Consider the following 71,709-nt stretch of genomic DNA (forward strand, 5'->3'; position numbering starts at 1 on the left):
AAAACTCTAAGGCAACAAGTTTAAAAAAACTTTAAAGAAGTACATTTGATTTGCTAGGAGAGGAGAGAAAATGGAATCATATGAAATGCTCAATGAAAACCAGAGGAGGCATTAACAGAGGGGAAGATTAAAAAGAAGAAGAAAATAAAGAAACAAAGAACAAGTACAACAAATGTGATACAGTTTCAAACATGGCAGATATTAATCCAACTATATCAATAATCACTCTAAATGTGAATGGTCTAAATATGCCAATTAAAAGACAGAGACTATCGGAGTAAATAAAAAAACAAGACTCAAGTATATGTTGTCTACAAGAAAGCCACTTTAACTCTAAAGGCAGAGATATATTAAAAGTAAAGAGATAGAGATAGATATACTATGACAACACTAATGAAAAGAAAGCTGGAGTAGCTATATTAATTTCAGACAAAGCAGACTTCAGAAGAAGGAAAACTATCAGGGAGAAAGAAGGGGTATTACATAATGATAAAAGGGTGACTTCTCCAAGAAGGCAAAACAGTCCTTCACATGTATGTGCCTAACAACAGAGCATTGAAATACATGAAGCAAAACTGATAGAAGTACAAAGAGAAACAGAAGTTGGAGACTTCAACACCCCTCTATCAGCAATTGACAGATCCAGGAGGCAGAAAATCAGTACGGATACAGTTGAACTAAACAGTACCTTCAGTCAACTGAATCTAATTAATATTTTTAGAATACTTTATCCAACAACAGCAGAATATATATTCTTCTCAAGCACCAATGGAACATTCAACAAGCTAGACCACATCCTGGGGCATAAAACAAGCCTTAACAAATCCAAAAGAACAGAAATTATACAAATTATGCTTTCAGACCACAGAGAGCTGAACTAGTAATCAATAACAGAAAGATAACTGTAAAAATCCAAAAATATTTGGAGATTGAACAATAGACTTCTAAATACCACATGGGTCAAGAGAAAATTTAAAATATTTTTCACTAAATGAAAATGAAAATACAATTTATCAATATGTGTGGTTGGCAGCAAAAGCAGTGGTTAAAGTGAAATTTATATTATTGGATGAACATATTAGAAAAAAAAGGAAGATCTAAATTTAATAATCTAAGCTACCACTTTAGAAAACTAGAGAAAGAAGAGCAATATAAACCTAACAAAAGCAGAAGAAAAGAAATTATTTTTTAAAAAATAGAGTGGAAAACAATGAAATTGAAAACAGAAAGTCTGTAGAGAAAACCAACAAAACCAAAAGTTAGTTCTTGGAAAAGATCAATAAAATTGATTAAACTTCTAGCAGGGCAGCACCCTGATAAAGGAGAGAGCCTCACAGGTAGGGACCTGCCTCTGGTGGTGGCCTGGGGGCCCCCGTTGGTACAAGGTGTCTTTCATGAGTACAGTTTCATCTCCTCTGGTTTGAGAGATAGGGAGTCAAAAAGGAGAAGATGACTCATGTGGTCTGGGGTGGAGGAGATCAGTTCAGGTTTTGACAGGGGCCCTCTCACACCCATCCATGCCCTGCCAGGAGTCTGCAGTGACACACGCTCTACCTCCAAGGGGTAAAGCTCCGACACCTCGGGTTAGCATTCAAGGCCCCCAGGAGCTGGCTCCAGATCTTGAATCTGTTTTTCACCTCTGCCTCCAACCCTTAGGAGCCAGAGAGCCAAATGGCAGCTTTGCCTCCTTTCTGGTTACCTTAAGGCATCAGTGATTGGGTGGAGGCCTGATAACCATGGACTCGAGCCCACGTGCCACTGTGAGTTAACAGCGACGTTCCCCACTCTGATTCCGGGTTAATATCTGAAAATTCACTTCCAACAGAGGTGAGCTCACCACATGTAAGGAGGAGCAATGAAATGTTCTGATATGCTTTATTTTTTGAAATTCTATCCATCAATTCAAGTATAAATGCCCAATTATTACTACTGGAGTAAAGTGCAGCAATAATTAATGATGATTGTGAAAGCCACTTATTTTATGTACCAAAACAAACATTAAGAACTTCCCTATAGCTAAATAGGGAAGTAGAAGGTTAAGGAAGAATGGGTAGCTAGACAGCTTTAAGGAGAACACTGTATCCTTTATGACGTAACACATAATATAAAGATTTAAATGAGAATATTGAGCAGAACAATAGATTACATTTTATTATAATTCTAATCTTTGTAGAATTGTTTGGTATGCTCGTATTCATAACATTAAACTAAATATGATTTAAGATTGCTATTTAATTTTTATTTATACAATTCAATTACAGGCATACCTCGTTTTATTGTGCTTTACTTTATTGAGCTTAGCAGATATTGCATTTTTTGCAAATTGTACGTTTATGGAAACCCTGTGTTGAGAAAGTCTACTGGCACAATTTTTCCAACAGCATGTCTCTGTGTCACATTCTAAATAAGGCATGCATTTTGGTTTTTTAAACATAATGCATACTTAAAAACAATGTGGTGTAAACAGAACTTTTATATGCACTGGGAAACTAAAAAATTCATGTGACTCGCTTCATTGCCACATTCGCTTTATTGCAGTGGTCTGGTGTAGCTCCAAGGTACACCTGTATACATTTAGATTTTGAGTCTCTCAAGAAAAGCCCAGTTTGGGAATTCTTCATACCTCAAACTTTCACAAGGAAGAAAAATTCCAAAATTATGTGGAAAAAAAAAAAAAAAAAAAAAACCATAAGTCAGGTGAGCATATGTGGTGGCTTGAGTTTGGTACTCCAAGTTTAGACATGTTCTTTTTGGTCTTAATCCACAGTTGTATGGGTGTGAAACCATTATAAGTAGGATTTCTTGAAGATGTTATTTTTGGTTAAGATGTGGCCCAAATGAATGAAGTTGGGTCTTAATCCAGATTATTGGAGCCCTTTATAAGCAGAAGAAATTCAGAAATACTGAGAGAAAGCCACGGGGAGGAGCTGGGAGTCAGTGGGAACCCAGAAGGAAAAGGAGAGGACATTTCCTTGTGATGGGGAAAGCCAAGGAACCCAAGGATTGTCAACCAGCCAGAACGCTACCAACCCCAGGAGGAAGCAAGCCGTCCACCCTCCAAAACCTTGAGACAATAAATCCCCATTGTTTAAGCCAACCCGTTGTGTGGTATTTATCACAGCAGTTGGGAATCTAAGACACCATATTGCGGGACACTGATTACGTGCTTCAACTTGGCGGGCCTGGGCTGGGGGACCTGATCAGCCCCTGGGGAGGGTGGTGGGCACGGGCGACAGCGCCCTCCGCAGCCCCCCGGGCCTGGGAAAGTGAGGCCGGAGGCAGGCCCCATTTCCTCACCCAAAATAACACTGTTAGGGGAGGCTTGCCGGAGGGAACCGCCTTTTCCCCACCCCCTTATCTTGCCCGGACACTCCCCGTTGCCAGTGCAACTCCCATCACCACCAGTGCGCATACATTGTTGCCAGACACCGTTACCGGAGCAACTCTCGCCCCTTTTCAATCAACCTCCGCGCCCTCTCAGAACCAATCCAAGCCTTTAACCTCTACAACTACCCCGCCCTCTAAACGCCCGATATAAGCTTGTACTCTCCCCTAATAAAGCTCTCTCTCTCTTGGTTTCTTCACCCTAAAAAGAAACGTGTCCCGCCTGTTCCTTTCTCGCCGCCCTCCATACTTTGCACGCCACCCCGCCGGGGACCTGGCCAAGTCCCCCGCCTCGCCCTCGCCTCCGGGAAAGAGCCCCCGCCGCCGGTACCCTCCAAGCAATCCTGAGAGCCTAGGATTTAGCAACCGGCCGCCACCCCCCCCCCCCCGACGAATCAACTGCGACCGCACCATATAATTTGTTGTTCAAACTGGGTCACTTTGGGGAGTGAAAGTGGATGTTTTTAATAATTACACCTGAACCCTAGGAGTACACGGGACTGTCCTGGGCAGCCCAGGTGTCCCCAAAATATCCTGCTCCTTCACCTAGCTCTGTTGGAAATGTCTCTTTAATCTCACGAATGTTCAGTATGGTCACTATGGAAGAGATCTTGCAATTAACAGCTCCCAGAAATCAATGTTCCTGTTCTATCATATCAAACTCTTAAAATGTGACCCCATTAAAAATTTTGTTTTTAAAATAAAATTGTCATGATTATCTTTGGATAAATTGAAGATTTATGGCTTTATCCCAGAAGTCCATTCTACACAGGAACATTCAGCTTTGCCTGATGCTTGGTTTCTGAAGCTGGCCATCTGGCGGTCAGCATATGTGTGGAGAACACACTTTAGCTTCCTGCCTCCAGCCCCTGAACCTCCATCCTCTTCCATCTAAATCCCATCCATCCTTTAAGGTCGATTCTACACAAGCACCTGCTCCCCAGTCCAACTCTTCCTGATCCATCAGGCAAAATTGTTCCTCTTGCAAACTTCTGCGGTACTTTACCTGATATAGGGATAGCATAAGATAAGACACAGATTACTGAATTCATGTTAACATCTGCTTGACTGCTGACCCTATAAAATAACCCCAATTAAAATTATTAGCTAGTCTAAGGCAAACAAACCACCTTGACCTCCCCCAGGCCAACATCTTGAACAGCGGCTTGGGTTTTTTTCAGGGCTTGAGGCTGAGGCACCAAGAAAGAATCTGATTTGATTCTTGGCCATGGTGACATTCATTGGAGCCTTTTTCATACACAGGAAGTGGTAATTCTCACCCTCCTGATCTCCAGCTCTGACTCACTGGGCTCCCCCCAGTCCCACGGCCTCAGATGCCACAAACTCCCCAGCAACACAGTAAAATGTCTCGCTGAAAATTACCCCCAGGCCTGAAAAGGCCACTCTCACCATTCATGTGGTTTGGTCGCAAGGCTTAGACCCCCACAGGCCAGGTTATCTCGATCACAGCTGTATTGGTATGGGCTTAAAAGGGTCCCCAAAGAAAGGGCATCTGTCCCATTGATTATTTCACACACCTCCTCCCAGCTAGTCATGCTCCCCACCCCCACTTCCCTAGTGCATTGTGAGTGGGCTCTGTGCTTTAGAAAATCTGTTTCATTGAGATTTTTGTAAACAGTTATCCAACATCCCTTACCGGGATTCCCCTCGGAGAGCTGTGACTCCCTGGAGCTGCCAAGTTAATGTAACGATGACAGAGACAAATCTTATTTACAGGAAACTGGAACCTTGAAGTCTCCTTATGAGGCCAAAGAGCGATATGAGAGCATCTATAATCTGAGGCCTCAAACTCGTGTCAAGAAGGGCATATTTTGACTAAGGCAGGTGTTTGTCACAGAAACTCTCTCTCCTTGCAATATTTCATATTCCTCCAGTTTCAAAGCCCCTCCTCCAAGACACAGCCCCAAATCCACCCACATCCCATGAGATGCAAGAGAACTGGAAGTAAGATGGGAGGAGCCAGCCTGCATCATGACTTTGGGGTTGAATTGTGTCCCCCCAAAAAGATAATTGGGGTTCTAACCCCCAGAACCTGTGACTGTGACCTTATTTGGAAAATAGGATCTTTGCAGATGTCACCAAGTTAAGATTAGGTCATACAGGGCTAGGATGGGCCTTAATCCACTTATAATCCTTATAAGAAGAGGGGAATTTGGACACAGATACACACGGAGAAGGCAGTTTGCAGCAGCAAGCCAAGAGAAAATGAGAATACATGTCTGTTATTTTAGTGAAAAGAAATACAGGAAGTATAAAACAGAAACGAATGAAAAGAGTTAACCATGGGGGCAGGAGGGTAGCAGGGATAGGGATGGGGTGAGGCATCTCTTGTATTCCTTTTGATATCAACTAAATTCTTGAATGATGTAGATGTTTTAAATATTCAAAAAATAAAATTCAATTTAAAAAGGATGGAAAATAGTCCAAAGTACAGAAAGAAGCAATCAGACTGGTAACAAATCAAACTGATACCATAACCACAGAGAACAAGGAATTAATTCTAGCCCTCTGATAGTACCTCCCTAATGGGATATGTTCTATATACAAAAAAGGACTGCAAAAATGTTAATAATGGGGGAGAGTGTATGGGAACTCTGAATTTTCTGCATGATCTTTCTTATGAACCACAACTTCTCTAATAAAAAAAAAAAAGACTGCAAAAAATATCTTAAACTTTACTTAGTAGGTTTACTGTTACTGGTCTTGAAATTCTGAAACTTTCATGCATAGGATATGCAAAATGAATAGGCAAATATATATTTTACTGAAAGAGGGGGGGAAAAAGGGTACAAGTAATAAGTAAAAGAGATCAAGAAAAACCCTGTCATGGTAGTTTTGAATTGGAAATGTCAGTTTGAATTCATGATTTGTTTTAAAATGAATTTCCTAGCTCTGTCCACAAATGGGCCCAGAAGCAACGACACCCAAGTAGCAACAACCTTAAGCTCTTGTTTTCTAAAGACATTTGACACTAAAACAAACCAGGGCTGGGGCTGGAGATGTTCACACAGCCTGGAAGAGCTTGCATTGCCAGAAAGCAGAAAAATCCTTAAAAATAAATGAGATTGTCAAAAGGCTCCAGGAGCCAACCTAAAGATGTCTGGCCAAACACGGAACAAGTTGAACATCAAAGTGAATAACGATAGTGTTAGATTATAACACATTTTAAAAAAATCTGTGAATCCACAGTGATTAAAAAAAAAGGTGGGGGGAGGGGGAAGGAATGCTTAGCGGGAAAATGTCCACTAGTAAATGTATAGGAATAAAAGAAATAAAAACCACTCCTTTGCAATCCCAGTGCAGTACTCGATTCAGGCAAGTATCATCAACAATTGCTAAAACTACTGGGTGAACTGGCTGTTTGGGTGGTCTTGGGACCATGTGACTACCCCACAAACCACTCACTTATTACAAGGGGGATAGAGAGGGGTGTGGTCATCAAACTTAGCATCACCAAAAGGGGGACAAGCTGACTTATTTGCCTCCTGATGTGATGCAATGTGAAGTACACAATATCACCTAAGTAGCCTTCTTGCCAAAACTATTAAGCCTGAATCTAATCATGAGGAAACAACGAGCCTAAAATCGCATGTGGGACATTCTGCAAGACAACTAACGTCATGAAAACAAACAGTAATAACATCAACAACAAGAAGGCAGGGGACCGTTTCAGATTTAGACAGTAAAGAGACACAACAACCAGATTATCATATATGAAACATGATTGGCTCCTGGATAGGATTTTTTTAATCCAGCTATAAAAGACGTTTGGGGGACGATTGCAGAGATTTGAACACAGGTGGCATATTGGAGGCTGTGACGGTTGGGATAATGGTGTGGCTTTGTGGGAGAATGTCCTTTTTAGGAGCTGCTGATATATTCAGGGGTGAAGCGTCGCAATGTCAGCTACTCACTTTCAAATCGTTCAGCAAAATAAAAGTACGTGAAAACATGCAGAGAAAGAGAAAGCAAATGGGGCAAAACGTTACCAGCTGGAGGATCTAAGGAAGGTATAGGGATGTTCATTGTAGTGTTCTTTTGACTTTTCTGCAGGTTTGAAGATTTCCCAACAAAGTTGTGAAAGAGGCTGCTGCAGACCCAAGGCCTGGCCACCCAGCAGGGAGTTTAGGATGGCTCCCTAAATCCCTATTGATTAATCCACTAAAAGGGGAAAGGGTCTACATTTCACTTTCCTTGACCCACTCTCCCCAATCAGCTCCTGTGACAACCCCCACTCTGAGTCCAACAGCTCTGAAAAGTTGAAAGAACAGAAAACACACCTGGCAAGCACCATCCAGGCAGGGAGGAAGTTTCCAATGCCCCAGGATCTCACCCACTCCCACCTGTGCCGGTTTGTATATATTATGTCACCCAGAAAAAGCCATATTCTTTAATGCATTCTTGTGGGGGCAGACGTGTTAGTGTGGATTGGGTTGGAACCTATTGGTTCAGTGTCCATGGAGATGTGCCCCACCCAACTGTGAATGATGACTCTGATTGGATAATTTCCATGGAGGTGTGGCCCCGCCCATTCAGCATGGTCCTTGTTTAGTTTACTGGAGCACTATATAAGCTCATTCAGAAGGAGCTCACAGTGAGCTGGAGCTGAGAGACATTTTGAAGACGGCTGTTGGAAGCTCTTGCAGACATTTTGGAGAATGCAATTTTGAAACACATCCTAGGAGCGAGCAGACGCCAGCCACATGCCTTTCCAGCTAACAGAGGTTTTCCAGACGCCATTGGCCATCCTCCAGTGAAGGTACCTGATTGTTGATGTGTTACCTTGGACACTTTATGGCCTTAAGACTGTAACTGTATAACCAAATAAACCCCCTTTATAAAAGCCAATCCATCTCTGGTGTTTTGCATCCCAGCAGCATTAGCAAACTAGAACAGAACCCTAAGTTCTAGGGCCTGCAAGGCCCCTGGTCGGCCACAACTGAGCACTGGGGGTGAGGATGAGGGACCACCACGTGTTGTGTTGAGATTTCTCCCACCTTATCATCTAGGACACCTGGGGCTACCCCTAGGCTCTGTGAGGACGCCTCTCTATTCTTTTCCAGCACCATCCTGGTTCTAAATGGCATTCATTCATTAATTCATTCATTCATTTAACAGGTTTGCTTGTGCAACAACGCAACAGACGCTGTTTTCAACCCTAGGGACACCGTGATGGACATGTAGCCACCATCTTTGCCCTCACAGAGCTCACAGACTAATTGCAACTGTGACAAGTGCCACAAAGGGGAGGAACAAGATGCCACCAGAGCTGATAACAGGGATACTGGCTGATGTGACATTTGAGGGACAAACAGGAAACACAATGGACAGGCTTTGGTGAAGGGGTGATTGGGTGATGAGGAGGAGGAGGGCGTCGGGGATGCTCTCAGGTTTCTGGCTTGAATAACTGATGGACGGCACTGGCCTCCACTGGGACACCCCTGATAGGCTGCAGTGGAAAAGGGGTGGCAGACATTCCTGCAGGCCAGTGGACCTGCAGGTCGGCACCCAGAGAAGGCCTGCACGGGGCAAGCCTATGAGTCTGCAGAGTGGCGATCACAAGCCCATGTGTGGGAGCCAGACTTGCACCTCTGGAAACCTCCGCCACCCCGAGAAAGATGCATACCCAGAGAGTCGTCAACCCTGGACAGTTTCCTTTGGTTTTTGCTCTTCCTTTGTTCTCAGAAACAGATTCTGGGCAGCATCCCGCATCCCAGGTGACATGGTTCCTTGGCTTGCTGGCAAAGGCCTGCCTTTCCTTCTCTCCTGACAGCAAGGGCAGAGGGGATGGGATGGAAGGGAACAACACACACACAAACACGTGCACATACACGTATACACACACTCGCTTGCACACAATTCCTTCTCTCAGAGTTTGCTACTCCAGAGAGAGCCAATTAGCTTTGTAAAAGTTTGACGATCATATGAGTCACCCAAATTTAGTTCAAGAAAAGTATGATATTTTCTTGGAATCAATTATTTGATAAGCTGCCAAGGCTGTGTCTAAAACAAAAAGAGATGTTTGATTTACTCCTTTCAGGGATGGAGTAGTGGTGGTGGGAGATGGAGGCTAGAAAAGTGATGGAGAATGGAGCCCTTCCCACACTGATCATCCAAGGGCCCCTAAAAATGAGCAACCCTTGGTGCATGTTCATTTTATGTGGAATGAGGTGGAGGGACCAAGTTCAGCTTCCGGTGGACGCAGGACAAAACAAGGCATATGAGGGAGGGGGTCACAGGATGCAAACCCTCGGGAGTTAGCAGAGAGGTGAGTCGGGACGTGCACTTGTTTCCTATGGCCACCGTAACAAATTATCCCAAAGTGGGTGACTTGAAATAACAGAAATTTATTCTCTCCCAGCTCTGGAGGCCAGAAGTCCTAAATTGAGGGGTCTGCAGGGTCACACTCACTCCAAAAGCTCTAGGGAAGGATCCTTGCCTCTTCCAGCCCTGGATGCCCAGGCAGCCCTTGGCTTGTGGCCGCCTCACTCCAGGCTCGGCCTCTGTTTTCCCATGGCCGTCTCCTCCTCTGTCTGTGTACAGCCTATAAAAGACCCTTGTGTTTGGACTTAGAGCCCACCGAGATAATTCAAGATGACCTCCTCATCCCCAGATTCCTAACTTAATTACATTTACAAAGACCCTTTCCCCAAACAAGGGCACATACACAGGTCCCAGGAATTAGAATGGTGGACACATCTTTTTTTTGGGGGGAGGGAGAGGCACCATTCAGCCCACTCCAGGAAAGACTGTCACAGACTGTGCAGGATGGGAGGCAGTGGTTACACTTTCCTCCCTTCTGACTCGGCGTTGGCGCCTTGCGGTGTGGGCCACTCATACTGGAAGTGCCTCTAGAAACCCAGCCCTCCCTCCGCTCGCACTGCTTCTCTGCGGGACCATCGCGGGACAGCCTCTTGAGGAGAAGTCGGGAGGCGTTCTGGGAAATGCTGGCCAGCCCAACCCTCCCTACCCAGCTATGCAAATGATACCCCCTCTCTAGGGCCTATTTCCAAGCCCCTGCTTTGAGGTCCCTTTGCCGGCCACCCCAGGCCCCAGCTGACCCTCGCTCCATGGGACTCTTTGACCTTAGACATTGATTTCTCTTCTTTGAGTCCCTTAAGAAGCGTTTGCTGGCTGCCCACTCCATCCTAGACCCAGGGCTTAGGAGCAAACTCCTTGGGCCATTAATCCCACGCTGCCTTGTGCTGGTTTTGGCACCCCAGCCTTGGACGGGTTCTGTGAAGTCCGAGTCCTTGGAGGGAAGGGGAGGGAAGGGGGTGGAAGGCTCAAAAGTCTGTATGAGAAGCTAAAATCCCTGTAGTCTAAATCACCCTTTAAGCCACCAGGACCCAGAACCCTGAAGTTCAAAAGCAGGACCCAGCATGTTCCCTGGCTCCGCAGCCGGGGCCTGCCTCACCGTGGGGCAGGTCTAGCTTAAGGAATGGAGGCAGGGGGTGGTCAGAGAATTCAGGAAATGTTTCTTTCCTTTCATCATCTCCAGACATTCGAGTTGGCTTTCTAGGTCAAGGGCAAGTGTGTGGCAACTCATTGTGGGTTAATTTTCTCATGGATGAGCCAACCTGATCACAAGCCCCCCAATTTCTGAAGGCAGAAAGAAATGCCCCCACCCGCCCAGCCACCCATCCAGAGTGGCCCACAGAGTAGCCTGGGCGAGACTGGGTGGAGCTGGATAAAGTCACCGTGGTAGGAAGGGAGGAAGGGGAAGGGACGTCGGCACTGGTGGGGCTCACGACTCAAGCGACTCAATAAGGAATTTTCCTGAAGACAGTTCCCACCAGGAGGAATTCCAGGGCTGGCTGGGAATAGAGAGGGCTTTCTCCCCGCTCACTACGCAGGTGAGAGACCCCCCCTCTGGGCCCAAAGCCAAGTCCCCGAGACGGGACCAACAGGCCCAGACAGTCCAGATGGAGACTTGGGCTGGTGGCCACGAAGAGAGAGTCAGTGTGTCCAAGGCCTGACCCAAAGCTTGATGCACAGGAGCTCTGCAAGTGTTGAATGTCTCAGAGAACTCCCAGTCGGGGTGCTGAGGTCCACCCCTACCCCTCCCTCCGAGGCCCTCTGACGAGTTGCTTCTCCATCTCCCACCCTCTGCCCTCCTCCCTCGCAGGCTGAGCTGACCCTGAGTCTCCTCCCTGCGGGGTGCTACCTAAGGCGCCCCAGGGGCTTGAAGCCCTCCTTCCCAGGCTGGCTTCTTCCAACCAGCCCTGTGGATTCCATCACTTGGAAGTCTCCTAGAATTACGTTTCTCCCCTCCTGGATGGACTCAGGGGTTGTTGGCTTCCCCTCTTGGCAGCCTCGCCCAGCCCTGGTGCCCCTGTCCCCTCCTCCTGCTCTGCCCACCCACCTCCCTCACTCCCGCATCCCTGTGCGCCTGGATCAGGGCTCCTTTGCTCTGCTTCGTTTTCTTCTAGTACTTAACACCACGTCAAGTGACGGTATTGGTCTACCTGTTTCTTGTTTCTCTCTCCCCCGAGGAGAATAGGAGCTCCAGGCGGGCAGGGACTTCATCCCCAGGGTTGAGAGCAGTACCTGGCACGGAGAGGGGCTCAGTCCGTAGCTGCAGATTGAAAACATTGACTGAACGCCCGCCTCCTGCCGGCGCACCCCGCGCGGAGGTGTGGAGACAAGCTCAGCTCTGCAAGCAATTGGTAATTTCTGAGCATTTCCTCACGCAGGCGGCATAAATACCCTTCACTCCCCTGGCTGCTGCTCTCCCCCTTGTGCTCCACCCTCCCTTGCATCTCCCCTCCCCGGTCCTGGAATCCACCCAAGTCCGCGGGCAGGGACCGGGAGGAAGGTGAGCCGGTCAGCGAGGGCGCGCCTCGGGTCTCCTCTGAAGAAAGGACCCGGGACAGCCGCGCGCGGTTCTGATCCCTGGGTTCCTCCCCGCGGACCCATCCGTCGCCACAGCGGTTCCGGGACTTCAGAGAGAGTCTCACCTCTCCCTGCTCCTGGGGCGCGGGAGGAGAGCGGACTCCCCGCGGTCCCCCGGACCCCGAGACGACACCGTCCAGTTCCTCCCGACGCCACGAGCCGCGGCGCGCGGACCTGCGTCCCGGCAGCGCCATCTGGTGGTGGCGCCGCTCGCCCGCCCGGGGATCGGGGCCAGGGATTTGTCGCTGCTCTCAGACGACTTGTGGCGGGTGGGGATCCAGGAGCCCCCCGCACGCTCCTCTCTCTTACACAAGGCGGTGCTTCGGTTGGTTTCTCTTTTCCTTTGACTTCAACGTGATGTACGTCTATCAGAGAAAATACAAGGAAACAAAGAGAATGTGAAAGTTACCCATAGAGGGTTGCCAGAAAAAATACAGGACATCCAGTTAAATTTGAACTCCAGATAAACCACCAACAATTGCAGGGGACATATTTGTTCTAAGAAATGATTCATTGTTGTTATGGGTTAAATTGTGTCCCCATAGAATACAGTTGATGTCCTACGGAGAAGGTGAACTTACGTGGAAACAGGGTCCTTACAGATGGAATTAGGCAAGTCAACATGAGGCCACCGTGGAGCAGGGTGACCCTTTAATCCAGTATGGCTGCTGTCCTTGTAAGAGGAGGAAATTTGGACACAGAGAGGAGAATGCTGTATGGTAACTGAGGCAGAGAACGCCATGGATTGTCAGCACGCCACCGCCAGGAGCAGAAAGAGAGGCATGGAACAGCACCCCCCCCCCCCCCCCCCGGGGTTTCAGAGGGAGCATGGCCTTGCCAACACCTTGATTTTGGACTTTTAGCCTCCAGAACTGTGAAGCAATAAACGTCTGTTGCTTTATGCCACCCATCTTGTGGTACTTTGTTACAGCAGCCCTAGGAAACTAAGTTGTTCATCTGAAAATCAAATTTAAACGGATGTCCTGTTTTGTTTGCTAAATCTAGCAACCCAACACCCATAACCTCATCATTGAAGATAATCACTTTGAAGTATATTGATACAGCTTTTTTCTATCCATATATGTACACTTTTTACCAAATGAAAAAAACAGGGTCCTAGGGTACATGTTTTACAACCTAATATTTCCATTTAATAACATCCTATGAGCATCTTTCCATGGCATCAGCTGTTCTCTTTCAGCCTAGTGTTTCACGCCAACTGACTGGATGGATGGATTTTTTTTTTCAGAATAGTATTTAATTTTCAGATATTTATAGTCATCTTATTTAATATCACAAAATAGTGGCCGTGTTACAAATTTTACAGATGAGGATATTGTTGCACTGTTCTCACCATACCTAGGTTGCAGAATAAATCTGAATACAGATCAATACTTCCCCTTCTTCCTCGTTTGTATATTTACAAACATGCCTACATATAACCCTTGCTTTTCAAATTATTTTTATCTGAACCAAGGAACTAAATGCATTGAGATAATTTTGTTTTGTTTATAGAAATTCTCACTGTAAACTACACAAGTTTAGGGATCAGAGAGTAAATAGATTTTTTTTTTTCCAAACCCTCTATCTGAACTCAGAAGCTAGAATGGTTCGTATTTTCCATTAACTATGCAATAAATAGCAAATCTTGGATCCACAATTAATGTTCTTTTGTTTCAGTGTATGAATAGAAGGTAATAATTGCCACTTAAATTCAGTGGTTCAATGACTACAATAACAGATGTCTCTCCATATATAAATAGACATTTTCACCAGCACTGCTCCCTATATGCCTTTGCTCTATATGTCCCATGCCTACCTCCAGACAGTGGCATCTAATCTACACCAACCAATAAAACACAATTGAGAATACACATTTTTCAATGGTCTCAAAAAGTATAAGAGTATTCCTTTGGATTTTCAAAAGAAGTCTGTATTTTCAGACTTAAATTTAATAGTTTTTAATTATTCTTAGTCTAATTCCTGTTTTATGAATTAGGAAACTAAGAGTCATATTACAAGTTAAGTGAGATGACCACATTTACAATCAGCAAGTCAGAAGAGTGAGGCAAGTATCTTCATCTTCTGACTTCTAGTGTTTCAGAAAGAATGCCATACCGTAAACCTGAGTTATCCATTTGAAATAGAGTGAAAGAAATGGTAGCATGGAATAGGATGTGATATCAAGTATGTTTTCTCCTTCATAATGTCACCATTCTGCAATGTCTCTTTATTCCTCTCTGAAATACAGAATTAAAAATAATTTAATATAGGGTTGTGTCTTATGATGACCATGATGATAATAAAGCCAAACTTATATTCAATGGTCACTATATGGCTTAAAAAATGCATCTTCATCTAATATTATGGAACCTTTCTCCGTATCTCTCTCTCCTTTCTTTGTTTCTCTGTCAATAGGGCTCCCTTTAGTATCTCAAGTAGGGCAGGTCTTTTATTAGCAAAATCTCTCAGCATTTGTTTGCCTGTGAAAAATTTAAGCTTACCCTCAAATTTGAAGGAGAGCTTTGCTGGATAAAGAATGCTTGGTTGGAAATTTTTCTCTCTCAGAATTGTAAATATGTCATGCCACTGCCTTCTCACCTCCATGGTGGCTGCAGAGTAGTCACTACTTAGTCTTATGTTGTTTCCTTTGTATGTGGTGAATTGCTTTTCTCTTGCTGCTTTCAGAACTTGCTCCTTCTCTTCAGTATTTGACAGTCTGATCAGAATATGTCTCGGAGTGGGTTTATTTGGATTTATTCTATTTGGAGTTTGCTGGGCATTTATGCTTTGTGTATTTATGTTGTGTAGAAGGTTTGGGAAATTTTCCCCAACAATTTCTTTGAAAACTCTTTCTAGACCTTTGCCCTTCTCTTCCCCATCTAGAACACCAATGAGTCTTATATTTGGACGTTTTATTTTATCTATCATATCCCTGAGGTCCATTTCAATTTTTTTTCGATTTTTTCCCCATTCATTCTTTTGTTCTTTCATTTTCTGTTTTGTCATACTCCAGGTTGCTGATTCGTTGTTCAGCTTCCTCTAGTCTTGTACTATGAGCATCCAGAATCTTTTTAATTTGGTCGACAGTTTCTTTTATTTCCATAAGATCATCTATTTTTTTATTTACTCTTGCAATTTCTTCTTTATGCTCTTCTAGACTCTTCTTCATGTCTTATATATCCTGTGCCATGCTCTTCTTCATGTCCTTTATATCCTGTGCCATGGCCTTGTTTGTCTTTAGTTCTTTGATTAATTGCTCCAAGTACTGTGTCTCCTCAGATCTTTTGATTTGGGTGTTTGGGTTGGGGTTACCCATATTGTCTGTTTTTTTCATATGCTTTAAATTTTCTGTTGTTTTTGGCCTCTTGGCATTTGCTTAACTTGATAGGGTTCTTTTAGGGTATGTATGCTATTTCAAATACTTCTCTCTAATTTGTCTGATCTACAGCTTGGTGGCGTACACTTTCTCTAACTAACCAGCAGGTGGCATCTGCAAGCCACCTATTCCCCTCAAGCCAGTTCTCCCCAACTTTGTTTTGTGGTGTGTGGGGGTCTGATTCTTGTGGGGTCCAATTGGTGCACCAGTTTTGCGTGTGTAGTTGGTGCTGTCCGCCCTGAATGTGGGGTGTGTGCCTGAGTAGTTAGGAGGTGAGGGCAGCTTTAACAATCAAACCTCCCAGGTGTTCCTGAAGATTTAAGGCTGTTCCAAGAATCTAAACCTTCAGTTTGGTCCCACCAGAGATTGTCTCTGCTGTTAACCCACAAGTCCTTGGTATTGGCGTATTGTCCCTGGGATTTCCGAGTGGGTCCCTCTTCCAAGCCATGCCCTTCTAGGGCCTCTGCTGAGGGAAGGCTGTGCTATGTCACAAGTGTGTGCCAACTCTCAAGGGAAGTTCTGGGCCGCAGGGCCGTGTAGGGGTGTTCCCAGCCTGCTGAAAGGACAGCTGAATGGGGCGTGCCAATTTCCTCCCCACCCTGCTTCACACAGCTCTGCTCTCCCAGCTCCAGGACAACCAGCTGCAGGCGCACGAAAGGCTATTGTCCACACCAGATACCGTAGCGCATGTGGGCTTCTTTGGCGCAGCTCTGGGCTGTGGCACTGGTGCCAGGCAGGAGCGCTCCCAGCCCACCGGGAAGATGACTGCAAGGGGTGTGGGTTTTTTCCCCATTTGGCCAGTTTCTGCCTTCCTTGCTCCGAGACAGTTAGCAGCAGGTGCACGAAAATCTATTGTCCACGCCAGATACTGAGGCTTACTCACAGGTTGTGGAGACGCCGTTCCTGCTGTGTTTCCCTGTGCAGTTCTCGCTGCCAGATCTGCAGCCGCTTTTGGGTTTTTAAAAACTCCAAATGCCAACCCAAGGTTTCCCCACACTACAGTGTGGCTGCCAGATATTCAGCAGGCTTACTCACTCGTTTCAGAACACAGACTCCCGGGTTTCACCAAGGGCACGGTCCCTGTGGATTTAGCAGACCTTGTCCAGCTGGTGCATCGCTGGAACTGGTGTTCTGGGGGACTTTCTGGCTTTTATCTAGTATTTTTCATGAAGGTGTTTTTTTTTTTGCCATCTCTCCTACTGCTATCTTCTGGAGGTCCAGATCCACAGTTTTTACTTACAGATTTCAGGCTGTGATCTTGGGCATTCCTCCCAATTCAGGTTGGTGTATGATGAGTGGACGGTCACGTTTGTCTCCCCACAGTTATTCCAGCTTATTTACCAGTTGTTTCTGGGGTTTTTTTAGTTGTTCCAGGGAGACTACTTGGCTTCCACTCCTCTCTATGCCGCTATCTTAGATCCTCTGGATGGATGTTAAGATTCTTAGACATCTGGAGATAATTACAGCTTCCTGATCCCCTCCTTTTTAAATCAGAACTCAAACAAACTAGGAGGCTTGTCCCATATGCTCTCCTTTCCCCTTTACTGCCCTCTCCTTTCTCTCCCCTGCCTTCACTCCTCCTCCACCCTGCATCCTAGCCAGGACCCTGTGGCAGTGGGTCAGCCCCTCTCAGCCTCAGGGAGCCTTCGTACTGTGTCCTGCAAGCACCTAAGATTTGTAGCCAGTTAGGCCCTGGGTTCAAATCCCAGACCTACCGCTTAACAGCTGATTGAACTTGGACACATCACTTAACCTCTCTGAGCCTTGGACTCTGCCTCTAACTTGGGGACAGTGCTCTCTCCATCACTGGGCTGTAAAGATGAGGTATGTAAAACATCCAGCACACAGAAGAACCCCAGTGAATGGGGGAAACTATTGTTAGACACCCGAAGGAGGGTCTGTTAAACGTCCTTCGATACCCACTCACCCCTTCTTCCTTTTAGTGATGAAAGATCCCATGGATTAGCTGGGCGCCTGCCCACCAGAGGCAGCCAGGCGGTCACATGGCTAGTCCTGGCCAAGGGGAGGGAGTGGAAGTGATGCACCCATCTTCCAAGTCACATTCCGAAAAGGAGGCTGCCCTTCCTTCCCTCCGGCTTTTCTGTCTTCCCACTCACTGGGAGGCGAAGGGTCCTGAACCAGCCCCCCATAGAGGCAGGAGAGGAAGCCCACGTTGAGGAGGCAGAGGGCCTGGGCCACCCCTGGACCACTGGCCTCAGGAGAAATAAAAATCATGTCTCAGCCACTGGATCTCTTTGTTTGGGGTTCCAAGTGTACACCCAGGGGTCGTTTTTTTTTCTTTTTAATCTTTTTTAAAATTCATTTTTAAATATCAGCAGGTAGAGCCCAAGGCTTTTGTGCCATTTCTTGTCTTCTTAAGTCTCTCCCCCAACAAACCCCTGAAAGGGCTGGCCGCAGAGAACTCTAGGGCTGGCTCATCCCACTCTGCAAGGTCCTACTGAAGCTTGCACCTCTTTGCTCCTCTGCCCCTCGGTATGTCTGGGGACTTGGCCTAGGTGGGACCCTCTGTCAATGGCACTTGAGTCCTAGCCTTCCAGTGAAGGGTTGCCCACCATGCCAGAACTGTGTCCAGCTGCCGTGCATGCAGCACTGTCCACTGGAGGCCCTAGGGACCGTGGGGACACACAGGAGAGGAAAGCCCCCTTTCCTACTTTCCAGTTCAGTTGAGATTTATGTGTTGGGTGTCCAAGACCTTTACTTCCTCCTCCTCCACTCTGGGAAGGCATCAGTGCTCCCCAGCTCAGGACTTTTTGGTAGAAGCTGGTTGAGAAAGCCCAGGTCAGACCCTGGGCCAGGGTGGGGTGTCTTCCCTCCCAAGGGATCTAAATCTTGGGAACCTACACTCAGGTCTGCCAGTGGAAAGACGCCCACCACGTGGTGGCATTGCCAGGTCTGATTCATCCTGGAGGGAAGTTCAGCGTCATTTTCCAACATAGTGACCCGGCCCACAGGAAAAAGCTCCTGACTTGGGCCATTCAGATTTGCCGAATAAGAGGGGTGGGGGGTGGGGGCAGCAATTCTTCTCCCTCATGCTGCCCAGGACAGGGGAAGGAGGAGCCCCCCAACATTGCTCTGGTTCCCCAAAGCTGCTGGGGCCTTCTGCCTTTACCCAGCTTTCCCAGGCTCCGTGAGCCTGTGGCTTCTAGAGTGTTTTTAGCAGGATTTTCTGGTTGACAGTTTGCTTTTCAGAGCCTTTTATTTACATGTTTTAAAAACAATTTTAAACAACTTGGTAAAACTCATTTTTAAAAAATTAACAAAGGGAACAATTTTTCCCTCCGTTGGGTTCCCCAGTCCCTGTGGAGTGGCCTTTCTGCCTGGGTACCCCTGTCCCACCACCTAGGGCTATCTCAGCTCCCCCTGTGCTGCAGAGCTAAGGGTTAGTTGGGATGACTGGAGGCAGTGGGGGCAGGGGGTGAGGAGAAGGTTCCTTGAAGCTCTTTCCTGTCATTTTGGCAGGCCTTTGGTACCCACAGAAGACAAACTGAAAAGGCACAAAAACCAGCTCACGGAGCCCCGGCGGTCTGTAACAATGGATTCCCAGAGAGCCACTGAGCTGGGCCTGGAGGGGCCAGGCCGCTGCCACCCAGAACCGCTCTGCTCTGGCGGTTCTTTTTAAATGCTGCGTTCTGCGGGTTCAACGAGCATCCGGGTTCTCGCCCTTTGAAAGCTCCAGGTGTACAAATATCCGTTTTACTTGGAGGCTTTTATCGTGTCCATGGGATAAAAGGATTTGTCCTTTTGACACCACAGACCTATACAATGATTGGGAAAATAAACCCAGCGGGCGTTGGTCTGACAGCAATTTGCCTGTGTTGGAAGATTTCCAAGGAATAGCAGGGCGGAGGCCCTCGGCCCGACGGGAAGCGGTAGGGCGCGGGGGTATTGTGACATGCTCCCGGGAAGGGCAGCTTTTCCCTTGGCCTGCGGTGGCCGGGACCAGAGGGACAGAAGAGCCGGGCCGGACATGGAGCAGCCGCTGGGGCCCCAGCCCTCCAGGGCCCCGCGGGAGGGGAGGGACGAGGCGCAGCAGGCGAGGGTCCAGTCCTTGGACGGTCACGGCCAGGTGCTGCTGGTGAGCGAGTTCTGGGAGGAGCAAGAGTGCTGCACCGGCCCGCAGAACTTGGTGGAGCAGGCCCGGGCCAAGCAACCGCGACCGGCGGGGGCCTCGACCTCCCCAGCCACGAACCGCCACAGCAGCTCTAGCAGCTGCGACAGCCAGCCGTCCAAGCGCTCCAGAGACAGCTCGGCCAGCGGCGCCGTCTGCCGGGCGGCCAAGTCCAGGCGCACCGTGGGCCCCAAGAGCCGCAGTGCCCCGCGACGGCGCGCCAAGCGCAAGGTCGCTAGCCCGTCTGCGCGCCAGGCCGCTCCAGCTCCCGCCGGGACCCCCGGCCCCAGCGCGGCGGCGAGCCGGGCGCCGAGAGGCCCCGACCCGCCGCAGCCGCCGGCGCAGGGCGCGCAGCTGCTCCTGGTGCTGTGCCGCGCGTCCGCCCTGCAAACGCAGCTGCCGCGGCTGCAGCTCCTCCTGCAGCAGGTGCGCGCCCGCCACCGCCGCCTGCCCGCCGCGCTGGTCGGGGTCATCATGCAGCCGCGACGCGACGAGGAGGCTGAGGTGCGCCGCCGCATGGAGACCCTGCTCTGCAACATCTTCGCGCCTCACTGCCCCGCGGTCGAGGTGCACACCGCCGTGTTCTGCCCCAGACGCCCCGAGGGCACCCTGGACTTCCAGCGCGCCTTTTGCCAGGAGAACAAGGTCGCGGCGCCCGGCAGCGGCCACCTAGTGGATCGAGGCACCCAGACGGATGGTGAGGGGCCGGAGGGCTGGGGCGCTGGGAACGCCGGGGAGCTGCTGGCGTCCCCGTGTGGGAAACCCCTAACCATGGCCTCCTGTCCCCTCACCCTGCTGCTGCCCTGAGTGGCGGACAAATCCCCGACGTCACACACCCACTCCACGTGCCTCCACTTACACTCTTTTGAGTGGAGATGAACTAGATTTCACGCACACACGCAGGCACACACACACCCGTGCTCGCTGGGGCAATCTCAGTGTCAGAAGCTCTTGAATTAACTCAAATCCGAGACCTACAGCCCCACTCCTCTCCCCCCCGCCCAGCCCCCTAACTTGGGGCATCATTGCCAACTGCTCCAAATCGTGCTCTTGTAAGGTACTAACTTCAGAGTGTGTAGGCGGGGCCCTGCCTAACCTCTGTGTAGCCACTTACTCCTTCCTGGCTTGGTTTTCTAGTCTCCTCCAGGGAATAAAAACAATAAAAGCATGCCATTGTGAGCCAGGTCCTGTCCTAAGGGCTTTTCACCATATCCTCACAACAACCCTCTAAGGTAGGTACTTCCAGCAGCTGCCTCCTGCTGACTTGTTTCTCCCAGTCCTCCAGGCCCTTCCAATCCCGAATCCAGGCCTGCAGCCCCCAGGGGATACATCTCTGGGGCTGGTATGGAGCGCCAATTACAATCCATAAACCCCTTCCAGCTCTGCCACTGTCCTGCTGGTGCCCAGAGCAAGGCGTCCCCTTTGAGGTGCCATCCAGTGCTAAGTTTCAGGACAATGGCAACATGCATGTTCTGGGTGCCCGGGACACAACCATTGGGGTTCTTGTAGGTATGGATTTTAATACCCCGGGACCTTATCCTAACTCAGACCCCACATCCCCTTAGACTCATTCTCCACTCTCCTAAGTAGTCCACTGTACTTTTTCCCCTTAGTTGGAGTGCATGGTCAGAAAAGCCCCTTGACCATCAGCCAAGGCCAGTCCATCCTTGAAAAGAACCCCTTATAAGGCAGCCTCCAGAGGCCTTGCCCCCCCCATAAGCAACCTTGTCTTCAACACTTTCCTCTCCTCCTACCCCCACCTTCTGTTCAATTCAAGGAGCTTTTGTTGAGCCCCTTCTCTGGGCTTTGGTCCTCCTTGATCTCCACCAACTGGGGGTGGGGAACGAGAAAGAACTAGGATGGAAATAATCCTACCGCCCAGCAGAATGTGATCAGTGTTCTACAAACCTGTCCTCAGGGTAGCTTCCACTTGGGATCTCAGGAAAGCCTTTATGAGGAGATGGATCTGGGTGATGGGCAATGTTTGGGCAGAGATGGGGGATGGTCGGGGGAAAAGGGCCTCCACAAATGCATCGGGGCAGGGAAGTTACATGTGTTCAAGGGACCTCCTATGCTTGTGGTTGGCTAGAGCTGGGCCACCGGTGGCAGCGTGACTGATAAGCCTGGGACAGTGGGTTAGGACCCTATCCCAGAGTGTCGACTTCCAGGCAAGGAACTTGGGCTTGTGAGAAGACAGAGGGACATGAAGAAGGGTGTGGTGGAGAACTCTTGCTGTGCCATTTTTCCTCATTCTTCTGGAACAACCTCTTACCCCACAAAATCCACCCCCCCATACACACACACACCCAGCTTGGGACCACCCTTAGTACAGAAACACAAATGCTGTAGTGTCTCTGCTGCCAGAGAAATCCCCAAGTTTCCCTCACTCCCATCTAATCCTGACCCTCTGTATTCTCCATCCCTCTCCTGGGCTTCAAGGACCTGTTTTCCGGCCTACTTGGCCCCTTCTTGAGAAATGGGATGTTTGTTTCATGCTAGCAGGAAATTCTACCCATGTGTGTCTGCTTCTATCTGATTCATTTAAAACAGGTGGTTGTCAACCAGGGGCGATTTCGCTCTCCTCTCCCAGGAGACATTTAACAATTTCTGAAGACATTTTTGGTTGTCCCACCTGGGGGATGCTACTGGCATCTAGATGGAAGAGGCCAGGGGCTGCTGCTAAACTTCCTACAATGCACAGGACAGCCCCCCACAATGATGAACTAGGCTACCCAAAATGTCAGCGGTGCCAAGGGTTGAGAAACCCTGATTTAAACCAAGTTGAGGCCCTCAGTCAAAGCCCATTGGTGCGTGAAAATCCAGTTTTGCAAAGATAAATGCTTTATAAGTCCCTGACCTGTCCGCTGAATCCCAATAGAACCGCTGGTCTGAGTTTCCTGGTCTCTCTGACTCTAAAATTCCCAGAGGAACCAATTGCTCTCGACTTCAAGGAATTAACCACCTTCTTGTGGATTCACAATTTTCCTTACTTAGAGAGTCAAACCAAATACAACTCAACTTGGCATCTGAGCTCACTTTCACTACTAATCCTGCACACCTTTTTTGTTGTTCCCAGTCCTCTCAGTCAAGGGATTTTTAATTCATCAATTTTAAGGCCTGTATAATTGTCTGACTCCCTGTTGCCATCTGGGTTCATGAAAAGAGCCCTTAACTGGAATTTAGCTCTGTCAATACCTCCAACCAGCTGTGTGACTTTGGAAAAGTAATTTCACTTCTCTGAACCTCAGTTTCCTCTTCAGATAATCCTAATGATTATCTTTTCTTCACCTAGGGTCTTAATCTTTTGTGCCCTCTAGAATTTCACAAATATATATACTGTCGTTTCATAATTCACACTGGGCCTGGCCTACCTTGCTGTGGGGACTCGTTGTAGCCCTTTTGAGATCATCTAGCGAGGTCTGCCCTAAGCTTATTCAGGGTCAGGCAAGTGGGCATGCCTGGCGGCTCCAGCCCACGGGGTGGACAGTCCTATACTCACCCACATGGGGACACATTCGTGGCGGAAGTGGAGTCTTCTAATGTGAGCCCATTTTCCACTGCAGTCCAGGAGTGAGGTTGAAGTTTCTCTTGTAAAAATACCTTTTCTTCTTCTGACCTAAAAGGAAAATCACATTGTTAACTTCGAGAAAGCAGCTGAGTTCCTGGTTGACCCAACCAGCCTGGAACTTGAGAAGCAGTTGGTGGTTGCAAATGTAATGAGCTTGAGAAAATGTTATGTTTTCCAAACACCTGTTAATGTCTGTAGGGAAAATTCTCTGCTAAATGCATGAATTCTTACGCAAGTTGCGATATCCCACCCCCTACCCCACATGGGGGACTGGGGGGCAGGCTTTGGCGGAAGGGGAAGGCTGCACTTTCAGAAGAATGTGTCTGGGGGTGAAGGGACACTAGTGAGATGATAGAAGGCTATAGGCTATGGAAGGTGATGATTTCCATAGGTCCCCAGATCGTCAGTGAAGTTACCTGAAATCACAAAATGCATGGTGAAGGTAGGATTTTTTGTATGTGGAAACCGGCGGCAGAACTGAGTGTCACATCCAGGGTGTCTCAGAGCAAAAGAGAGGACGTGTGAGGAGTCAGGAGCACACCTGCAGGGTCGCTTTGCCTCCCACCCTGCTTTTGTGACCTCACAGGAGGGCAGTGGGTGACTGTTCTCTGTGGCACCTGAGTCCAGCGGGAGGCCAGAGCCTTCCCCCGAGGGCAGAGGGCACGCGGCCCCTCCAGGAGGGAGCCAGGAGGTGACGCAGCTCCATGTAAGTCCGCGTTTAGTTTGGGAGGATCCACCATGAAGAAGGGCAAAAGGAAGAAGCCGGAGGCCAGACGCAGCCGTGATTCCAACTCACAGCATCCCAGCTCGGACTCCACCCCGCCCCAGCCTAGATTTGAACCTGCCCCGCAGCCTCCCATCCCCGAGCCCAGCACGCGGAATCCTAGCTCTGAATACACCTCGCAGCCTTCTAGCTCTGACTCCACCCCACCATCTCACACTCTTCCAGCTCCTGAAATCCACAACTCCTCTGGGAGCCTTTTGTCTCCGGATGCTGGCTCAAGTGCAGCCCCTCAATCCAAGAAAACAGGTGGGCAGTCTTCTAGCTTCAGCAGTCTGCTGGTGGGGTCTTCCTGCTGCCGGAGTCCCCCAGCCGCCCCAGAGGCTGGTTCTGGTTCGGTGGTGATGCAGGTTAACATGTATTCTGGAACTGTGTTTGTGGAGCGAGAAGGGTTTTGTTTTTCTTTTCACCCAAGACGTTGGGATTCCTGGGCTTTGGTCATTCCTCGCCAGCCTCAGTCTCTTTGAAGCAGACAGACACGCAGACATATTAACATTTAACTTGGCTCCGTGGTGATACTGGCTCGTTAGGAGTCAGCAGTGCTGTGCGGCTGCAAAAGAACAACAATCAAGGATACATTAATAGAAGCATATGTTTTAGAAGAGGGAGGTGGTCATACTGCTTTACTCTCCTCGTCAGACTATCCTGGTCGGCTGTAAAAGATGCCTGGCAAACTAGTCCAAAGACGATCTAGTCCCGGTTGACGGAGAACGAGGGTTTGGGGGTGGCAAGAATCATTGGGTTTGTGAGAATTGGCTGAGGGAACTGGAGGGATGTGTGTCAGGAGGAAGATGTGAGTAGGTTTGTTGCCTGTTGTCCTCAGAAGTCTGTGGGCCCATGGTTAGGCTTGCCAGATAAGATAATTTGAATTTCAGATAAATGATGAATAATTGTTTACTATTGGTGTACCCCAGATATTGCACGGGGCATGGAATAATTAATATTTATTACTAAATATTGCACAGGACATACTTATCCTAAAAAAGTGTTCGTCATTTATCTGAAATTTCCAAATTTAATCCTGTATTTATATTTGTGAAATCTGGCAACCCTACCCATGGAAGACACTATAGACCAGTGTACTTCTGCAAAATATAAAAAACTTTCCAACAATTAGCTCTGTCTGAAAACGGAATGGCTGTCTGGGAAAAATGGCTCTCTATCTTCTTGGGTAGCGAAGTAGAGTCCAAGTAAGCATTGGATGGTGGAGAGGGACTTCAAGTGGAGCTCGAGGTGTTTGGCAATTATGACTCCTACTGACATTTACTGCTGAGCGTTTACTACACATCTGGTAGTGGGCTGAACAGTCTAAGTAAATCTCTTTTAACAATCCTATGAAGGAGGTACTATTATTAGCTCCATTTTATAGATGAGAAAACTGAGGCTCAGAGAAGTCCAACCACTCTCTCATCTGCAGTCACTGGTAACACTGGGAGGAGAACCTCAGTTTATTCTGACTCCAGAATCCCCACTCTAGATCTCAGCACTGACCTCTGACCCGAGACAGCTCGTGGTCTCCCCAGCTTCTCCTGAGTCCACTAGGAGCCACGGCCCGTGCACTGGGGTGCTGGCCCGGACACACTCCCCAGGCCCTGGCTTCACCCTCTGGGATGGTCCAAGTGTAAACAAGATGAGAGAAGTGAGTGGGAGTGCTAAATCCAAGGTATTGCCACCATTACCATGTTTCTATGGCTAAGAATCCATTCTTGACAGGTGGTAATGGTTTTGAGTGTTATATAATATATTTTCTATATTATGATCAACTGCTGAGATAAATATTTCTAGATTACAGCCTTCAGAACTGGTGTCTGTAGAAAATGAAATTTCCATTTCCAAATCTTTTAATGAATATGTGTGACTGTCACCTCGGAGATGATTATAGATGTGAAAACTCAGCACATTCAGCTGATGGAGGAGGCAAAGCAAGAACGGTAGCTCATCAGAGGTTTCCATGAGCTTCCTCTGCCAAAGGATTTTGCCCCTTTGAGCCAGAGTGGGAAGAGCTGCTGGAGATAAAGGATGAGGGTCTTGAAGTGGAAGACTCCATTTTCTAAAATCCCAGTCTTTTTGTTTGCGGCAAATATTGTAGCTCAAGAAAATCCACCAGGATGGCTATAATCAAAACAATAACAATCATAAGCATTGGTAGTAGGGAGAGAAATCAGAACCCTTACACACTGCTGGTAGAGATTTAAAATGAGGCAGCTGCTTTGGAAAACAGTCTGGCAGTTCCTCAAACTGTTAAACAGAGTCATCGTAAGACCCGGCAATTCCAATCCCAGCGGAATTGAAAACATACATCCACATTGTACACAAATGTTCCTGTGCCAGTCTGGATGTATTATGTCCCCCAAAACGCCATTATCTTTGATACAGTTTTGTGGGGGAAGACATATTTGTGTTGATGAGATTGGAATTCTTTGAGTATTTCCATGGAGATGTGACTCAATCACCTGTGAGTGACACATTTGATTGGATAATTTCCATGGAGGTGTCCTGCCCATTCAGCATGGGTGTTGATTATTTTACTAGAGCACTATATAAGCTCAGGCAGAAGGAGCAAGCTTGCTACAGCCAAGAGGGACACTGAAGAATGCACAGGAACTGAGAGAGAAACTGCAGTTTACAGAGACATTTTGGAGATGGCCTTTGAAAGCCGACTTTTGCTCCGGAGTTGCTAAAAGAGGACAAATGCCCCAAAAGCAACTGAGAGTGACGTTCTGGAGAGAAGCTGCAGCCTAGAGAGGAACATCCTGGGAGAAAACCATTTTGAAACCAGAACTCTGGAGCAGATGCCAGCCACGTGCCTTCCCAGCCAACAGAGGTTTTCTGGACACAATTGGCCATCCTCCAGTGAAGGTACCTGATTGTTGATGCATTACCTTGGACACTTTATGGCCTTAAGACTGTAACTGTATAACCAAATAACCCCCCTTTTATAAAAACCAATCCATTTCTGGTATTTTGCAAAAAAGCAGCATTAGCAAACCGAAACAGTTCCTAACAGGCTATTATAATGTTCATAACAGCCAAAGAGTGGAAACAACCCAAATGTCCATCAGCTGATGAATGGATAAGCAAAATGTGGTCTATCCATAAAATGGAATAGTATTTGGCAATAAAAATAAATGGACTATTGGTACCTGTTATGACATGGGTGAACCTCAAGAACGTTAAGCCACGTGAAAGAAGCCAGTCACAAAAACACCCATGTTGGATCATTCTATTTATATGAAATGTCCAGAATAGACAAATCTATTGCAAGTGTGGGGCAGGGCAGGGAGGATAGGATAATGAATGTGGAGTTTCTTTTTGGGGTGATGAAAATGTTCTGGAATTCATTAGAGGTAATAGTAGCAAACTTTGTGACTATACCAAAACCCACTGAATCATACACTTTAAATGGGTGCATTTTATGGTATGTGAATTATATCTCAATTAAAGAATTTTTTTTTTTAATTTAAAAGGAAAAGTCTTGCCTTTAGAATCCCTTCCTTCCACATTCCAGGAGAAGCCTGTGTCATGGGCAGGTCCAAGTGGGAAGTGTGCCAAGTCATCTGGGTTGATGGCTGGCATTGGGGAGCTTCAGGTTGGAATAATCTGTAGCTCAGTCAAGGAGCCAGGACTGAAGAAGCTGCATAAAGGAGGGAATAATCTGGCCGGAAATCCTCTCGCCTGACAGCAGAGGCCACTATCTCCGAGTCCATCGGGATCCACAGCAGAGAAGGATACAACCGGGAGATGAGTTTGGGAAGGGATTTCAGGGCCTGGAACCTAGAGTGGCAATTGTCTTCTAGATAAATAGATAATGACAGCTCCAGAGACCAATTCCAGAATATCAGTGTGGCTCTCGTGGGGTGGCGAGGCACCAGCTTGGGTCACTTCCTGAGAATTCTATGGAAAGGGCACTGAACTGAGAGGTAGGAATTAGGAATCTGAATCGAAATCCGTTTCTGCAATCCACATCCCTCCAATTCTCTGAGCCTCAGTGTCCTTGCTTGTAAAATGAGAGTAATAATAACCCACTTGCTTTGGGGGATTGTTTTGACAAATGGGCTGGACAGTGTGTACTATGGGGCACTATACAGGTGCAAGCTATTACCTTATTATCGTTATTATTCCCAGGTAGCTCGACTATAACAACTATTTGCCCGAACAGTTAGTCCCTGCTCCCGTTTGGTATGAGAACGTTCTGTGGGAGAACTAACTGCTGTTCTTGGTCAGTTGAGTCCCGAATGCTCGACGATTCCTTTAGAAAGCCCAGGGTTTGCTTTCCCAGAGCAACGTGCCGGGGTGGGGGGCTTCTCTGGCTGTCTTCCAGGCCCTCCCCATGAGCCTCAGAAGCAGGTGGGCCCCTCACCTCTCTCCTTTTCTGTCCACCCAGGGCCTTGGACTCAAGGGGTCCCGCGCCCCTTCTGCTCCTGTGCCGTTTGCCCAGGCAGCTCTGCCTGCTTGCGCCGCCTGGGGCTGTGCCATGGCCGCATCTTCGATGTCCTTCTGCCTCGGGACTGGCACACCATCCCAGGGAGAGGAATCCCAAGTCTCCTCACCTTCTACAGGTTCAGGACCCAAGGGGGGCTGGAGCCTCAGGGCACGTCCTGGGGCCCCTGCGGCCCTGTGCCTTATTAACCATCGCCTGTAAAAACTTCCTCCTGGGATCACAAGCCAAAAGGGCAGCCTGGCCTTTGGAGTTGCCGCTTCCTGGGGTGCAGGCTGGGCCCTTTTGGACACCCCCTCCAAAGGTGCTCTACTTGCAAAGAAGTGCCGGTTTTCTTCCTTGCTGGGAATTGCTTCTTTTAGGGGTTTCTTCCTCAGGGTACATGCCTTCACCGCCCCTTGTAACTTCCCATCACCCAGAAGCTTCGTGATTAAATGCTCTGGCCATCCACTTCCTTCCTTCTCCCTTACCACAGCTGAGGGCTTCAGCTTCCTGATCTGCACATGAATTGCCCCGGAAATTGAGGGATATAAACGGATTGCTGCTCACATGCCCCCTCCCTGGAATAGCAGGACTGTCACCCCCTAGAGAGCGCCTCGGGCTGTTTGGGGACACGCCCCCAGGCTGGCCTGTGGGGAGCCCCACCCCTCACCCCCGTCATGGCATCCTCCATGGTTTCTGTCACCAGAAGAAGCCTCATGGCCGCCACTGCCCGTCAGGGAAAGACCACTGTCCCAGGCAGGGGGACAGACCCAGGCCCCAGGCAAAGGCCTCCACCCCCACCACCAGCTCTGAGCTACACCCTGTCGTCTGGGCCCTAAAGTCCCTCTGCTTGTCCTCAGACACCCCGTTCTCCTCTTCCCTGTCCCTCCGCAGCCACCTCCACTGTCTGCAGTTGACAGACATCATCCCTCATACACAGGAAGAGAGGCCATCAGATGCAGGTGTGTGGGGAGATGAAAATGCTCTGTGACCCAACAAGTCCCATCAAGAAAGGGCCCACTGCCAACCGCTGTGACTGGCGCTAACCCTTTCCTCCCACACATTTAGTGTCTCCATCAGTCAGCTGTCAAATTGTGCCAGGGATTCCTATCAGTTGAAAACCTACAGGTGTTACCAAGGAAACCCCCCTCTACATAGGATCCTAGACAAGACACTGTGAGGGAAAGTGAATGGGAAACTTAAAGATTTTCTAGCCTACATGGCAAGTTAAGTCATGCACATAAGAAATTAAGATGCAAGGCACAAGGGGACACGTGTCCCATAGGAGAAGCTCAAAGAGAATTTTAGCCAACAAGAGTTGCTATTTCTGCATTGGGGTTCAGGTAGACTTTGCAGTGTCAGTGGTATTTGAGCTGAGCCTAAAAGGATCTTGGGGTCCACAGTGGCTTAAAATGAAAAGGGGACGCATTCTAGGCCAGTATTAGGAGAGTGAGGTGGGTAGGGTAGGGACCAAGTGAAGCACCATTTCTCAGTGGCAGCTGACCTCGGCTCTTGGATTTAAATACATAATCACATTCAACAACAATCCCTACTTTTGTATGGATATCGTACTTTTTCAAGTGTCTTCCTCACAATTACTGCCTCATGTATTTTCCTCCCCTGTATGGTGGGTGTAATACGTCATTTCCCAAGGCTCCCATCTCTAAAACGGAGTTCAGTGTAGCACCTACTTACATGGTTGTTGTGAGGCTGGGGGAAGACAATGGCCGTGAGGTTTTGAGCACAGGGCCTGGCACACTTGATCTTGACCACCCTTTGTAACCTGCTCCCTCTCTCAGAATCCTCTAGTAGAGATTTGTTGGAAAGTATGAGGTGGGGTGGGGGAGTTAAGAGGAGGCTCAGTAGCGGGGGAGATGGGTGTCCCTGCAACCTCCCGGGGACCCCACGGCTTGAGCTCTCCCCTGCCTGCAGACAGGCACTGATGCCTGCTGGGCTTTCCACTTTGCTTTACAGAAGGCCTACAAGAAAACACTCCGTCCACCGTAGCTCACGTCCTCCAAGCTCTAAGAACTGTTGCTGTGGTGCTGGGTCTCCTAGGAGCTGCCTACTTCACCATTGAGTCCTTGTGAACCAGCCCCCAGCCCACGGCCCGGCAGGTAACTCATCCCCTCCATGCCTGACGTCTCTGCGGACATGGTCCCTAAACCCCCTGACTCTAGAGGCCCCAGGGCACAGCACCAATGGAGGGCTCGTCCCTTCTCAGAATGGAGGTGGTCTTTACAGCCCCCCACCCTCCAGAGGAAGGCTGAGAGCTGGGTGGCCCGTTCCTGCCCCGGGATTGTCTGGCCTGGATTTCTCAGGATGCAGGATTGTCAGAACAAGAGTTCCCCCATCTCACCTGCACTGACCCAGGGGGTTCCCCTCGTCACCCAATTAGACACGCGGAAATGGGAGGGCTGGGGGCAAACGTTCCCACCCATCTCAGTGCACTTGCTCAGAACTTCCTCCCCACCTAGAAAGCCTTTCCCCTTTCTCTCCATTTATTGGAGTCCTCCCATCCCCCGTGGCTTGGTCCCAGCTTGTCCATAAAGCCTTGCTCTGCCCGTCCAGTGGCTGGGGGTGCTCCGGCCTCCTCCGGCCCTGATTTCTCCGGCCTCTCCCATCCTGGTTTGTTGGTTGACATGGTTGCATGTATGTGGCCACCTCCCCAACTATACTGCAAGTTCTTTGAGGGCAGGGACGGTACCTTCCATGACCAACTTTACTCCACCCCATCTCTGAGACGTGCACAGGATTCACTGAGGAAGCACCCTCAGGAGAAAGGAGGGTGGGAGACAAGATCGGGCAGGTGAAGGAGTGAGCAGGATGGGCGCTCAGCTGGAGTCTAACCTCGGCCTGACCCCACTGAGCTCTGGAGCACGTATTACAGGCGAGAGGGTGGCCTTTCATGCCTCTGAGTCAGTCATCGGAAGGGCACGGGGTATGCCAGGTGGCTTCCCCTTTGCTGAGGGCAGTTCCCTGGAGATGGGGGCAGCTCTGAGCTCTTAGCAGCCAACAGTCCCAGCGGCTGAGGAAGGAGGTGCAATCCAGAAAAGGGGGTGGGGACAGGGCACCAAGAGCACTCCTGATTATCCCATTGCCAAGTCCACATGGAGAGAGTGCTTGACAAGTGATGCTGGGGATGGTGGTGTGGGGCAGGGGGTCATTTGCACTCACCTGCCCGTGCTGGTCACAGGAGTGGGCTGGGATGGCCCCAGCAAAGCACTTTGCTTCTGGGGTAGAGGCTCACAGAGTATCTCAAATGCCCAAGCCGTCTCCTCACAGGCTCCGCTACCTGTTCAAGGGACATTTATGGAATGCCATTAGAAACAACTTGAGCTTCATGAAATACCGTGGCAGTTCACCCTCTGGGTGGGCCTCGGCTGGGAGTGGTGGACTGGGCTAGCCAGCTGGCTGGCTTCATGGCTGCCATTATGGTGGCTGCTGAAAAGATGGAGAATTCTGAGCTAGAGCCCTTAGGCGCCAGTCTTGGCTCTGCTGCCTCGTAGCTGGGTATTGGGGGTCACATTACTTAACTTCTCATTGATTCGGTGTCATCTATAAAGTGGAGAGAATAATGTCAACCTCCAAAGGCCATGGTTGTGAAGATTAAAAATGTGTGTGTGTGTGTGTGTGTGTGTGTGTGTGTGTGTGTGTGTGTGTGCAGAAGTCCCAGGAGGGGCCTGGGCCATGGGGCTCATGTGATGTGACCACCGGCAGTGGGAAGGATGCACCTGGGCAAAATCACTAGTCTTGAGTGTCCCTGCGGCTTGAGTGACCCTGCAGCGAGCACACGGCCTGTGAGCTTGGGTCCCGGAGGCTGACAGGCTTGGGGTCACGTCCCACCTCAACATCCAACAGCTCTGGGGCCTGGGGCCAGTTGCTTAAGTCCTGAGGCCTCAATTTCTTCTTATTAAATGGAGATAATACGCTTTCATGGGGTGGTTGGGGCTGTGGGGTGAAAAAACGGCACTTGAAGCACTTAATGCGGTGCCTGGCACAGAATAAGCTTGACATAGCAGCTATATTATTGTTAATAATGTTTTTAACTCGGTGCTCCCCAAGCTTGATGGACTTTTGACAGGCATTTGTGTCTCCATCTGAGAGGGTTATTGTCCTAACAGTAAAGTACTATTACTTGGAGTAAACATACATGCTATGAAAATGAAATAATATCATGAAATTCTAGCTGAGAGCAGTGCCTGATAAAGCCTCAGGATTGAAGCCATATGCTCTGTGTTAAAAGGATAATTGACAAGTGTTGGACGGAAAAGACAAGCGTCGCTCCTGGGCCTTAGGCAGAGAGAGGGTTGCAAGATAATGGAAAGGGGCCTGGCTCTCTCACAGGGCAACTCCCCCTGTGGGGCAGGGCCCACCCGCCTGTAGAGCTCACACAGGCCTGGGCCTTAGAGGGGGTGGGGATGGGTGTGGGGTGGAGACTAAGGGAAATGAGAAGATAAGGGGAGGGGAGGGGAGAGGAGGAGGAAGCAGTGCAGTGGAGGAGGGGGAATGGGGGGGGGAGAGGGGAAATGCCGATGAAGGCGGGGCAGACAATGGAGAGGAAGGGGCTGCAAAGTGGAAACCTGGCGGAGCTGGGAGTCGGGCTGCTGGGTTCTAATCCACCTGTGTCTACCCCTTGGGGACAAACTCAAAAAGGTTTCCCAGAGACGGCACCCAGACTCCACTGCCTCCCTCCAAGTTGTGTGTGGGGTGTCAAGTGGCCGATGGGGACTTAGAGACTTGGGACCTGTAATCACTGACGTCACCTGGGAGTCCACGCCCCTTAACTAACGTCACCCGGGAGTCCACGCCCCTTAACTGACGTCACCTGGGAGGCCACGCCCTTTAAGCCGAGCTGTGCCGCGTGCACCTGCTCACACAGCGCTGCCTCTTTACTGTGCTGGAGCCGCGGCTCTTCCATCTCCTTCGGTCGCTTCCCAGAGGCAGGGGTGGGCCTGGAGTTCTTTCCCTGGAAAGGTTACAGTGAGGCTTTCTCAGGCCCCAGGGACAGAAATTCATCCCGACAGGCAGGGACAGACACACAGTCTCCGCACACAGCTGTGCCCCACTCTGGAGGGTGCAGCTGGAGGGAGCAGGCGCTGAGCCAGCCCCTACACCACCCCCGTGTGACTGGCCCCTTGAGACAGGGTCCTTTGTCACCCCCAGAACCTGTGCCTGGGGATTGTGATGAGGGGCCTTTCCCCCACGTGACCTGCTGCTTTTATCCATTTACTCTTAAGGTGACTGCTTGGAAATCAGTGTTAGGATCAGTGCTAATTGGTGAGTAGTAGTGGAAGCCTCCTTGGATAGACCAGTCTGTGAAGACCTCCCTGAGGAGGTGGCATCTGAGCTGAGGCCCACTTGAGGGAACAAGCCAGCCCTGGAAAATCTGGGGAAGAGTGTTCGGTACAAGGGAACAGACAATACAGTGGCCCGGAGGAGCCTGAGACAGTCAAGGGCCAGGGAAGAGGCCATTATGGCTGGAGCATGGAGAGGGCGAGGAGGGCAGGAGCCAGCTCAGGCAGGGCTTTGGGGCTTCCACTGTGTTCTAGATGTGGTGGGCAGCCACTGAAGCAGGGTGATGGCAAAACCCTTAGATAGCACTCCCTGTGTGATGGGCCATGTCCTGGGAGCGTCACCTACCCTAACTCATTCCTTGTTAGCTCAAAGGGGAGTGGCTCAAAGGATGGTTTACATTTCAAAAGGATCACAGCACCCTCTGGGTAAAGGATAGATGGGGTAGAGGTGATGGGCAGGTGAGAGAGCAGTAGGAGTCCCTTGCACTGGTCTGGGCAGGTGAAGATGGTGCTTGGACCAGGGTGATGGCTGTGGAGGAGGCAAGTGCCCAGGTATATTCTGGAGGTAGACCGAGGTACATGGTCTTGCTGATGGATTGGATGGAATGGTGGGGGACAAGGAAGTCTCGAGGATGTCTCTGAAGTAAGTGCCATTCCTGGAGGAGTTAGTTGAGGGAGAAGATGGGAATTGAGGGGTCTGTTTTGGCAACACTGATGTTAGATGAACAAATAGAGATGTCAAGTGGGCAGATGGATATACGCAGCTCACGGGAAAGGCCCAACCTTAGGTACAAACGCATGAGTCATTAGCAATACCTGGTATATACAGCCACGGGCACTGGATGAGATGACTTAGGTAGAGGACATAAGAGAAGAGGGCTGTGGCCTGGAAGGTGCCAGCATTTTAGAAGTCTGGTAGTGAAGGAAGGTGCCCTCCAAGAAGACACCCAGTCTGGGTCCGTTCTGGGCCTAGATGAGCACACAGGGTCCCGGTGAGTTCCCAGAGGTGAGGAGAGCCGGCAGGTGCAGGTCAGCAAGTGGTGTCCACTGTTAGGAAAAGGAAGCTCAGGGCTGACCTTTGCCCCTAAGAGCACAGATGCTTCTTATCTGCTTGTTTCCTGATGAATGGGGACAGACAGGTGCTGCCCCAGCCTGGCACCAGCCCCCCTCCCCGTCTGTAAAGTGGGGGGTGGGTCCTGCACCAGCCCGAGGTTTCCAGCCACATCACCTCTTTTGTGGGTGGCCCACTCAGTGTGCTTCCTGAGCTCCTCCTGCCCTGGCATCCTGCTCAAGTCCCATCATTTTCTACCACTGTGCTCAGTGCAACCCTTGCAGGTGTAAAATGTTTTCACAGCTTCAAGAGAAAAATTCCTTACCCTGACGAGAAATTTCCGTCCCTGCCATGGTCGTTGCCACTGTAACGTTGCCTTGCAAACTGGAAAAGGTTCTACCACTGGCTGCATCTCTCTTTATGAATCAAGGTTGTAAAACGAAAGCAAGTATGAGTTGGCAGAAGGTTCCCAAATGCCAAATGGACATATTAATCCTGATTTAATCAGTGCATAAAGTAGATTATATGGGGCTGCAAATCTCAGAAAATCTGATTCGAAATGATGATAACGTGATTATCTCACATAACATGAACAGAGTTGGAAGGTTCCAGGGCTGGTTAACTCTACAGGGACCCAGCGACTCGCAGCTTTCTGCTCTGGCACCCTCAGCAGAGGGCAGAACTGCTCCAGAACCGCATCCTTACACACCAAAGCCAGAGGCAGGGGGAGGCCACCTCTTCCAGTGTCTCTTCTTAAGAGCTAAATCACTTTGCCCAGAAGCCCCTTCCCCTGCATGCTTGTCCTCATGTCTCATTGGCATGAAGTGCCCCTGATTGGGATCTTGTGCCCCTTCTTAAGCAAATTACCAGCAAAGGGGGCTGAATTATCATGACTAGATGAGATGAGTCTAGGTCTCCCCCCACAGCCCACCCAGGACGAGGGCCGAGGTTGCTCCCCTGCAGGCAAAGGAAGGGGGGTGTCCAAACACAGTGGGTCCTTTTCCAGCAAGGAAGCAGTGAGACTGGACTTGGGTTGGGAGCTGGCAGGAGCACTGTTAGCAGGTGACGTGGCGGCCCCGTGCAGGGCGGACTGTGGGCTTGGAAGCCGGGGTGTGCGATAGCCGTTGAAAGCACCCGAGATGGGTGTGAGAGCCAGTGTGCTTGAGGGTTGAGGGTGCATTTTGGGGGTACACCAAGTCACCCTGAGTTTTGTAGGCTCAGCTCTTAGTCCCCACAGAAGGAAGCCACGGGCAGCTTGGTGTCCTTTTCTGCCCAGAGAGTGAAAAGCCATCTAATGCCAGTAGCCAAGCAGCCTCCTCTCTGGGAAGAGACGGATCCAGGCTTTCCTTTCCTAAAGCTCGGTGACCCTCTCCCTCAGCATCCAGCTGATGACGGAAAGCAAAGGGTATTTCCTCACTCATTGCAGGCACTGAACATGGGAAAACTCATGGCCAGGGCCTAGCTCTTGGTGAGGGAGGCTCCATCTTAGCTGCTGAGATCCTTCAGGGAAAGGAGAAGAAACAGGCAAGGAAGGCTAAAACGCTGACTGGACGTGCATGCACCTGTTCCACCTGGAGGGAGGAAAACAAAGCTGCCATGGGGCTGTATATGGCTGTCTGGTGTGTTTGGCTGAAAGGAAGAGTGAACAGGGAGAAGAGAAAACATTTGAATCCCAAATAATTCATTTTTCTGCAGAAGGCTCTTACTTAGAATGATCTAGCTCCTGGGCCCTCACCCACGGGGTTGTAAAACTACCACAGTCTCATGGTTGTGGAGTAACCTAAGCCAACGGGCTAACGGTTCTGTCTTTATTTTTCTTACAGATCCAGTTTCCATCAAGGATCTAACTTGTCACTCAATTAGAAACAACAAAAAAAATCTGTTTCTTTAGTGCACTTAACTCAGACACAAACAGTGGATTTGGCGAATGGGTAGGGAGGTAAGCGTGGGGCCACAGTGAACCAGAAATGGGAGCCTGGCACTCCTGTCCTGGGCCCCAGACCCTAAATGGGGCAACTTTTTTGCGCACATTCCAACAGCAAATTATTTGCGTGGGATTTTCCCACTCTTAACAAAAACCGTCAGGCTCTTTACCTACCATAGTTTGTGAGCTGCACTTCCATCCAGGGGTAATTCCAGGTAGGGTAGGAGGAGGCCTGTGTGTCTTGGAGTCCAGGAACTCCGTCTCTAGGAAGTGGCTTCCTTTGGCGTCACCTGCCACAGAGGGTGGAGGCGCAGGGGCAGGGCAGGGACTTGCAGCCCTGCCGCTGGTCCTGGTGATATCGCTGCACCAGCCAGGGCCTGGTGGGTTTTTAAATCCAGCTCCTGAGCAGCCAAGAATGGATCTCAGCTCTAGGTGATCCCAGGATACACTGGGTAGGGAAGAGGGTTTTGAAACAGGGAAGGGAGGTCAGCCAGTAAAGGGTGCAGTGACCCCTCGGGGCACCTGAAACCTCATCCTACTGGAGAGCCCTGGGGAACTGCAGTGGGCACACCTTAGAGCAGTCCCACCTGCCAAGGGGGCAGCTGGGGATGTTATTTGCCCACTCCCTTAGTCCCAGGTTGAGGGCAGCTGGGGGCCTGGTTATTTCCTTGCACATTTGTCCTGCTCCGGAGAGGAAGCCCCCAGGCAGAGAAATGCGGATGCCCAGTGTTTGGGAATTGGCCAAGGTGCCCTGAGGCTGTGAAGGCAAAAGGCTTTGGTGCTGGGTGAGGACGATCCTGAATTCAGGTGAGTCCACAGAGCCACACCCAGCGACCTGCTGTGCCACCAGACAGCCCCGTGGGGAGGCAGAGCTGGCCTACCTGCCACAGGTGTGACTGGAGAGGGTGGGCCAGGCCAGTACCAGGGACCCCGGAGCCGGGCATGGACCAGGCAGCACTGGAAGAGCCTGTTTAAAAAAATTAAAAAATAAAAAAATAAAAAACAAAAGAGGAGGGCTTGTCCCCACCCCAGACCTCTGATGCTCAGTGAAGACCACCCAATCCTAGGATTTCCTTTCCCAGACACTGGTGGATTGGGAGGTGGGGGTGAGGGGGTTGGGGAGGGGGTGGGAGGGGTGCTGGATTGACGGGAGCCTTCTCTGGGCAGCCAGCCTCTGAAAGCACGGTGGGCTCGCCTGCTGTCCTGTGCTACAGACCCGGGGCCCACCTGGCTCCCACAGCTGAAGATAGCCGGCTCCTCCTTCTGGCTGATTAATTAGGTCTCCTTTGGGTACAAATGTCGGGCAACCTAAACCAAAGTGATCTAAGCAAAATGAGAACTCAGTGACCCTTGTAGAAGTTGAGAGTGAATCCCAGTTCCCATGTGGCTGGTCCAGGGGTGCGGGCTGAGTCCCAGGACCCATTTCCCTCCATCTGCTTTTGCAGCATCGGTTGCACTGCCAGCAGACCCTTCCCACAAGGAGGTGAGAGGGCTGTGGCAGCAACAGCCTCCCAGCCTCCCAAGGCCAAGTCTATCGAGCAGAACAGGACAGTGTCGGCTGTCACCAGGGTGCACTACGGGCCTTTACAGTAGAGGCCAAGAAGGCCATGCCCCAAACAGGCCCTCACGATAAAGAATCATCCCACCCAAAACGCCAACAGCCCCTCCCTGGCAGCCACCACCGCCGAGGCTGGTCTAGGGACCCTCTTCTACCTGGCGTCACCAGGTCCTTGGTCTCCAGGCTTGTTGTGGCCGTAGGGATCATTCTCAAAGAGCAGAAACCACACATGGGGAACGGCCGCATCCGGGAGCCCCGCTGCCCTCTCCATCCTGCTGTGTGCTGTCTGCGAGCAAGTCCACCTGTCCTCTCCATCGTTAGGTCAGGAGGCAGGAACTGTGTCTGTTTGCTCTCTTGAGTCCCTTCCCAGCACAGAGCAGAAGCTCATGAATTTTGGGACCAATTGAGATTTGGGTGGGGCAGTTGGGTTCCGGGTGATCTGTGATCATGCAATTGGGCTCTTTTAATGATGGCCAATATCAAGGCACACCCTGTGATTGAGAGGGAGTTTGAGCTAGAAAGAGAAGTCACCCCAGTCTGTCTGTGAGTTCACTAACTACAGCTGCTGTGGCTGTGAGTTTGGGGACACCCTGGTGAAGATGGGGCACAGACCCTGCTTCGGAGCATGGCCACAAGACTACAGGTTAGTTATTCTCCAAGAGGCAGGTCTTCAAGGGGGAATGGGGTGGGGGTTCAAGGAGCAAAGGGCCCCTGGGCCAGCACCATAGGACCAGCTGATTCTGTGTCTCCCTGGGGACCACCACATCTCCCACTGGCCACGAAGCCTGGGGTGGGTGGCCAGGAACTTGGGAGCTGAATGGCTAAACTGAGACCCTGGGGACCTCCTCGAGGGCAGTCTTCCTGCCTCCTGCCTGTGCCCCACCCCTGCGCCCTGTCGGAGGAAGCCATGCCTGCCACTGCTGGGGGGCTGAGAGGCCTCCCAGGCAGGCCAGCTCTTCACACTGCCACCGAACGTTCCAGCTCCATGGGGGCGCTCGGGAAGACCCTCTGTCCCCAGGCAGCTCCTTCTCTGCATACTCAGGGGCAACATAAACATGATCACCCCTCAAACAGACAGTCACGGAAGGTCGGAGCAGGAATTGGAACCGGCAGATTGCCTGCAAGATGCATTCCTGGCTCAAGCTGGGAGGCCCTGAGCTGGGAACTGGTTGAAGGACGTGGACCCAGGAGACTTGAGGCTCCTTCTTGCCAGGAGTGTTGCCTCCGTTGGCTGCCAAGGAGGATGGTGTCCAGGGACGAGCCGGGTTGGCCCCAGCCTCAGGGCTGAAGAGCTCCGCCACCTCCAGGAGGGACTTGGAGGTTCAGGGTTAAGGTGAGTTCTGTTCAAGCCTGGAACAATCGATAACAGTTAAGGAGAACACAGAAGGAAAAGCCCACTCACTTTCTGCTGGACCCAGGACGAAGTGTCGGGACTGACCAGCTCCAGGCAGCAGCGGAACCCTGGGGCTGTCTTCTCCTTCCCCGCTTTCTGCCCTCTGGCCCGCCCATCGCCAAGGGTCTAGAGTGGACAGCTCTGCTCAGACCTTGTTCTGGGGCATCTGATTTTACCTGGGATACCAGTGTTTGGACCTCAGTCTGCTGCAGGATGGCAATGGGATTCGTTCTGTGGGTATAGCAGGAGGTGCTTTGTATGCGCTGACAAGCCAACTTCAAGGAGATGATGTGTGTGGAAGGTTCTCCAGGCTACGTTGCTGCAGAAGAGACCCAGGCTCCCAGCAGGTCCTGGGTGGGCCCCTGTTCTGGCCAGAGCCGATGAGAAGTCGGATGAAGGAGCATTTGGGGTCTGTTTTGCGTCTGTGCTGATTAGTGTGTTTCTTACATATTTGACAATGTTGCTTTCTCTGTGGGAACAAGCGAAATGAGAGTCACTTTATTTTGATGGACCTAGGGATCGAGTCAGTGTAAGAAGCCTTGCTCGTCTCCCTTCCTCTTACCTGCTTGGCAGCCCCACGAGCCTGGTTAGATCCAGTTCTCTGCCTCCTGTACATCTGCAGACATGCCCGTGAACGTGGGGAAGCACGCTGGACTCGAAATCCGTGACCGTGAGCTCCGAGGGGGCCCGCAACTCAGGGAGATGGGATCAACCTACATCCCCCAAGACTTTTTCTCATCCTCTGTCCTCAAACTTCCCTCACCTCCCTCCTTCCCTCACAGGGATGACTTATGTCCTGTTTCTTGCCACTTCCAAGACTCCCACCACCAGGAATCCCCCCACCAGCCCCTCCCCTGTCAATACCGCCCTCCCTCCCCCTCCTCCACCAGTAGCAACCACTGGTGTGACTTCTGTCGCCACAGTTTCACCTGTTCCAGAACCTCATATAAATGAATCAAACAACATGAACTCTCTTGTGTCTGCCTCCTTTTACTCAACATAATGTTATTGAGCTTCATTTGTATACTGTAGCTATCAGTAGTTTATTTCTTTTTATTTCCGGGTAGCATCTCATTGTGCGAATATACCACAATTTATCTGTTCACCTGCTAATGGACATTCAGGCTGTTGCCAGTGTTTGGATTTTTAAACAAAACTCCCATGAGCATTTCTGTGTTATTTTTTTTGTGGACCAATGTTTTCATTTCTCTTGTGACTGGTACTCCCTTTAACCAGTGTAAAAGCAGATGAGTAATAAAGTCAAAAAATGTATGTATAAATAATAGGGGGTTGCTAAGGGGCATGGGATGTTTTGGGTGTTCTTTTTTATTTTTATTTTTTTCTTAATTTTGGAGTAATGAAAATGTTCTAAAATTGATTGTGGTGATGAATGCACAACTATATGATGATACTGTGAGCCATTGATTTTATACTTTGGGTGGACGATATGGTGTGTGAATATATCAATAAAATTGCATTACATTTTTTTTTTAAAGTCACTTTAAGAGTAGAGCTGCTGGGTAGGTGCATCTTCCATGTGATAAACCACCATGCTGTTTTCCAAAGTGGCTGCACCATCTGACCCTCCCACACGTGAGGATCACATGTGTTCCCTGCAGGATGCTCGTTTTCAAATGTAAATCGGATCATGTCACTCATATGGGCAAAACCTTCCAATGACACAATGACTTAATTGGACATTTGATCATATTAAGGAATTGTTAATTTTTTGATGCGAAATGATCCTATGGTTATGCTTAAAAGAAGTCCTCCTCTTTTAGAGATACATATGGAAATATTTATGGATGAAATGACCTGGTGTCAGGGGGTGCACATGAAACAAACTGGCCTTGAGTTGATCGTCGCAGAGGCTAGGGATTGGTAGCTGGGGATTCATCACACTGCTCTCTCTACTTTTGTGTATTTCTTAAAATTTTCCATGAAAAAGAGTCTGTATTTTTAAAATTCTTCAGTGCTTCCCCATCTCGGAGAAAAACCGAGGTCCTTACCAGCTCCTTGCCTCTTGGATGGCACCTCCTGTTCCTCCCCACCTCTTGCTGCTGCTTGCACCCTCCAGCACCCGCCAGGCACCTTTCTGCGTGAGGCCTCTGCACTGGCTGTTCCCTGGCACATCCTTCCCCGTATAGCACATGCCTAGCTTGCCTTCAAATCTGTGCTCAAATGCCACTTTCTCAACCAGTCTCACCCTGAGCACCTTGCTTAAAACTGCAAACTCCCCCAACACACTCTCCCACTGCACTTAGTACTTGCTAATATACTATAAAATTGACTCTTCCTCCTGGGGATTGATCTCCTGTCTCCCCCCACAGGCCTGGAAGCTCCATAAGAATGAAGGTCTCTTTCTGTTTCATTCATTGGTGTATCATCAGCTCCTAGAACGAGGCCTGGCTTGGAGAAAGAAGTTACTATTTGTTTAGACTGAGAAAAGAGGGAGAAGAAGGGAGGGATGGAGAGACTGAGAGGAAGGAAGAGAGAAAAAGGGTATAGTGCAGCATCTTTTGGGGGGAAGGGAGGTCCCATAGGGAGGCAGCTTTGTTCTACTGCACTATTTTATTTAAACAATTAGTTTACCAATTTTTTTTTTTTACCATGTTTAGTTAGTTGGTATCAAATAAAAATCAAGGGTTATCTCTTGGGCCAGTGTATAGGCCACTCTTAGAATAAATCCACCTGTGTCAAAGGGAAAAAAAAAAATCCACACGAAGTGAGCAGAGCTTTTATTTGGAAGGATTATTGTGAGGGGGAAGGGGCTGTTGTGATCGAGGGAGGGGCCACCGTGATGGGCAGAGGGCTCTGACCATGAGGTCGGCCAGCGTCCTGGGGGGCGGGTTTGCAGCGAGGAGAAAACTGGGTGTAGGGAAGCTGGATGAAAGGCTGGTGTGATCAGAGAGTGGATCTGAGAATATTTAACGCTGAAGCAGCCCAGTTTCCAGGAAGCGCCTTAAAGTGCAGGAGCCTGGAGGAAGGAGAGAGGCTTAACCAGTTTGGTTCACAAGCATTTTGTTCTGCTTGATCCGTGGGGACATGCAGTTCAGCTAATCATTTATGAGACAAAGAATGGGGATGCGGAGGGCCTGCGTCCGGCCCTGTCCTGGGCAAACCAGGGGCACCCGTGAGCCTTATCCAAGTCATTTGGGGAAGGGACATTTTTTGCAGTAGGTCATTTTCCAGAATACACAGGGTAGGGGGGTTGCTTCATCTTTGCTGTTTGCCGGGATCACAGCACTCAGGTAAAATTTAACTTTGTCGATTGAAATGATGCCCCAGTGCACATCAGTGGCCTCAGGGGGCATCTTGGGGGCTGAAGCTGCACATATGGCCACACCCTGTTCCCGCCTACCACTCCACCCTTTTGATCCCAGATACACACACAGGATCTGCAGCCAGAACTGGGACAACAACCTCCCAGGGCCCAGGGCCCCTCTGAGCCTCCACCAGCTTGGTGCTCCCACAGGGACACACCCCAGTGGATGACCCCAGGCCACAGCTGGATAATGGAGGACAGGGTGTGTGCAGGGATGGGGGTAGGAACGAAGTCTTGGCCATTGTATTAGGGCTGTCTAGAGAAACAGAACCAACAGGAGATATCTGTAAATATGAGATTTTATAAAAGTGTCTCATGCAACTGTGGGGAGTCACAAGTCCAAATTCCATAGGGCAGGATGCACGAGTCCAAATTTCGTAGGGCAGGCAGTGAGCTGGCAACTCCAGTGGAGGTCTTCAGTGAACTCCCCAGGAGAGGCTGGCTGGCTGAAGAAGCAGAAGTGAAAGTTCTCTCTCTTCTCCCTTAAAAGTCTTCAACTGATTGGATTAAAACCATCTGATTGAATTCTCTCACTGCAGAAGGCACTCCCTTTGTTTGACATAATCAGTCACAGATGCAATCACTTGACTGATGATTTAATAAACCAGCTGTCTGGTTTATTAACCAGCCACAAATGTCCTCATAGTAAAGGTTAGGCCAGCACTTGCTTGACCAGACACCTGGGCACCATCACCTCACCAAGTTGACACATGAACCTAACCATCACAGTCCACCCCTTGTCAACTTGGCAGCTACACACATCACCTTAAAACATACTTAATTTTTAATTAGAACACAATAACTGACATATGTTTCACCTAACAATACTCAGCTGTTCTGCATACAACCAGAAATGCACTAAATCTCTCCAGAATAGGGTGCAAGTCCCTGGGTAACATTCACTCTTAAACTTGATAGCCTATAACTTAAATACTACGAAATGAACAATACCAATTATGTCATGTGATAAGGGATAAGATAGAGAAGAAAACAAAGATATTTGCTTTATAGACAAATGCAAACGTACTCATAACAAAACAAGGAAGAAATATTCATGCCATCGTAGTTCTCATTTCTGTAACTGGTCAGGTGATCATAGTTCATATTTATCACTGCCTTCTTCCACTACCAATTCTATGTTGACTTTACCCTCAGCAAGCACTTCAGCTGGCCATGGTTCTTTGCCTGGTGGGGTGACCCAAACTTAATTCCTGAAGTTTCTGGGCCATTGGTAGTCCTGCCTGGATTGGGTTGTTGCAGTTTTCCATTGACTTTAATTATAGGGCATGGTAGTACTAAGAGACGCCCTAGGGGATCTCCTATATGCCAGGAAAACTCTCCTTTACCTCCATTGTGTAGTTGCAATGCTATTTCCCCTTAATAGTCAGGATCAATCACCCCAGCCAGTACAGTAATCCCCTTCCTTGCCTGTTGATTCAGAGGCATGAGAAGACCAAAGTGTCCAGGTGGCAGTCTTAACTTCCAGTTCAATGGAATTATCATTGTGTCTCCTGGTGGGAGCACTCCTTTTGGAACTAAGACTTGTAGACCAGCAGAGCTTAAGGTTGCAGGGACAGGAAACAAAAATTTTCCTAGTGGAGCACTAGGTGTGATAGTGAGTGGTGCAACTCCCATTTCCACCCCTTGATTCCTGGGTCCGTGAATCCTGGCTATGGGAGACACAGCACCATAGAGTGGATGCTGACTCAGAGCATACACAGCATCCTGGAGAACACTGTCCCAACCCTGCAAGGTATTGCCACCTAGTTGGCGCCGTAATTGAGTCTTCAATAGGCCATTCCACCGTTCTATCAAACCAGCTGCTCCTGGATGATGGGGAACATGGTAAGACCAGAGAATTCCACGAGCATGTGCCCATTCCCTCACTTCATTTGCTGTGAAGTGGGTCCCTTGGTCAAAAGCAATGCTGTGTGGAATACCATGACAATGGATAAGGCATTCTGTAAGTCCATGGATGGTGGTGTTGGCAGAAGCATTGCGTACAGGGAAGGCAAACCCATGTCTGGAGTATGTGTCTATTCCAGAAAGAACAAATTGCTGCCCCTTCCATGATGGAAGTGGTCCAATTTAATCAACTTGCCACCTGATAGCAGGATGATCACCTTGGGGAATGGTGCCATATCGGGGACTGAATGTGGGTCTCTGCTGCTGGCAGATTGGGCACTCAGCAGTGGCTATGGCCAGGTCGGCCTTGGTGAGTGGAAGTCCATGTTGCTGAGCCCATGCACAACCTCCATCCCTACCACCATGACCACTTTGTTCATGAGCCCATTGGGCAATGACAGGAGTGGCTGGGGAAAGATACTGACTGGTATCCACCAAACAGTCCATCTTATCCACTTGATTATTAAAACCTTCTTCTGCTGAAGTCACCATCTGGTGAGCATTCACATGGGACACAAATATCTTCATGTTTTTGACCCACTCAGAAAGGTCTATCCACATACCCCTTCCCCACACTTCTTTATCACCAATTTTCCAAATCATGTTCCTTCCAAGTCCCTGACCATCCAGCCAAACCATTAGCAACAGCCCATGAATCAGTTTACAAATGTACTTCTAGCCAGTTCTCTTTCCAAGCAAAATGAACAACCAGGTGCACTGCTCGAAGTTCTGCCCACTAGGAAGATTCCCCTTCACCACTGTCCTTCAGGGACATCCCAGAAAGGGGCTGCAGTGCTGCAGCTGTCCACTTTTGGGTGGAACCTGCAAATGGTGCAGAACCATCTGTAAACCAGGCCCAAGTTTTCTCTTCCTCAGTCAACTGATTGTAAGGAACTCCCCAAGATGCCATGTGGGCTGGGAAAGAGAAGGTAAGGTAGAAGGAGTGGGGGCCATGTAGCTTCCTCATGTAACTTACTTGTGCCTTCAGGACCCTTTCAAGCTCTATCTTGTATATACCATTTCCATTTTATGATGGAGTGCTACTGTGCATGCCCAACTTTATGGCTTGGTGGGTCAGACAACACCCAACTCATGATAGGCAACTCAAGTCTCATGGTAACTTGGTGGCCCATGGTTAAGCATTCTGTCTCGACTAAGGCCCAATAGTAGACCAAAAGCTGTTTCTCAAAAGGAAAGTAGTTATCTGCAGGGGATGGTAAAGTTTACTCCAAAATCCTAAGAGTTTGTGTTGTGATTCTCCTATAGGAGCCTGCCAAAGGCTCCAAACAGCACGTCTATTTGCCACTGACACTTCCAGCACCATTAGATCAGCTGGATCATATGGTCCAAGTGGCAGAGCAGCTTGCACAGCCGCCTGGACGTGTCACAGAGCCTCATCTTGTTCCAGTTCCCAGTCAAAACTAGAAGCTTTCCTGGTCACTCGGAAAATAGGCCAGAGTAGCACACCCAAATGACTAATATGTTGTCTACAAAATCCAAAGAGGCCTACTAGGCATTGTGCCTCTTTTTTGGTCATAGGAGGGGCCAGATGTAACAGTTTATCCTCCACCTTAGAAAGGATATCCTGACATGCCCCACAGCACTGGAAATCTAGAAATTTTACTGAGGTAGAAGTACCCTGTATTTCTGTTGGATTTATCTCCCATCCTCTGACATGCAAATGCCTTACCAATAAGTATAGAGTAGTTGCTACTTCTTGCTCACTAGGTCTCATGAGCATGATATAATCATTTATGTAATGGACCAGTGTGACGTCTTGTGGGAGGGAGAAATGATCAAGGTCCCTGCAGACAATATTATGACATAGGGCTGAAAATTTTATATACCCCTGAAGTAGAACACTGAGTATACTGCTGACCTTGCCAGATGAAAGCAAACTGTTTCTGGTGGTATTTACTAATGGCGATTGAGAAAAAAGCATTTGCCAAACCAATAGCTGCATACCAGTGACCAGAGGATGTGTTGATTTGCTCAAGCAATGACACCACAACTGAAACAGCAGCTGCAATTGGAGTCACCACCTGGTTAAGCTTACGATAATCCACTGTCATCCTCCAAGACCCATCTGTTTTCTGCACAGACCAAATAAGAGAGTTGAATGGGGATGTGGTGGGAATCACCACCCCTACATCCTTCAAGTCCTTAAGAGTGGCATTAATCTCTGCAGTCCCTCCAGGAATCCGGTATTGCTTCTGATTTACTATTTTGCTAGGCAGGGGCAGTTCTAGTGGCTTCCACTTGGCCTTTCCTACCATAATAGCCCTCACTCCATGAGTCGGGGAACCATTGTGGGGATTTGGCCAGTTGCTTAGTATGTCTATTCCAATTACACATTCTGCAAATGGGGAAATAACCACAGAATGGGTCTGGGGACACATTGGACCTACTGTGAGACAGACCTGAGCTAAAACTCCATCAATCACCTGACCTCAATCACCTGACCTCCATAAGCCCCTATGCTGACTGGTGGACCAGAGTGATGTTTGGGGTCTCCTGGAATTAATGTCACTTCTGAGCCAGTATCTAATAATCCCTGAAATATCTGATCATTGCTTTTTCCCCAATGCACAGTTACCCTGGTAAAAGGCCATAGGTCCCCTTGGGGAAGGCAGGGAAGAAGATTAACAGTATAAATTTTTGTCAGTGTAACAGGTTCCCCCAAGGTACCCGGCCTTCCCCTCATTCAAGGGGCTCTGGGTCTGTAAACTGCCTCAAGTCTGGGAATTAAGAGGGCGTGACTCTCTGTTTTTGTAATTCAAGGTAGACTTTTGTTCACTTGACCTAGAATTCTTCTGCTTATACAGATCAAACAAGAATTTAGTAGACTGCCCATCTATTTTACTTCTAGGTACACCATGATCTGCTAGCCAATGCCATAAGTCTCTGTGAGTCAGATTATTTTGACTTCTGCTTTGAGCCTGCTTTCCATTATGGCAGCCATACCCACCTTATCTTTGGTGATTAACTGCTGCCATGTGGCTTCTGCCACCTTGGGATCCAGTTATCCTCATTGTGTTTAAGGATTCCAGCCCAGTGAGCGCAGCTCCCACAGTAACATCTGATCTACGGAGAAGGGCAACTACAGAGCTCTTCAGAGATGTTGGAGCTACTCTCACAAATTTATTCCTCAAAGTACTAGTAAAAGGTGTGGCCGACGTTACCTGAGGTCGAAATGCCAGAACTGCCCTGGTACAAATCATCATTAAGCTTACGATAATCCACTGTCATCCTCCAAGACCCATCTGTTTTCTGCACAGACCAAATAAGAGAGTTGAATGTCCACCCAAAAGTGGACAGCTGCAACACTGCAGCCCCTTTCTGGGATGTCCCTGAAGGACAGTGGTGAAGGGAAATCTTCCTAGTGGGCAGAACTTCGAGCAGTGCACCTGGTTGTTCATTTTGCTTGGAAAGAGAACTGGCTAGAAGTACATTTGTAAACTGATTCATGGGCTGTTGCTAATGGTTTGGCTGGATGGTCAGGGACTTGGAAGGAACATGATTTGTCGGCCACCTTTTGATCCATGTTTCAGCCAGCCACCCAAGCAAACTGTTAACACCCTTTCTAACCCCTCAAGTTACAACATTGAATGCAGGATCTCTGCTTAGTGGACCTATATCAATAAATTCAGCCTGATCCAACTTTATATTCCTTCCACCATTATCCCACACCCTTAATATCCATTCCCATGCATAGTCCCCTGATTTCTGTCTATATAAATTGGAAAACTCACGCAGTTCCTTTGTAGTATAGCATACTTCCTCATGGGTCACACATTGTACCTCACCCTTCGGGGCCTGTTGGGACTTTAGTCTAGTTATAGGTCTTGAAGGAAAGAGTGTGGTGGGTGTGGGTCATGAAAAATAATTAGAAGTATCCCTCAAGCCAATTACCTCAAGACATTCTGTTGCATTTTCATTTCGTGAAACAGGATTAATCTCTCCAGACAGAGGAGTGAGGGCTGCTTCTTCAAGGGAGGTGTTTACAGGATTAGCAGGCACCGAAGGGTTAACCTCGTTAGGTGGGGGTTGGATGGCAGGCTCCTTAGGGCAGACTAGAGGTGGGGAAGCTGTTTCCTCAGGACAGCCCTCTACAGGTAAATCTAACAATGACTTAGCAGAATCCAGATTTCCAATGTCCTCACTGCCATTATTATCAATCCATATGTCCCCATCCCAAGTTTCAAGATCCCATTCTTTCCCAATCAATGACTTTACTTTAACAGCAGACACCCTGCGAGGTTGAGATTTTAGTTTACATTGTAAATCTGCTACTCACACAATGAGACTCTGAGTCTAGTTTTCAGAAATCTCAAGTCTGCGGCCACAGAAAATAAGATTTTCTTTCAGGGCACAAATAGAAACCTTTACATCTGTCATACGGCACTTAAGTTTCAAATTTGAAGCATTTAGCTCATCCCTTTCTCTTATAACTTTATCCAGTGTATCTGAGAGCAACCAGCCAACATCATTATACCTCTTAATTCCACAAAATTCTGTTAAGGCGTCAAAAACGCTGTCACCCAGAGCCTTGCCTCATACAAGAGTATGATTAGGAGACTCAAATGGCGATATTTTGTGTATCTCCATTGCCAACTCACACCATGGACTCTCAGTGCCATCTTGATTATTGGAAATGGAGTTATTAGTGCTTTTGAATCTAATCAGAGTAGAAAAACAATTGTAAAAGCCCATTTTAAGATTCCATTTCTCAAGAACCTCTCCTGGTACCAGGCTGTATTAGTTAAGATTCTCTAGGGAAACAGAACCAACAGGAGATATCTGTAAATATGAGATTTTATAAAAGTGTCTCATGCAACTGTGGGGAGGCATGAGTCCAAACTCTGAAGGGCAGGCAACAAGCTGGCAACTTTGATGAAGTTCTTTGATGAACTCCCCGGGAGAGGCTGACCGACTAAAGAAGAAGTGAAAATTCTCTCTCTTCTCCTTTAAAAGTCTTCAACCAATTGGATTAACTCCAGCTGATTGAATTCTCTCATAGCGGAAGACAAGCCCTTCATTGATGCAATCAGTCACAGATGCAGTCAATTGACTGATGATTTAATAAACAAGCCTTCTGGTTTATTAACCAGCCACTGATACCCTTGCAGTAATGGTTAGGCCAGTGCTTGTTTGACTAGACACCTGGGTACCATCACCTGGACAAGCTGACACATGAACGTAACCATCACACACATCCCATCCTTCTCATTGTGACCTCCAGAGGGAGCTCCCTAGTGTGGACCAATGACCCACAATGGATCAGGAATTAAAGCCACCCTTCTCCCGGCTTTCTCAGCCAACTAGGGGTGAGGCACAGGGGGTCAGCAAACCCTCCAGGTGAGGACTGATGTGGCAGCCATAGGTCCCAACCCGGGTAAGAAAGGATGAGAAAGGGAGCCCCCTGGGTGTGAGACCAACCCCATGCAAACACCAAACAGCAACCCCCCCAACCCTGTTGTCCACGGGCTACCCTGCCAATACTCTCCTCAAAGCCATATCCTGAGGCCACGGGAGCTGGCAGACAGGGAACAGAGACCCTCGGCGTTGGGAATCAGGTCGCATGTTTACCTCACACAAACCAGCTCCCTGGAAACCTCCGGGGGCAAGATGACTCAACACACATCCCAGAATCCTCTGCAGGCCCTTGGCAAAGGCGCCCTCCCCCGCAGCTCCTCCTGCACCGTTCACTCAGAGGGAGCCGCGGGCACAGAGAGGCTATTCACAGCTCCAAAGCCATTGAGAGCTTTCGGAAAATGCAAATTGCTCAGAAGCTGATTCTTCTATTCATTCAGACACTTCAGAGTTGTATATTCCCACAGAGAAGAAGCAGAACCAAATCCTTAGGCAGGAGGCTCCTTAAAAGTATTTGCATTTAAAGGAGAAACTTCAGAAGTTTAGGGAAGCAGAAGAGCCAGCTGTGAAGTTAGGCTTGACAGCCAAGGGTGGGAGCCGGTTTCTGCAGGCCTCACTCCTTCGGGGGTGCGCAGGTGTGAAGCCCCACCCCCACTCCCCACCTTGGCCTTGCCTCCATTTTTTCGTCACTACCTGTGTTAGATCCCACTCGACTGGGAACTTAACAAAACAGAGTCAGGGCCCACCAGAAGCCCAAATCCAGCGAACTGGAAAAGCCTCTATTTGAGCCAACTCCCTTCCTCTCCAGGGACCCTGGGCCCTTCTGCTCCTTTGACCCCATGGACCCAGGAGGTTCTAGTCTGGGCCCTCCACATTGTCCCAAGGACCCAGGCCCTGTCCCCAGAGGAGCTGATGTCCACTAGAATGATTGTCTTGTCAGTAAGCATTGGGCCTTTTTTGTATTTCTATGTATACCTCCCCATCCCCTTCTCCCAACCCAGATCTTGGCATTTCAAAGACTAGGTCCCTTCTGGTGCTTCTGGTGCAGGCCTTGGGTGCTCCACCCTCCCCCAGAGGCTCTTCCTGGAGGAGGGGATGCCCTCTCTTCCCTCAGGGACGAGACCGGATTCAAGCTGAGATAACCCCGGTATTCCTGGATTCCATCTCTCCCCCCACCAAGAGATCACTGGACTGAAATGTACATTTTTTCCCTGATTACATAGGATTTTTCATGCCATATGCTTTTTTCACATCTCATGAAAATCTTTGCATGTAACATTTTGTTTTGAATAGTTGTATGATATTATATATGTATAGTTATATGACTGTATCATTTATCAAATGAGATTCTGCAGGGTTCAGCGCAGTGCCTGGCTCATAGTATGTGCTCAATGAATATGGGCTATTCGGTTGGTCAGACTCATTTACAGGGAGGGGGAAATCTAGCTCAATCTGGCATAAGAGAAGCTTAACAGCTGGTGTAACCATAAAGTCTAGAAGTAGGGCAGGCTGTGGGGTGGGTTTAATCCAAAGAGCCCATTTCTTTTCCTATCCCCACTCTACTTCCTTGGCGTCAGCTTCATCCTAAGCTTCACTCCCCTTGTGGTTGTAAATAGCTGCCAACAGCACTCCATGTTTAGAGACCCCCAAATAAGCTGCCTGACACCTTCACTATCATTGCCTCTGTAGGCTGAATAATAAAGACTAAAATGAGTCAGGATGGCCTTCTAGGATTGGGAAACCTAATATTTGGATTCTTACTACACAGTGGCCATTTGTGGCAGGAGAGTGTTCTCTCTAGACTCAAAAATCTGGTCAGATACTTCCTTGGCCCACCTACCATGTGTATTTAGAATAATTCATCCCTCCTTCTTTAAGCCAGGTACACCCTGGCAAGAGGTTGTCATGACATCAAATAAATTATCTGTCTGCTCCCCTCCTGTATCCTACCATTGGGAAAATAGTGGGAGTCTTAGAAATACGGCTATAGTGGATGCTGTGGTGTGCTGCCCAGATCAGGGCTCTCACCCCCAAAATGCCAGGAGTGTTGGCTGCTGAGTCCTTCCAGCAGTTTCCGTCTCCCATGAATCCAATGACTGGTCCATGTAGGGATAAAAATGCCTGGCCAATTGTCTCATTTGGGACAATTCCAAAAGACTATCCCAACTCCAGAGCTTTCTATGAGTCCCAGTTATCTATTGTTACTTAATTATTCCAAAACCTAGTGGCATAAGACAACAATGATTTGCTATTTCTGAAGACACTATGGGTTGACGGGGCTCAGTTGTATAGTTCTTCTGCTCCACATAATAGAGCTGAGGTTACTCGTGCAGTTATATCCAGCTGGGAGAATGGTGGGAACTAGAGAACCCAGGATTGTCTCTTATTTGACATCATTTTCCAGGGTGTCTTTCCACATTGCCTTTCATTATTTAGTAGTCTAATATGGGCTTCCTTACAGCATGGCAACTGCATTCTAAGAAGAAGGGTTCCAAGATGACAAGGCACAACATGGAGGCACTTCTCAAGTCTCTGCTTGCATCAGCCTTACTAATTAATGTCCCATTGGCCAAGCAGTGAGTCAACCTTGACCCACACAAGGATCTGAACACCTAAAGGCCTGGTTCACTGGGAGCCACCAGTGTAACAATCTACCACATTCTGCCCTCTAACCCTAATGCTTCACATTCACTTGCAAAACATAGTAACCCCACCTCTGCAAAAAACTTCCAAAGCATCCTCCCATTACAGCATTAGGCTCAGATTTGGTGTCCAGGATCACACCATAAATATCAGCTCCAGGTGTGGACAATACTCTCCAGGTGTGGACGATGCTCTCCAGGTGTGGACAATGCTCTCTAGGTATGGTTCTTCAAGTGCAGTTCCTCAGGTGTCATTACTCAGGTGCAAGTTAGCCACCCCACCCCCCTCACACACCTGACAAATACTATGGAGATAGACAGGAAAACTGTAATACGCACTCTCATTCGAACACTTGAGGGGAAAGGGCAGCATAAAATAATCACTGATCTGTAGCAATTCATGTATGAAGCTGAGTAGCTTTCTCAGCACTTGCTGCCCTTAGAGTGTGGAGGGTCCAGGGGCTTCTTTTCTTTTGTCCTGCATCTATCACTCTGAACAGTGCCAAGCCAAGCCATATTGAAACCTTAGGGAAAAGAAAAATGTGCACCCCTATGTACTGGTTTTTAAATATTTTTAATGTCTAAATTTTTTTAAACTATCTGTTTTAGTTTGCTAATGCTGCGGAATGCAAAACACCAGAGACGGATTGGCTTTTATAAAAAGAGGGTTTATTTGGCTACACAGTTACAGTCTTAAAGCCAAAAAGGTCCAAGGTAACACATCAGTAATCGGGTACCTTCACTGGAGGATGGCCAATGGCGTCTGGAAAACCTCTGTTAGCTGGGAAGGCACGTGGCTGGTGTCTGCTCCAAAGTTCTGGTTTCCAAATGGCTTTCTCCCAGGACGTTCCTCTCTAGCAAGCTTGCTCCTCTTCAAAACGTCACTCACAGCTGCACTGAGTTCCTTCTCTTTGACTCGGCTCATTTATATGGCTCCACTGATCAAGGCCCACCCTGAATGGGTGGGGCCATGCCTCCATGGGAATATCTCATCAGAGTCATCACCCACAGCTGGGTGGGGCACATTCCAAGCAAATCTAATCAGCACCAAAAGGTCTGCCCCACAAGACTACATCAAAGATAATGGCGTCTGGGGGACACAATACATTCAAACTGGCACATTCCACCCCCTGGACCCCAAAATGACATTATCTTTCCAAGTACAAAATACATTAATTCCATCACAATATCACAAAAACTTAAATCATTTCAGTAACAAAAGTTAAGCACAAGATCCTATCAAAATCAATTACAGGCATGGTGGGGCCTAAGGCATAATTCTCCTTTAGCTTTGGATCTGTGGACTTAGAACAAGTTATATGCTTCCAATATACAAAGGAGGGACATTCATAGGATAAACATTCCCACTGCCATAAGGAGAAAGAGTAAGGAAAACAGGGTTAACAGGACCAAAACAGTTCCTAAAACCCGCAGGACAAACTCCATTAGATTTCAAAGTCTGAGAGTCATTTACAGAACAACGTTGCATCCTTGGGGCTTGAGAGGGCGGGAGTCTAACCCTTCCTAAGGGCCTTTGTGGCAGCCCTTTCCTCTCCAAACACTTAGGTGAGTGCTCCAACACATCCACACTTTGGGGAGACCACCCTCTTGGCCCCACCCTCCTCAAACATCGGGGCAGCTCCTGGATTCCCTTCCATCTCCGGGGCACATGCTCAACCCCTTCAGAACAGTGTGGTGGCAGCCAGGCTCTCCCCAATTCCCTGGGAATGTGCTCCACCCTCTTTGGGACCTCGGGTGGCAAAACTCTTCCAGAGCATCAAGGTGGAATGCCCACCCTCAACCTCTGGGGCAAACTCACCCTTTCCAAGTGTGTGGGCTGCTCCACTCTCCTAGCCCAAGGCCTCTTGACTCCAGACCTCAACCTCCATGGCTCTGTCTTTGAATAAATTTTTCCTTCAATTTGTTCCTTGTCTTTCTCCTCCAGTCTCGACTGGCAGTGACTCTGTCTGTAAAGAGTTTGCAAAAATCCTGTTGGCTTTGCATGAAGCACACAGGGGTCAAAGCCGTCAGACAATAGGACTTTCCACAAATCCTTTCTGCTTAACTCCTTTTCCAATCTTGGCTTGTACTGAAATGGTGGCTTGTACTTGAAGTGGGGTCCCTTTCCCTTAATCCCAAAACATGTGCAAAGCAACAGTGTTGTGTAAACGGCATTAGGCCATGAGGAGGGGGGAGTGAGACTGGGCCTGTACCAGTTAAAGGAAGCAAACTTTACTGTTTAGGGGAGGCAAAGCTGTGGTTGCACGCATCAGCCAAGCGTAACCCTTTTAACAATAACTGCTCCAGTTCCAAGTGAAACTCTTTGTGAAATTGTTTTTTGTAATCAAGAGCTAACTGCCAACTCTGCTTCTGTTAGACTAGCTTGCTTGCGTTTCTAGGATACGGTTTCTGTCTACATAAGGCACCAGCGCACACAGGTCAGGGCTGCTGTTTACTGAACTCCCTGCTTGGAGTGACAGGCGGCAGTCGCCGGCCGGCTAAATAAAAGGCTCTTTAAATTCTGTTTGGCTGTCTCGTACTTTAACTCGCGGGCACCGTAACAGTACTGAAAGGGTGGCTGGGTTCCATGTTTGGGTACATCCTCATGTTGGGCTGTAGCTTCTGGGATTCCACCCCCTGGAGGCCTGTAATTTTCCAAGCCGTCAGCTTCTGGTTTCTTTGAATTCAAGAGTTCAGTTCTAAGTTTATCTCTCTCTGCTCGCATTTTACTGTAAGCTGCAAGGAGAAGCCAGGGTACATCCTCCACATGTAGTCTGGAGATCTCCTCAGCTAAGTATTCCAGGTTGTCGCTTTCAAATTCTTCCTTCCATCTGACACCAGGACTCAATATTGCCAAATTCTCTGCCACTTTAAAACAAGGATCGCCTTTCTTCCAGTTCTCAACAACACATTCATCATTTCTGTTCAAGGCCTTGTCAGAAGTATCTTTAGAGTCCATATTCTCACAAACAGTCTCTTCAAAGCAATTTAGGCCCTTTCTATCAAGCTCCTCACAATTCTTCCAGAATCTTCCCCTTATCCATTTAAAAAGCCACTCCAACATGTTTGGGTATTTGCAAACTCAGCAGCAAAAGCACCCCACTTCTCTGGTATCAAAATCTGTTTTAGTTTGCTAATGCTGCAGAATGCAAAACACCAGAGATGGATTGGCTTTTATAAAAAGGGGGTTTATTTGGCTACACAGTTATAGTCTTAAGGCCAAAAAGGTCCAAGATAACACATCAGTAATCGGGTACCTTCACTGGAGGATGGCCAATGGCGTCCGGAAAACCTCTGTTAGCTGGGAAGGCACGTGGCTGGCATCTGCTCCAAAGTTCTGGTTTCCAAATGGCTTTCTCCCAGGATGTTCCTCTCTAGCAAGCTTGCTCCTCCTCGAAACGTCACTCACAGCTGCACTGAGTTCCTTCTCTTTGACTCGGCTCATTTATATGGCTCCACTGATCAAGGCCCACCCGGAATGGGTGGGGCCACGCCTCCATGGGAATATCTCATCAGAGTCATCACCCACAGCTGGGTGGGGCACATTCCAAGCAAATCTAATCAGCACCAAAAGGTCTGCCCCACAAGACTACATCAAAGATAATGGCGTTTGGGGGACACAACACATTCAAACTGGCACACTATCAGTTGAAGAATATTTTAAAATGGAAAAGTAGACGTATTAAAACTCACAATACTATTTTAAGTTTAAAGATTATATTTATACCCAAATCAGAATTTTTTATAATTTTACCTTCTTGACTTTAATGGAAGCAAGCTCATTAATACTAATATTTTCAAAATCAGCTTCTGGAAAATTGCCAAAGTGGTGGCTTTAAGGTACATCCACAAATCCTTTGATGCATCTCCCTTCAGAACGTGGAACTGAATTCTGTTCTCCTTGAGTGTGGGCTGGACTTAGTGACTCAGTTCTGAAGAATAGAAGGACATGGAAGGGACAACGTGTGACTTTGGAGACCAGGTCATAAAAAGCACTGTGGCTTCCTGCTTGGTCCCTCGTGGATCACTCACTCTGAGGGAAGCAGTGGCCAAGGGAGAGAGGGAGCCACGTGGTAGGGAACTGAGGCCTTCTGCCAACACCGGCCCCAGACAAGCCTTAGGGTGACAGCAGCCCCAGCCAATGTCTTGAGGGCCACCTCACGAGAGACCGGCAGCCAGAACCATCCAGGTAAACTACCTCTGGCTCCCTGACCCTCAGAACTGTGCAAGAGAGCAACTCTCAGTTGTTTTAAGCTCCTAAATTTGGGGCACTTTGTTACAAAGAAATAAATATCAAATGCCAGCACCATTTATTATCTGGTTCTGGAGGTCCGAAGTCTGAAACGGATCTCACTGGGCTAAAATCAAGGTGCTGGTAGAGCTGTGTTCCTTCTGGAGGCTCCAGGGGAGAATCCATTTCTTAGCCTTTTCCAGCTCCTAGCAGCCACCCTCATTCCTTGGTTCATGGTTCCTTCTTCCATCTTCAAAGCCATCAGCCTAGCATCTTCCAATCTCTAAGTCACTCTCTCACTCAGGCTCTCCTGCTCCCTCTTATAAAGACCCCCCCTGATAATCCAGGATAATCTTCCCATCTCAAGATCCTTTGCTCAAAGGAGAGACTAAACTTGCATATAATTGTGCCTAAGAGTCTCCCCCTGAGTGCCTCTTTGTTGCTCAGATGTGGCCCTCTCTCTCTCTAACTGAGCCACCTTGGCAGGCGAACTCACTGCCCTCCCCCCTACGTGGGACCCGACTCCCAGAGTTGTAAATCTCCCTGGCAATGCAGATTTTGACTCCCGGGGATGAATGTGGACCCGGCATCGTGGGACTGAGAGTGTCTTCTTGACCAAAAGGGGGATGCAAAATGAGACGAAATAGTTTCAGTGGCTGAGAGATTTCAAATGGAGTCGAGAAGTCACTCTGGTGGACATTCTTATGCACTATATAGATAACACGTCTTAGGTTTTAATGTATTGGAATAGCTAGAAGTAAATACCTGAAACTACCAAACTTCAACCCAGTAGTCTGGACTCCTGAAGACGATTATATAATAATGTAGATTACAAGAGGTGACAGTGTGATTGTGAAAACCTTGTAGATCACACTCCTTTTATCTAGTGTATGAATGGATGAGTAGAAAAATGGGGATAAAAACCAAATGACAAATAGTGTGGAATGGGGGGATGTTTTGGGTGTTCTTTTTTTACTTTTTTTTTTTACTCTTATTCTGATTCTTTCTGATGTAAGGAAAATGTTCAGAAATAGATAGTGGTGATGAATGCATAACTATATGATTGTACTGTGAACAGTTGATTGTACACCACAGATGATTGTACGGTATGTGAATATATTTCAATAAAACTGAATTTAAAAGAAAAAAAAGACCCTTTGCTCAGTCCTATCTACAAAGTCCCTTTGGCCACATCTGGTAACATAGTCGCAGGTTTTGGGGATTAGGGTGCAGACATTGGGGGAAGGGGGCATTATTCTGCCTTCCAAGACATATTTTAAAATCGATGGCATCTTAGATTTGACAAATATGATGGGTAAGTATTTGTGTCATCTTCATGATGGAGAATGACATTCTAAACATGACTCCAAGAGCAGTAATCAGAAAGGGAGGATTGCTCACTCAACAAATATTAACAAATATATGTAAAAATACCACAGACAAAATCCAGAGGTGATGACAAATGGGGAAACTATTTACAGTGTTAATGGAAAAGAAGTAATAGTCTTTAAAGTGCTTTTTTCCACTGTACATCAATTTTCAGAGCTTTTTTTAGAGATAATTTCAAAGTTACAGAAAGTTGCAGGAACAATACACAGAATGCCCAGATACCCTTTTCCCTTTAGCCAGAGTCCCCTATTTTAACATTTTGCCCTATCTGCTTTATCATTTGAGCTCCCTACTTCTCTCTCTTGCTCCTTTTCTTCTTTCTCTCTCCTTATGTTTTGGTTTTCTAAAGCTGCCGGAATGCAATATACCAGAAGTGGGCTGGCTTTTAACAATGAGGATTTAGTAGCTTACAAGCTTACAGTTCTTAGGCCATAAAAAAATGTCCAAATTAAAGCATCTCTGAAGATCGGCAACAGCGAGCTTGGGCTCCTCTGTCAGATACTGAGGCACATGGTGAAATCTGGTCATTCTCTCCTGGGTTTTGTTGCTTCCAGCTTCTGGCTTCAGTAGGTTCCTCTCTCAGTTTTTCTGAAACTTTTTCTATGAGCTTCTTTTAATTTCATCCCTTAGTTTCTGAGTTTTATCCTCTTATAAAGAACTCCAGTAAGAGGATTAAGATCCACCTTGAGTGAGGTGGGTCACTTCTCAATTGAAATAACCTAGTCAAAAAGGCCCACCCACAGGACCACTTCTGTCTGCACCCACAGGAATGGCTTAAAAGAACAAAGAACATGGCCTTTTCTGGGGTACATACAACTGCAAACTACCACACCATATATATATATGGTTTTTTCCCTCCCTGGACTATTTGCTAAAAAGTTACATACATCATGACCCTTTATCCTTAAAAACTTCAGTGTGAATTCCATAAGAATAAGAATATTATCCTACATAATCACAGTATAGTCATCAACATCAGCACACATTACATTTACAGAAGTAAACATTACTTTTATCTAATCAATCATCTGTATTTTAATTGTATCAAATGATCCCATAATATTCTTTGTAGCATGTTTTTCCCCTTCAGTACAAGATCTAGTCTAGGATCAGGCATTGCATTTACATGTCTCTTTATCCCCTTTAATCTAGAACATTTCCACAGCTTTTCATTTTCTTTTATGACTGCTATTTTCAAAAGACTTTTTTTTTTGGATAAAATATTCCTCATTTTTGGTTTATCTGATGTTTTAATGGTTAGAGTAAGATTATGTATTCCAGACTAGAACATCACTCCAGTGATCTGTCCTTCTCAAGCATCATATTTGGAGGCTTCAGGTGTCCTTCTGCCCTGTACACTATCAAGGTGTTGTCCAATTTCTCTGCTGTGTAGTCATTTTCTCCTTGCAAATAATAAGCACTCTGTGGGGAGATACTGTAAGGCCATGCAAGTAACCTGCTCATCATGAAATTTCCCTCTTGGACTTGGCATTCCCTGATGATTCTTGCCTCAATCATCTTTACTATTATGGTTGCAATATGATACTTTTTCCGAATTCCAGCTCTCTCGTCACGTTTGTCAGCCAGCCACCAGTCTGCCAGGGCTGCTGATGTGGGAGCACTGAATGAGGGAGGGTCCTGAGGTCCAGCTTGACAGTCACAGCAGCCATTGAGGCTGTGGGATGCTATGAACCAGCAGAGACTGTGAATTGGGTGGTAGAGAGCCAAGGACACGGCCTTCCAGAGCTTGGAGGCTGCAGTGGAAGGGGCAGAGGGGGTTAGATGGGAAGGGGCATGGGAAGGTTCGCTCTGAACCAAATGATTCTTGTCAATGTGAGGTTTGGGCCACTGTCTAGAGGCAAAAGCCCCAGCTGGACAGTGGCTGCTGCACCAGTACATGAAGATCTGGGACTTCCTGGCCCACGGAGCAGCTCCTGGGCTAGCTGAACAGTAACCAAAGAACCCAGATGAAAGCTGGATGCAATCTCGGATTGCCTAGTCCCACCCTTTCAGCAGGGAAATTGAAATCCACAAGGCAGTGGTTTGCGGAACATTGCACAAGTCATTTATTTACCTAGCAGCAAATTTTCCTGACTTCCTGCCAGGGTTCTTGCCTCTAGCCCACACTGGTGCCTAAGATACCCTGAGACTAGGAACACCATATTCAGCAAATAAAAAGACAGGATGCCAATTAAATTTGAATTTCAGATAAACAACAAATAATTTATGGGTGTAAGTGTATCTTCAATATTGCATGCCATCTATTGATTTTAGCTGGTAACCCTACATGAGAAGGTAAAATGGGCAAATGTTTCTCGAATGAGAGAAGAAAGACCAATGAACAGAGAACTTGGTTTTTATTGAACTCGAGCCTGCCTGCCATCTCCCGCATGTCACTTCCTACCTATGAACGGTCTGTCCCTCACCCACACCATTTTTCCAGTCCTGGAATCTGTTCACTCATGAATTTATCTATTAGATACACACCTCATGAGTACTAGGGTAATGCAGGAAGAGGATGTCGGCTTAGAAGCAAAGGCATAAATAGAAAGGGAGCTGGCTCCTTCCACCACTGGAAGGGACATGCTAATCAATCATCAACTATAAGACCAACATGAGATGCTGCTGTCACTGTACAAAGTAAGGTCATCATAAAGATGAAGCAAGACATTCTCTTCCATCATCTCACAGGCAGCCGTGCTCAGCTGGACCTGAATGTGAACAGGTCAGGCTTAACACAAAGAAACATTATCAAGGTAAAGCCAAAAGTCCTTGACCTGGAAAATCCAGAAGATCTGTAGGCAACGTGGGCCTGATTTTACACACTGGTGTATTTGAGGATGAGATAAGAAACATCTAAAAGTAGTAAGACCAGTGCACAATTCTGTATGTTCAAGGTTGTGCAAGATGTTGTTTTAGTTTCCTAGGCTGCTCAAGCAAATACCATGAAATGGTTCAGCTCAAACAATGGGAGTTTATTTACTCATGGTTTTGAGGCTGGGAAAATGTCCAAATCAAGTCATCTTCAAAGCAATGCATTTTCCCTGAAGACTGTCGTTCTGGGGCTGTCTGCTGGTGATCCTTTGTTCCTCTGTCATGTGGCAAGGCACATGGTGGCATCTCCTCATTTCTTCCTTCTCTTCGGGTTCCTTTCGGCTTCTTGCTACCTGTGGTTTTCTTTCTCTGTGTCTGAATTTCATCCATTTACAAAGGACTCCAGTAATAAGAGTCATCCTGATTGAGGGATGTCACACCTCAACTGGAGTAACCTTAACAGAAGGTCCTACTTACAATGGGTTCACACCCACAGCAATAGATTAAATTTAAGAACATGCTTTTCTGGGGTACATAGAACTTCAAACCAGCACAGAAGTGCTCTTTCTAGGTACATAAAAGTTCATACTATTAGAGTACCTGTTCAAATAAATTATGGTTTGTCATATGTGCAATACTACATGGCCTTTTGAAATAGCAATGCCCATCTATACATGCTGATGTGGAAAGATGTCCAGAATGCATGACCCAGTGAGGAGAGGAGGTATCAGAATCCTCTCTACTGTGTGATTCCAGTGTCATAAATGGGTCGAGGATGGTGAGATCTGTTGGAGGAGGCGTGGGGTAAGGACTGCATCTGGGTTTGAACACCATGGCATAACAGGACACAACAGAGTGGTTAGCACATAGTAGGCCCTCAATAAATATCTGTTGAACAAAGAAACATGTGGTTGAAAATCTGGAAGACTAGCCCCCTAGTTGTGAATAATGGGAAGGTGGGTGACATTTTTTCTTTTTTGTTGTCTTTATTTTCTATGTTTTCTATAAGGAGCAAGCTGAGGAGAGGATTGCGCCCACTGTCTTCAGAATTCCACACGAATGCATAAATTTTTCTGTAGCAAATGTAGGGAGTTCTGTGTTTTCTGTTGTGTCTGCTGGTGGCTGAGGGAGCTAGAGGCCCGTTGAAGCTCCATGAGCTTCATTTGAATGTAATTTCTCCTCTCCAGTTTGTCCTCTAGGCAACTACTGACTTTTTCGTGTTAAGCTATCCCAGATCCCTGACCAAAGAGGTTAAAAAAAAAAAAAAGAAAAAGTTGAAAGGCTCAAAATTCTCAGAATTCTTCTTAGAGGATTGTAAAACTTCGTGAGGACATGGATTTCTGAACCTCATTCCACCCTATGTGGAATAAGGATAAATTCATAATTATTGTGCCAGGTATGGAGTAAACACTGGATGGAAGAAAAGGAGCTTTGATAGATGAAAGTGGATGAAAATTCCTTCTACCACAGTAATCATAGGAGCGGTAACAAAATGATTATTCTCAAAAACAGAATCAAAAACTTAAAACTCAATAAAATCTCCGGGCTTCTCAAATTAGAGAAAGGCACAGGGTCTAGTACAAAGGTCCAGGTGATAACATTTTGAATATTTTATGTGATCTTTTTTTTCTTACCCTGATTAAAAAATAAAGAAAAAGCATTTAAGCTTGCTTTAAAAATACATCAATAAAATACTTTTTTCTAAAAGTCACAGAGGACTTTGGGAAAAAAAGAAAATTAGGTTGGGAGAAATAATGTGAGGCCAGAGATAAGATTAATACACAGAACGCATGCCATGAAAGTCCTCTGTACTTGCTAGATATCGAACACAATTTGACTCTGAGCTTCCCAGCAGCCCCTTCAAAGAAAGAAACAAGATCAGCCGTATTACAATGTCCATTAGATAAAAACAAATCAGGTACTTCAAAGAAGACAAATTCCAAGACCAGAAAAGAATCTCCTCCATGTGTTTTTATCCAAAGGGCCTGTGTAATGTAGTGAACAAGACCCTAAAAGCATCCTTACAGGGAATAAAGCAATGCGTGCCACAGGTCTGGTGCTGATGGCCTCTTATTTAAGTGAATGTATGACCCCAAGTAGATTCAAATAAAGCAATCTTACGAGGGAAAACATGTGGTCATCCAATTGCAGCAGTGAATCTCAAAATAAATGTTTGGCAGAGACGGGAGCTCTAATGTATGAATGAATGTGTGACTGCCATTCAGAGAAGTCTTCCTAAATTTTTTTTAATTCATCTAGACTTTTGCTAAGTAATGAGCACCAGTGAGTTTGATGTTACTGCTGTGATCTGACAGGGACCCAGAATGAGGATATTCTGTGTTTCTGGTTCAGTGCAGAGCCCAACATTGGCCCAGGCAACGGAGCTGGCAGTAGGGCTAACAATCTCTTCTGAAAGTCAAAGGGCCTGAGGAGAGACCTCCAGACCTCCCCACAGAGTGGGGCCAGGGCAGGACCCCAGGCTGACCAATGGTGTCCTCAAAACAAAACTGCAGCTCTTTGCCACATCGACTGCGAGAATGGAAAACATTCTCAGCAGCCAGACTGTCGACATTGCAGAAAACATCGACATCTCACTGAAGGGACGCACAGGTATTGGGGAGGGCCCCAGAGGGACCCTGTGGAAGGACTTTCTTCCCAGTTTATTTGGGTGAAAAAGAAGAGACTTCGGGTTGACAAATGGTGGGGAAATAGAAAGGAGCTGACTACGGTTTGCACTGTCGTCATGGACAGAGCATGGTGAAAGGTGTTACACTCACTGGCTTCCATTACAAGATGAGTTCCGGGTGTGCTCACTTCTCCATCAATGTCGTTACTCAGGAGAGTGGGTCTCTGGTTGAAATCCGAAATTTCTTGGGTGAAAAATACATTCACAGGGTTCAGATGAGGCCAGGTGTTGCTTGCTCAGTATCTGAAGCCCAGAAAGAGGAGTTAATTCCCAAAGGAAATGACATTGCCCTTGTATCAAATTCAGCTGCTTTGATTCAGCAAGCCACAACAGTTAAAAACAAGGATAGAGGGACATTTGGGATGATATCCATGTCTCTGAAAAAAGAACAGTTCGGCAGGCTGATAAGATCTAAGAGCTGTATGTCAGTGGACCCAAAATGCCAGACCTCTTTGTGATTTTAAAGATGCACTAAAATTCATCTGTAAAAACAAAAAAGCCAACTTCAGTTCCATTCTTGCACACAAATGATGGCGGCCTCAAATTCTTATGCTTGTATCTCTGATCTTTCCAGGTGCAAGAACTGTTTTTCATGCCCTCTCCCCCCAGCACATATAATAGATGGACCTTTGGAAACAGTTGATTGGAAAAAATACAAAATGACCAATTCTCTTTTAAAATTATACATGTAATCAATGCTCATTGTAGAAAACCCAACCACACAGATAATCAAAAAGGTGAAGATAAAAATCACCAACAGTTTGGCTGCCCAGCATCCAGATACCTGTTCTATCTATCTAGTTCCCTAGGGGGAACTCGAGGGCAGGTGGAAGGCAAGGAGAATCAAACAGTCTGTCTCCCTGATTTCTTGTAACTAGTGCACAGTCATGTGCCCTCCCAAGGACTTGGAGAATCGAAGGAGTGATGCAAAGGCCCCATGGTCCACAGAGATTATTCACAGGGCTGCAGCAGAGTCAAGAATCAATAGCACAACCCTGAGTGGCAGCAGCAATGGTTTCAGGGCCAGCGCCCCAAGCAGACTGTTCCTGGGGGGTCACTGCTGTCAAAATGGTCTCCGATTTCAATGGAAGATCCCAAAGTGGCAGAAGCCATGGACTAGCATTTCACCACCCAAAGCAAGATGAGCTTAGCTATCCCAAAAGGCAGTGTGGTCATTAGGAAGGCCTGGCAGCTTACTGAAGTTCTTCTCAATTTATACAGTTGAAAAACTCCAGGCTGATGAAGGCTGAATGAAGCCACCACAACAGAGAGCTGCCCGCCTGATGCACATCTCCCACGTGCCGGCTCACAGCACAGAGCCCCATGAATTGAAGGAGCTGGTCCCCTTGGGGAAAGGACACGTGACAGCATCACAAGTATATTCTGCCCGTCTTCCTCCTGCCCTTTCTGCAGGGGACCTGGCCATGCATCAGGGATACTATGCCCTGGGAAAAGGATTAAGCCAGATTTTTCAAGGGACTAGGGACACTGGCTCTGAACTGACTCTAATCCCTGGGGCCACAGAACACCACTGGGTCAGGTGATAATGGAGCTTGGATTGGAGTCCAGTCCGGGGTTAGACTGGTGGAATCCTCAACCTCTTCCACGGTGATTCTTCAGGGTCACCGAGAGGACTGTCAGAAGTTGTGTTAAAACTGAGATCATGATGCTCTTTTTTTTGTTTTCCTCCAACCAGATTTATTGAACATAACAAAATTCTATATACAAAATGACCTGGACCTGCTCCTTCAAACATGATCCTTTCTTATCAAAATTTTGATAGGTCAATCTATACAGTGTCAAAAAACAGCTTACCCTAAAACAACTAGAAAAATGCCCAAAGCACATTAAATGAATGGCCAAACTACTGGAGTTTTAATAGTTCTAAAAGATAATTAACATAGGTAGGATTCAGTCCCTATGAAAGGTTGGAGAATTGATACAAGGCGTCAAGAGGCCATTTGGTGCACTGCCACTGTGATGCCATCGTGTTTCTGGATCATAATGTTCCGTTTCTTTGGAATCTTCAGCCTTCAAGAGCCAACTCCTCGGGATCCCAGCAGCATGACCTCAGTTTCAATACAACTTCTGACAGCCCTCATTTCACTGTTTTCAGTGCTGCCTAAAGTTGGAGATGCAATCACTGGCTGTCTTGTTAGGTGTGGTTCTCAGCATTACAGTTAGGTGCGGAGCTGGAGTGGATACCCTGAGTGGCTGCAGAATCCCCACAGTGGCTCTGGAACCGAAAAAGTCAAACCTATTATGACAGGAAAGGTGAAGGGCAAGCCCCTGGAGCCCCCCTTCCCCCAAAAATAGCAAATCTACTGGATGACTGCCTCCCTTGTGGGAGCACGGGTGTTAGTGTCACAGAAATTGAGTTGGAAGAAGCATTGGGGTGATGCCTTTCACCGCCCTACGAAACCCTCCCGTTTGGCTGGTGCAGATGAAGGGGTGGTCATCAGGGAGCAGACGGCAGCACCTTGGCCCGGTCTTGTGGCTAGGCTCTATGTGCATGGCCCTGGACCCCTCACCAGTCTGTAGTTTCTCCTAGAAGTTGCCAACAGGCCACAGAAACCTTCTGTTCTGGTTTGCTAATGCTGCTGTTTTGCAAAACACCAGAAATGGATTGGCTTTTATAAAGGGGGTTTATTTGGTTACAAAGTTAGAGTCTTAAGGCCATAAAGTGTCCAAGGTAAGGCATCAGCAACAGGGTACCTTCACTGGAGAATGGCCAATGGCATCCAAAAACCTCTGTCAGCTGGGAAGGCATGTGGCTGGCATCTGCTTGCTCCCAAGTTGCATTTCAAAATGACATTCTCCAAAATGTCACTGTCAGCGTCCAACAGCCGTCTTCAGAATGTGTCTCTCAGCTGCAGCTAACATCTGGGCCTGTGTGGCTCTTTTTAAAGTACTCCAGTGATTTAATTAAGACCCACGCTAAATGGGCAGGGCCACACCTCCATGGAACCATTTAATCAGAGGTCACACCCTAACCAAAGGTGTTACTCACAGTTGGGTGGGTCACATCTCCATGGAAACAACCTTGGCTAAGGAACTGGGATGCCCCCCAGATAACTGCCCTTTGGTCCACTATAACCTGGAGGGGCTCAAGGGTCAGGGGAGCCAGCTTGGGTGAAGTTGGCACACACACGGCCTGGGGGCACTGGAGGTCAACCAGAGACCCCCTCAGCTCTTGGAGACCTTGGCCACTTCCCGGCTGCATCAGCCAGGGCCATTCTCCTGGCAGCTTGTGTTACACATCGAATCATGTCCCCCACAAAGATGTGTTCAAGTCCTGACCCCCAGTTCCGTGGGTGTGAGCCCATTTGTAAATAGATCTTTGAAGATCCTGTTATGAGGCTAAAGTGAATCAGGGTGGGACTTAATCCCACCTGCCCAGAGTCCTTGGAAGCAGAGATTTGGACACAGGGAGAGGGAAGCAGAAGGAGACAGACAGCCTGTGATGGAGGCAGAGGTGGAGTGATGCCGGCCAGTTGTACCAGAAGGCCACTGGCTTCAGAGAAAGCGTGGCCCCACGGACACCACCTCCAAACCTGTGAGGAAATAAATTCCTGTGGTTTAAGCTGACCCGTGTATGCTACTTGTCACGGCAGCCCTGCAGATGAAGACAGGCTGGATCCTGGAAGGCTGTGCTTGGGCTTTACCTCGAGTACTGCACTGAGGCCAGGTGGGATTTTAAAGGAGACCCAAAGTGAGCAGTTTCTTCAAGGTCACCGTGCGTCCTGACTCACAGGCCAGCTGCTGCTCCCCTCCCCGGCCTCAGATGCTGACAAATCCCCGTGAAGTCCCCCCAAGGCCACTGTGGCTGGTGATGAGGCTGCACCTTGCTGATGCAAACCTGTCACCAGTTTCTGAAGGCCAAGCAGAGCGGATGGGTGCCCTGGGAGGCACAAAGGCCCCTTCTGTCCTTACTTTCAGGGCCCTTCACCAGGTGCCCCACCGTGGAGTTGGGGGTGGGGAGGGGAAGATGTTAATTCAAAGTGACATCTGGGTACAGGTACCTGCTGAATTAGGTTCTCTGGCCCTCCCCTCCTCTGTCCTTGTATGCTGGGGGGCCCTAATCACCTCTCCTCCAGACACCACCCCACCTGCCCTGGGCCCAGCAGGAGCACACTGGGGCTCACACCAGGGCCTCTGTCCCCTGGGATACCTCTAGCCCTTCTTGACTGACCTTGACCCAACCCCTAAGGTCCAGGTAAAACTGAGATGCCTGACCCTGTATGAAAAGCAGTTGGCACAGGGATCCCCATTCCTGGTGCCTGGGTGGGAATTAGCCCTGACTGGGAAGACGAGGGAATAAAATCCTAAGACATCTGTGTCCCATCCAGTCATCCAGGAGTCAGGACCTGCCACAGGGGCCATCCTACTGCCAGCAGCCCCCTTCAGGCCCAGGTCGAAAGCTTCCTCCTGTCCCTCCTTTCACCCCAGCATGTCCTGTAGTAGGTCCTGGGGCTCCTGTCTGAGACATCCTTCCTCTCCAGGGTCCTTCTCACATTAAAGATCTTTCTCCCTCTGTTTGGCTTCCCAGGGAGCCCATAAACGCCCATGCCTTCTTTGCAGCCCCCAAACAATTGTCTTAGAGGAGAAGAGAGAGAGTAGAGGGAGAGAAGGGAGGAAGGAAGGGAAGCAGAGAAAGAGGCATGAGAAGGGGAAAAGGTGGAGAAGAGAGAGAGGAAAGGAAGGAGGAGGAGAGGGAGAGCAGGTGAGCTAGAAGGGCAAGGAAGAAAGAAGGAGGGAAGGCTAAAAGAGGAGAAAGGAGGTACCAAGCAAGTGGACCACAACTACCCATGCCTCGTTTTCCAAACCAGCACTTTCCTGTCACTCTTGTTTCCCACCAGCTTCTGCTCGAGTGAACAGGAAGAGGCAAATTGTTTCAGAAATCCTAGTTTCACTTTACATTCCTTTGAAAAACAAAGGCAAAAGAAGAAGACTGTTTTATGACATTTTCTAGGATGTGAAGGGAAGGAAGAAATATTCTTGGCATCCTGTTTGCAGTTAGGTTAATACCTGAACCTTTGCCATGTAAATAACACAGATAAAAGTAAACTTCACCAACCCTGGACTCCAACCTTTGCTTAACACACTACCCTCCCCCTGATCTATCTCCCATCCCCACAAACGCAAAGTTTGGAATTTGTTACCTGGAAATTTAGAGCCAGAGAATAAATAGTTCAAGAGGCAGAGCAAGTGGGCTTTAGACAAGCCTTGTAAGAAAGTGCTAAAAACAATTTGCATCTTGGATAGTCCTCAGCCTGCTGTTTACTTCTTCCCCTCTTCCTCAAAGTAGTGACCTAGTGGGATCAGTTCCCCTTCCATTCACCAGACAGAACTCACACCTGCCCTGCCACCCTCTCAGCTTCTGTCCCCCAAGACTGTGCTCTGCTGGCACCCTCCGACTTCCCATTTATTTCTATATCTTGTTTAACACACCTAGATTTATTCCTCTTCTTGTTGGAGTGCTTCCTCTAATGGTGTTTTAAAGAAGGACTATATATGATAATTCTTCTAGTTCCCTGTATGCCTAATAATTTAGTTAGGAAAAAAAATTTAGGTTCAAAACTCTTTCTCTTTGACATTTTAATAATATTACTTAAATATTTTTTTAAGTCCGTGTTGCTCTTAAAAAAACGTGCTGTCAATCCGATCCTCATTCCTCTTCCTGGAAGATGCCTGGAATATAGATGTGATGGCTGGTGCTCTGGCTGCCAATTTGGATCATGAAGATGAAGGCTACACCTTGGAATAGGGAAATAGTGACCTGGAATGAATTGCATCCTTGAAGATTTGATAAAACAGAACTGCTATATCACCCATGAACCATCTACCAATGAACTTTTACAAGAGAGAAAAATAAATTTTCATTGTGTTTGTGCCATTATAATTTGGGAGTCTTTGTATGCTTATCCTGCTATTATTTGGGAGTTCGTGTTTTTAGCAGCTGAAACTAATCTTAATTAATGCCTCCATTAAATCTGCTTGGTTTTATACTCTCCAGAAATTTAATGATTTTTCCCAGAGTTCATGTTTCCCTGGATATCATCTACCTTGACTGGTAATGGGTACACCTGGGAAAAGCTAAAACAGAGGCCCCACCTTGTATCCCTCCTGGATAACTCAAGGAGTGGGAGCAGGGATGAGAATTTGCCTCTGGCATTACAATTGGGCCGGGCCACTGCCCATGTGCCACATCCACCCTTAGTGAACTTCTGGGCATTCTCTCCTAGCCACTGCTCTTTCTCATGAGCTTGATCTTGTGCCTGGAATCCCCCGACCAGTGCAAAGGTGGGAGAAGGGGCTGCCAGGTCTGGTGGTTTCTGTGCTTCTAATCTCAGCCTGCTGCTACTGACCTTGACTAGTGCTGCTGTTCTCTGCCTCTCAGGCCAAGGCAGTGGTGGGGGTGGGGATGGAGATAGGTAATTATCTACCCAGGCCAATGTTGGGTGGAGAAAATAACACAGTTAAGGGGGAAGGGTAGTTTCTAGAGTCCACTGCACCCACCCACCCCCACCACCCTTCTTTGGCATCTTCTGGGTTGTACTTATAGGATGGAGCCAGTATTTCCAGCCCATTCACCATCTGGTCAACCCTGCATTATTTTTTTTTTTTTCCACAGCACCAATCACTGTCTGAAACCGTTATTTACGTGTTTACTTGTTTATTGCTTCTCTCCCCCTTCCCCCTAGTAGAACGTCAGCTCCATGAGGGAAGGAACTTTGTCGGGTTCACAGCTGGGTCCCCAAGCACTGGTCACAGTGCATGGTGGAGATGCTCAATAAATACTGGTTGAATGAGTTGCACAGCCGGTGCTGGAACCCAAGCCCTGAATCCAACCCAGGGCTTCTTGCTCCAAGTCTAGGGCCTTTCCCACCCCAGCCCCTGGATCTCCACGCTGGGCATCATGGCACCCTTCCAAGGGGATCCCAAAGATGGTATACAGAGGACAAAGGTCATATTAATCAGGATCCTGACAAAGATGGGGGGGGTGCTTCCCCCAAACATTGGCTAAAACAACTGCTTGACAACTTGTACTAGGGTAGGGCTGCGTCTTGTATGTCTTTAAATCCCCTCTGCTTGCACTCTTATTGAATGGATATACAAAACTCTCCTGGAGGAGATGTTTCAGCGTAATAATAGGGGGGCAGGAAACAGAAACTGAAAGAGAGATTGGGGGCTGTCAGGTGAAGGAGAGGGCTGGGCAAACATGTTCTTGGCCCAAAGGGGCCTTTGGCCTATTAATGTGTCATAAGAGACAGGAAGTAAAGAAGCGAGACAGCCACCAGTGCTGTCCACCAGCCACATATGGCTATTTAAGTTTAGATTAATTACAATTAAATAAAATATAGAGTTCAGTTCCTCAGTCACACTAGCCATATTTCAGGTGCTCAGTAAAGTCACAGTGACTGATGGTCACTGCACTTAACAACCTTTCCGCCATCGCAGAATGTTCTACTGAACAAGGCTGACCTAGCGCCTTAAAATTAAAGGCCATGCAATCCTGCTTCTGCCCTGGCCTCTGACATCCA

General features: G+C 48.0%; 1 protein-coding gene across 1 annotated transcript; it reads left to right on the top strand.

Annotated features, from left to right (window-relative positions):
• Positions 1-24,114: 24,114 nt before the first annotated feature.
• SPATA3 (spermatogenesis associated 3) lies at positions 24,115-30,657 on the top strand. The gene is made up of 3 exons (XM_037850345.1): positions 24,115-24,406; positions 28,542-28,716; positions 30,552-30,657. Exons 1-3 carry the CDS (start codon positions 24,115-24,117, stop codon positions 30,655-30,657), a joined length of 573 nt encoding a protein of 190 aa, XP_037706273.1.
• The last annotated feature ends 41,052 nt before the right edge of the window (positions 30,658-71,709 follow it).

The sequence above is a fragment of the Choloepus didactylus genome, chromosome 9 (genome assembly GCF_015220235.1).
Source record: "Choloepus didactylus isolate mChoDid1 chromosome 9, mChoDid1.pri, whole genome shotgun sequence".
In the NCBI taxonomy this organism is placed as follows: Eukaryota; Metazoa; Chordata; class Mammalia; order Pilosa; family Megalonychidae; genus Choloepus; species Choloepus didactylus.

Excerpts from the sequence above, each read along its gene's own strand:
- SPATA3 (XM_037850345.1), top strand. The coding sequence starts at position 24,115 with ATGAAGAAGGGCAAAAGGAAGAAGCCGGAGGCCAGACGCAGCCGTGAT. Across the intron at positions 24,407-28,541 it reads CCCTCAATCCAAGAAAACAG|GGCCTTGGACTCAAGGGGTC; the intron begins GTGGGCAGTCTT and ends CTGTCCACCCAG. Across the intron at positions 28,717-30,551 it reads AGTCTCCTCACCTTCTACAG|AAGGCCTACAAGAAAACACT; the intron begins GTTCAGGACCCA and ends TTTGCTTTACAG.